Genomic DNA, 72,089 nt, shown 5'->3' on the forward strand with positions numbered 1-72,089 from the left:
AGCCTGTCAAAAGTTACTCCACTAAGTCCTATCTGAATTTATCACGGTTCCAGGTCTTGTACCAAGTGTTGTTTGGGAAGTAGCTAACATAAGCCATGTTGCCATCAGACCCATAATTCACTATGATTGGGGTTTTTCTTCAGTAAACTCTTATTACCTTTTATAATATGATCGAAAGCACCCAATTTAAAGTATGCATTAAAAAAGTAATCATTAGTAATACCAACTCACTAGGGTACCCAAATGAATTGTTCTTTCAGTAGTAAGAGCCTTCAGTAGGAATAGAAAAGCAAACAAGTTAAAAATAAGACATGTACTTCTGGCTAGGCTCTTAGGTTTAATAACGGGAGCTATATAATAGAACATGCTTCTGTGGGCATTTTTTTTTTTATTATGGGAGGACTTGATTGTTGACACAGAAATCTTCCCAGGGAGTTTGGCTCCAGAAAATTCATAGCCCTGAAATGGCTGCCCAGTGCAATGGAGAGCTCTTTGCTATAAGTAGGGAATAAGATTTTTTGCATTTTGAATTTAATTACCTTTGATTTTGGAAATTTCATGCTTAATATGCAAAGTTTAGTTTTTTTTGGCTCTTATCCTCACAGCTCTAATAAAAACTTCTCATCAAGTACCAAGTGAGAGATATGGTGGAAAGGACGAGGTTTAAAGGATACCTTCCCAGATGCAATTCATGAATGAATCAAAACTATAGAATGCTTCATTGGCATGAGACACTTCATGTCTCACATCACTGACCTGCTTTAGAACTTGGGAATGACTGGGGTCAAAAAAGGAAGCATAAAGAAAGTTTAGTTAGAGAAGTCTTTAATAACCAATCATTTCCTAACATGATTTCTATCAGCCCTTTCATTTACCTAAAACCAACCTAAAAAGTAAAGTTCAGGTGCTCAGGGAAAAATGTTTGAGATCACAATAAACCACTGTCTCTCACTCAAAGCCTACTAGTCTAAGTAAAAGCCTTGTCCTTTTAAAAATTTTTTTTTTAAATTTATTTAAGGCAATGAGATTAAGTGACTTGCCCAAGGTCATACAGCTAGGCAATGACTAAGTGTCTGAGGTCCGATTTGAGCTCAGGTCCTCCTGACTCCAGGGCCGGGCTCTATCCACTGTGCCACCTAGCTGCCCCCAAACCTTGTCCTTCTAAAACATCTGAATTTTTTTAAATGCCTGAAGATACCTACCAGATTTGTGAGAATGTTCTGGTTGAGAGGGAACAGGAAGGACTGCAAAACAAATTTTGCTGCCAAGCCAAATCAAGGTTTTCCTTCAGCCTATTACTCCCAGAAACTCCCCCATCACAAGTACTGTTTGGACAAAGTTTGTGACTAGAGCAAATGACCTTTACCTAGTTCTTGTCAAAAGCAAAATAATTCTTTTGATGGTCATCTTTACATTTGACCTTGTGAATGATGCCTGGAGACAGAGTAGAGAATGAATAACTAAAATGCTATTTCTTAGGCTATATTGGAACTTTCTTAATATCTTTGCTCTTCTTACTTAGTAGATCCTTTGTTCAATGCATATAAACAAACAGTTGAACCACTTTTCTTGTATAACTGCAGATTACTTTCCTAAAGAGTTGGTCTAATCCATAGCTTCACCTGCCTAGTGTACCTAATTTCCCATACTTCCTTCAATGTTAACACTCCCACATGTGTCACCTTTACCAGTTTGCGTTGGTGTGAGGTGAAACCTCAGTTGTTTTAATTTGCATTTCTCTCACTATTATTGGAGCTGATTTTCATAAGGTCATCTCTAGTTTGCAACTGTTTTGAAAAGTTACCTTTCAAATGGCTCAAATATGTCCAAGAGTCCATGAACTTTGGTGGCTTGGATTTCCTCTTAGAGGAAACATTGCATCAATAATTTGAACTCTGCTCTTTTTTAGACATAAACATGGGTTTCTAAGTGTTACTTACCATTGCTCTACCCTTCTTGATCATCTATCATCTCATAAATTGATAGAATATATGAGCCAGAGGGTCCTTGGAGATCATCTAAACTTCCTGAGTGAAAATGAGAAACTATGTGCCTAGAGAACTTGACTTAGAGTCTGGAAGAGACCTGGTAAGTCACTGGACTTACTGGTGTGTGACTCTGGCAAGTCACTTAACCTCTGTTTGCCTCCATTGCTTCATTTGTAATGGGGATAATAGAATCAACACCATAGGGCTGTTGTGAAATCCAAATGAAACCATGTCAGTAAATTCCTTTGCAGACTTTAGAACATTTTTTCAATTTCAATTAAAGTGACTTGTCCAAAGTTATAGTTTGAGCTGGGGTGGGGGGCAGCATTAGTGGTGCAACCATACTTTGCTCTCCAATGACAAGGCTAACATAGCAACTTAGCTTTGGCAGCTCCCATTATCCACTGACAATACCCATTTACTGATCGCTCTCGGAGATTATCTATTAAGAATCTTGGTAGTGATCTGAGAAAAACACATGCTTTTTGGTGGTTTGGTTTTTTTTTTAACCAGAAGAGGATTGAATTACCCCTTGGTAGTAATGGAAGGTGCATTATAATGAATGCACTTTTTTCAAACATTTTTTCTCTTGAGGTTATCAACCAATGCTATAATAACAATGATGTTAGGAATAATGACCAGCATTTCTATAGCATCTAATATTCTATATAGTGCTGTGCTAAAAGGTTTTATAAATATTAGCTTATTTGATCATCACAACAACACTAGAAAGTAGGTGTTATTATAATCCCTGTTTTACAGTTGAGGAAACTGAGGCAAACATAGGTTAAGTTGCTTATCCAAGGCCACATAGCTAGTAAGTGTTTGAGGCTATATTTGAACCCAGATCTTTCTGAATTCAGGTGCAGCTCTCCATCCACTACATCACCTCACTGCCTCAAGGACTCCTCAGAGTGCAACTATCTCAGACCATAAATTTAGCTCTCTCATTTCCATTCATCAAAGATCTATGATTTTGTTGAGGGGGTACCGCTTCAATGATGGAACTACCACCCCCTGAGACCTAGCTGATGGTCTTTTGACCTCCCTCCAGCCAAAAAGTCATTCTCTTTTGCCTTTCCAAATATAAGGTTTCTTCTTGGACAAGACACACTGGCTCTAACACTCCAAATCTTTTTAACTTGGTAGAAGCTGCCATAGTTTGTGATGTTCTGTACCTTTAAGAGCCCAAGATCACCCAACTGTCCCAAAGATACCTCCGAGTAGAATTTCAGCAGGGAAAAAAAATTGTTAGATTAAGTAGGAACATTGTGCTCTCTCAGCTCCTATTCCTCTAAAGCTCAGAAGTCAAGGACATGATCTTTGCATAGGTCTTGGGAGGATAGTTGATTGTTGCATCTTGTTTTTGTAGCATAATAATTTCTGGAAACGCTCCCCTCCCTCTCCCTGGAATTGAATCCTCCCTTCTAACAAAGAAAATACTGACAGTAGTGACCTTGGCTGGCAACATTATATAAAACTGTAATCTGGCAATCTCCTACCTCTCTTCTGATGACATGGGATGTTCTCCAGGACCATTTTTAGTTAGCTAAGAGTTGGTTTTGTGCCATGCTTGGAATGGTCACCTCCACCTCATTGAGATTCTATTTTTTCCTCTAAGAGGCTACCTTTCCTGAGCACCCACCCACCCACCCACACAACTATGAGTAGTTTTCCTCCAAAATGACCTGGTCTTTATTTTGCATGTATTTGCACGTATTCTCCTTATGTTTATGCTCCACGATTTCTATAGGTACATTTCTCTCCCATTAAAGTAAAAACTTCATGAGTAGGGATTGATTCATTCTTGGTACTTATATTCCTTAGAGCTTAACTCAGATCACTGATAAATACTTGTTGGATAGTTGATTGGTTTTCTTTTTATTTTATTTTATTTGCATGGTTGGAGATGTACAGGTTGTTGAGGGAAAGCATTTTTGAACCATGAGGCTCACATTTCTCTGCCAAGTCTTCCTACAGTGCCTCATTATGGGGTGGAGGTGACCCTGAAGTTTTAAGGCTATGCCAGTAGTACAGGAGCTTTGGCAAGTTTGGCTATAGTAGAAAGACATTGACTATCATTTCAAAGATCTGTGATTTTGTCAGGGTGTTACCCCTTTGTTGATTGAGACAGCAAAACTCCTCTATGACCTAGTTGATGGTCTTCTGGCCTCCCTATAGCCAAAAAGTTCTGTCTTTCCAAACATAACAAGGTTAGTCCTTGAACAGCCTTTACTGTGACAAAGGGCAGAGTCTGTTTTCTATGCACCAGTTCCTCATGTACAGAGAAGTTCATCACCAATAGATTAGCCACTTGAGGATGAATTCTTTGGTCATGGGAATCGTTGAAACAAAGGAAAAGACTCAATAACTTTTAGTTCTCTGTGATTCCCTTAGGGTGATGGAAAAGGGGCAGAAGGCATAAATCAGCACGTAGTTTTTAGACAATCTAGGAGATTGTTGGTTCATTAAGTGTGAGATCCTTATTCATTGGCCAATGAACAGACACACCAGTAAAGAAGCTGGATCATATACATTTTGACATTATTGCTATAAATGAAAGCAGGAGAGAGAAGGAAGTTAAAGCTAAATGGAAGAGTAATGAAGGGAACTCTTTGGTGAACATGTTTTAATATAATATCCAGGGGCAACCAAAAAGTTTTCATCATGGGATTTTGAGTCATCTCATCCTACAGAGCTCATGGATATTTGAAAAATATAAACTTGGAAGTAATTGAAGTTTATATAGCAACATTGGTTACAGAGGTTGAAAGAAGCAGAGAAATATCATAAAGCCCCTCTAAAGAATAATAATAATGATAACAGTAATATTTCTACAGCATCTACTGTGTTTTAGTGCTTTATGAGTTTTAGTCTATTTGATCCTTTCTACAATCCTGGGAGGTAGAGGCCTATTATTATTATAGCTGATTTATATTTTATAATTTTATAGCTGAGGAAACTGAGACAAATAGAGGTTAAGTGGCTTGCCTAGGGTCATATAGCTAGTATGTGAAGTTAGTTTTGAATTCTAATCTATACTTTGATACTCAGTGACTTCATCAGAAAGGGAAAAGGTGAGGATGGCAAAACATACATAAGTATCTGAATATCTAGTTTAGGGGAAAGGAATGAGACAGGTCCAAAAAGGGCAGGAAGTGCCTTAGTCAGTCAACATTTGACTTACCAAGCAGACAGAAATGGTGGTCAAACACAGCACTGGTTTCAAATATGATGATTGTAGATGATATTGCCTCAGAAAACAGAGAGAAGACAGTAAAACCAGTTTAAGGAGATCTCACTAGGCAAAGTCATCCCAATGACATTTAAGAACCAACAGAGAACTAGCACAACAAATCAAAGAAAAATAGAAAAGACCTGCAGAGATTATTATAGCAAACTTTTTTTTCTCCTTAAGAAAACATTGTGCTAGGACTGTGAAATTGGCTTACAGGAGAAGTAGAGGTAAAGAGAAGAGTGGAGAAAGCAACTAGACTGAACCAAGTTTATATTAAGGAGATATATGCTAGGGAATACACAATTGTGAAGGCACTGAGGGATCAGTTCACAATATATGAGAAGGAAGAGGAAATTCCAAAGGGATGGGGAAAGATATCAGATTGACACATTTCATGCTAAAAAAAGTATCTGAAAAACAACCTAAAAGCCCATGGTCCCATTTACACAGTCATTATGAGTTGCATCTATAAATGAATTGAGAAATTAGTAGGGAACAAGAAAGCTTTTGCAAGTGATATTCAAGTCCTGGATAACATCTATTTTTGAATTGACAGAAAACTGTAGAGAATATAAGATCCTACTGTGTTTATGTTTATTTTACCAAAACAGAACAAAAACCAAAATAGAGCAAAAATCAATTAAATGCTCTTACAACAAGGTATTTCCCATCCATATTCGAAGATCACTCAAGATTCCTTGAAAGATATAACAAAAAATGACTGTCCAAGGACCCCTCTGATCATAAATATCATGTGAAACATAAAACCAGGAGATTCTTGTCAAAGGTGTTCACCCCTGTGATAAAAAGCATCCAGTATGAAATTTAAGATGAAGAAGGGTTTCCTATAGAAGGTGAGATCTTCCAGATTCCCCTGTTTTTCAGTGACATTTTTAAGTGTATAAATCCCCAGAATATTGAAGAACCTCTTGGAAGAGACCCACAAGCACTCAGGAAAGACCAAGTTGATGATTGACTTGGCTAGACAATAAATAGCACTTGTTCATAAGTATGTAATCTGGAATAGACAGTACAAAAGGACAAGAAATTGGGCTCCATCAGAAGGAGTAAGAGAGCAAATTGGGTCGCCTTCAGAAAATTGTAAAAGCTCCTTTTAATATACCCCAAATGTCTCTTAGAAGCAAAGATCCATTGCTTATTTCAGCAGTACAAGCAATCAAAGACAATTCTAAGAGACACTGATGGAAAATACCATCCATATCCAGAGAAGGAACTATGGAGTCTAAATGCAGATCAAAGCAGACTATTTTCTATTTTTAAAATTTGCTTTATGCTTTACATTTTTTTCTCTCTAATGTTTTTCTTTCTCATTTCCGTTGGTTAGTCTTTCACAACATGATTAATATGATATATGTTTAACATGGTTGTATACATATAACCTTTATTATATTGCTTTCTGTCAGGTGCAGGGTGGGTGGGAAGGGAGGGAGAAAAATGTGAAACACAAAACCTTGCAAAAAAAGTGATTGTTGCAAACTATCTTTGCATGTAGGGGGAAAATAAATAACAATGAAACAAAAGTCCATCTTTTAAAATAATATTCTGTCATTGCTGTTATATGGCCTCAAGACATGGAATACAAGAAGCCCTAGAATTAGAATAAGTGTCTTGTGAAATAGAGAACCCCTATAGAACTTGGAAGAACAATGGAAGTAAAACATGTCAACAGGGAAATAAATTATGACAAGAAAAGATAGATTGGTTATGTGGTAAAGGTGAGGAATGGCAGGTAGACAGACAGGGTGTTCTACAGGAGAAAGTTTGAAAGATCTCCCCACCCTGGGAAGATACTCTGGTTAATTTGTGGACAATAGTGCCACATGATGGTTAGAAATAGATTCAGCAGTATTGGAGGAAAATTCTAATTGATGTAATCACATATTCATTTAAATATTGAATATTTATGGTATTCTAAGGTTATAATTTTGTTACAAATATTAAGGTATTTGTACTTTTCCAAGATTCAAAGGCAACCAATTTTGTTCCGAAATTTGGGAGAAAGAAATCCTGGCTGCTGGCTTTGAAAACATAAAAATTCATTTTTATGGTTGGATACGTACATCTTTTAGCAAGAATTCCCCCTTTAATGTTTTACCATCACTCTCTCCAAGAGTTATTATTGGACCCTGATTGATTCTTAAGAGATTTCCTTATATTGATACACACGTCACATCAGTTTCATAAGGGGCAAAATCTGTTGCTTTCCAAATTCTTCAACATAAAAAGCAAACAACAGAGTGTAACATTCAGAGAATGAGTATCTTGGTAGAGACACAATGGAAATTTTTGAAAAAAGATGTCAGTTTTTTAAATAAGTAGTCTTGTGTCATACAACATGAATATTGATTATCCTAACTCAGTCAAGACATACTCTTCTCTTTCACTCTCCGTCTCTATAGCTTAGTCTACTAAGACACATGCACCAATCTGACAATGCACAAAGCTATTTTGTGTGGGCTAGGGTTTTTGCCTAACTTCTTCCTAAATGTGTCATATTTCAGCATCATTTTAGGTACCACTTCTATGCATGAATAATTTTGGAAGCAGTTCAATTGTAACTGGCATCTTCCCCAATTTCCCCAGTTGCTGGGGGTCAGGCAGAGCATCAGTGGACTTCATAAGCAATTGATCGTAGGGTTCCATTGGTTCTTTTCATTCTTCAAAACAAGAAGTAGATGAATATCACCATGGCATGTGTGTGATATCAATAATATTAGCATGATGTGTAATAACTTATGCTGGACTTCTTGACAAAGAGAGATTGTTTAATCTTTTTGTACTCACCTCCCCAGTATCAAGCACAGAATCTGATACATAATGGGTCTTTAATAAATACTTTTTGATGGATCACTTGGTTGCAGATCTTCTATTTTCTTCCATTTTCTTTTGTTTTATTGCTGCACTTTTTAAAAACATCCTTTTCTCTTTTCATTGGCTCCCTCCTCCTTCATCCCTCTCAACCTATAGACCCCTCCCTCACAATGAAGTAGAGCTAACATATTGACCATGTAAGACAAAAATATGCTTTCTTATATCCCTATAACTGAAAGAAAGGAGACATTTCACTTTGCATTTTCCAGGATACCTCACTAAACCATTGTTTTTGTCCTTTGTTTTTGAGGAGGACCAATGCCATCATGGGATGATGTCTTGACTCATGTGTGAAATGGATTTAAGTGAGACTGATTTGCACAAAATCATTAGCCTCACTCTCTCTTCCAGTTATCAAAGTTCAAAGATAAGACAAAAGTCAAGGCAACTGATGACAGCCCTTGGTTTCTTCAATGTCCAACCAAGCAATAAGTGCTCCACCATAACTGCTTCAACTGCCTTTGTGGCCATTAAAACAAATTGTTCTGACCTGCCCATTCTACTGGGAGAAGTCTTCACATGTTTGGTGGAGATGTCCCCCTAACTCACCAGCAGGTTTGAAGCCTGTTGGTTCCCCTCAACCTTGTTTTTACTGGGTTATGGTGATGATGTATGCTCCAGGTTCTTGAAACCACCGGTGAGAGTTGAATATCAGGTAAACTAAAAGTGAAGGGGCATTCCTGAGAGGGCTTGGCAAGCCTCACTCCAGAGGGGCTTATCCTCCAAAAACCTCCTTTAGGCCTTACCCCAGAGGGGCTAGTCCTCTGCACATCTTCTATACTCTATTAACTTTTGTTGAGAAGCCTTTCTAGATATAACTTTCTTACTAAGTCTATTCCCTTGCTTATACAGCCCCCACTGTGTGCCAAACAGTGTGTTAAATGTTTTACATAAATTATCTCATTTGATCCTCACAACACTCCTTGAGAGGTAGATGCTATTATTATGCCCATTTTACAATTATGGAAATTGAAGCAAAAGGGTGATGTGACTTGTCCAAGGTCACACAGTCAGTGTCTGAGGCCAGATTTGAACTTGAGTTTTCCTGACTGAAGGCCTGGCACTCTAACCAATTTGCTACCTAGCAACCCTTTCAGTTGAATTGGTGTATTCAAAATGTCCAGGACAATATTTGACTCACAGTAAAGACTTAAATGAACTCTTCATTCATTCATAAAAACTACAGGGAGAAAAGGAGTGGAAGTGATGGAAGGGAAGAACAGGGTTGGGTACCTTGGTTCTGTTGAGGGCCGGTAGAAGACAAGGAGAGAGAATTGCAATAACTTGGAACTGCCTAGTAACCACAACTGCTCCCCCTCCCCCAAGGAATTCTCCCCTGAATTTGGAACACTGAGGAGCCTTGATTAGGACTGGGCGTTGAAGACATTAATGGACATTAGTGGAGGATGAGCTGATCTAGACTACACCAAAAAAATGAGTCTATGATTTTTTTTATGAGAGACAGTTAAGCTTGATTTGGAGTGAGGGAAATCAGAGGGGGCAACATTCATACTCTCCTTCTCCTTAGAGACAATCAGTGAAGAAAGACAAGGAGTTTAAGCACCTGTTTTATGAGGACTAGAAAGTAAGGACAAGGCCATCCCTGGAGTGGATGGAAAGGCCTTAGCAGAAGAGTCAGAGAACACCAAGTACATGGTCATTACCAGAGAAGATTCTTATCATCTCAGTCCTCAAGATCACCTGAAAACAAGGGGGACAGGCAAGGCCACATGCACATCTGACTTGTGAAGCAGTTACAGTGACCCGCACCCCTAGGATCCTGGTTGGCAATGTGCTAGCCTGTATGTTGCTGGGACCCTTCACCATTCATAGGATCTCAGAGCCAACCATTATAAATGTTGGATGTTTGTTCCCATATCACTCTGTGCCTCTGGACTGGAGAGCCCAATGGACTCCAACACAACAGTTGAGTTTTGTATGGCAGTCTTGAGTTTTAGGCCATGGCACTGCTTTGGAGGAGAACCATGCACAATCTTCACTCCAACAAGTTGCTGATCAAATGTTCACTTCCACAACATGAACATATAAGGATTAGGGAACAAGTATCCAGGTTTTTTCTCATAGAATAATATCATCTGATGTATACTTCAATAGACAGTGTGGGGTAGTGCATCTGAGTCTAACTTCTGACTCTAGCTACATGACCCTGGTACAAACACTTCACCCCTTGGCTACTTAAGGCAACTTGCTAAGACTCTAGAGGAGGATATGTATTTGCTTGGGTGACCCTGCACTAGTCACTTAACCTTTTGGTGCCCTAGTCAACTCTTTAAGACAATAATTTATTTTTAAAAATGTCTGATCTGCATCAATGGAGGTAGTTTCCATACCAGGATTTCTCCATATGATTTAGAAACTTGACTTATATTTCTAAACCAGGGAGTCAATCTGAGGTTTGCAAAGTTAAAAAATAGATAACCATATTTCAATATGGTTGGTTTCCCTTGTAATCCTATGGATTTTTTATTTTATGAATTTTAAAATGTTTTTTCTGAAAAGTCTTCTAGTCTTTTCCCCTACCCTAAACCCCTAAAAGTACATTGTAGGTATCGGTGAAATCTTGTGATGTTGAATTTCTTACTTGTTCAGTTTATGGGGCTATGGAAGATTAGTATAGCTTTGTAAATAACTGAATCAGCCTGCCTATCTAAAAACATGGCCCTGTCTTGGTAGAGTAAACTTTCCTTTAGAAAATCGTGGCAGGAAATCAAGTAAATGCCCTTCAGTTGGGGAAATGGCTTAGCAAACTGTGGTATAGATATGTCATGGAACACTACTGTTCTATTAGAAACCAGGAGGGATGGAAATTCAGGGAAGCCTGGAGGGATTTGCATGAACTGATGCTGAGTGAGATGAGCAAAAACCAGAAAAAACACTGTACACCCTAACAGCAACATGGGAGTGATGTTCAACCTTGAAGGACTCACTCATTCCATCAGTGCAACAATCAGAGACAATTTTGGGGCTGTCTGCAATGGAGAATACCATCTGTATCCAGAGAAAGAACTGTGGAGTTTGAACAAAGACCAAGGGACTATTTTTTTAGGGTTTTTTTTGGCAAGGCAAATGGGGTTAAGTGGCTTGCCCAAGGCCACACAGCTAGGTAATTATTAAGTGTCTGAGACCAGATTTGAACCCAGGTACTCCTGACTCCAGGGCTGGTGCTTTATCCACTGTGCCACCTAGCCACCCCTATCATTTTTAATTTAGAAAAAAAGCTGATAATCTTAATATGTAATCTTGCTATCTCTTATACTTTATTTTTCTTCCTTATTCTCTCTCATCACACTCAATTTGGATCAATGTATACCATGGAAACAATGTAAAGACTGAAAAATTGCCTTCTGTGGGGGTGGGGGAAGGAAACCAAGATTAGGGAAAAAATTGTAAAAGTCAAAATAATTTTAAAAAAATAATAATAAAATCTAAAAAAAAGAAGGAAGATCATGGCAGGGATCAAGAGTCCACCAAATATATTTGGTCATTAGCAGAGATTTGGGGAATAGAGAAGCAGTACATAGATCCTACTCAAAGGCAGTTATTATTAGCTAATTGATATCCTTTCCTTGAAAAGTTTCTCTTATTCTTTATTTTATATATATATATATATATAATGTATATATATATTGAAAAGCTTCTCTTTATTATATATTATATAATTGAAAAGCTTCCCTTTTTTCTTTATTATATATATAATATATATTTATTGAAAAGCTTCTCTTTCTTTCTTTCTTTCTTTCTTTCTTTCTTTCTTTCTTTCTTCATTTATTTATTTATTTGTACATGCACCAATGAAGCCACAAATCTATTACCCTTTCTTTCCCTATTATTGAAAGCTAAGCTCCTTTTCCATGTATCTGAGCTCATGTTTGCATACCAATTCTTACAAATCTTAAGAAACCCACTGACAAGTACATAAGATTTATTATCTCTTTAGTCCCAAGACAGAGGTACTCTGGGAAGAGATACATAACACTGGGTAGAAGAGAAGCTGCTTTAGGACAAGGACTGTTGTGTATCTGTCTTTATATCCCCTGTACCTCGAAAAGGGTCACCGAAGGAAAAGGGTCACCGAAGCCTTTGTGACTTTACCCATCCCTCTTCTCTATGTGCTTGTCATATATGAAGAGGACACTAGACCTCTAGGTCAACAGGGAATCTCCCTTATGCCATTTTGCTGGGAATGAGATGGATTGACCTTGGGTCATCTATTTTTCTTGCATACACTTATGAAACATTTACTGAAATAAAAAGGTGCAGTCTGTTACCATGGAACAGAGCTAATTGGCCTTCTGGGCATCAAACCTGCAACCTTGGGCTTGTTAACATTATGATGTGGCCATCTGAGCTGGTCAACCAGAGCCTTCTCTCCATTCTCAAATATCTGTTTATAGCATAATAAAAAGACTTTGGACTCAGAAGACCTGGATTTCTAGACCCATTTCAATTGAATCAATTCAGCTTTATTATATATTACTACTATGGGCAAGACACCATATTAACTGTAAACTTAGACAAGTCTTTCTAAGCCTTTCTTTATCTGACCCAGACTGTCTACAGGGCTGTTGTAGGCTTTAAATGAGCTAATACATAAAGGAGCTGTTATGTTATTGCTTTTTGCCTTTATAGTTGGATTCTTTGCTGATAAGCCTCTTCGAGAGTAAGAAACCAATTTATGATTTTAAAATTAAGATTAGATTTATATAAGCAAAAGGAAATGATGTGTTCAGGGGAAAAAAATCTATATATATTAACCATTACATTACCATTATCAGGAAGACCAAATAGTTGAGTCGTGGAGGAAGTTGATGAAGGAAGCAGCTGTTCGCAAAAGCCTTGAAGAGGGTGCCAACCTTTCTCCTATGCTGAAGTGACTTACCATTATAATCCTGTATCTTGTTGACAGATTTTGTGTGAGAATAATGAGGACAGGAAACAGGTGAGGACTGAGATCTGGCTATGAATAGTGGTTGTCTTGGTGATGAGTGTCAGGAAAGTTGCTCTACTATGAAGTATTTGTGGTCTCTGCTGGGAATCATGACTAGGGGAGGGTTTGTGTGTGTGTGTGTGTGTGTGTGTGTCTATCTGAAGTATCATAAGTATCATGTTTGGTTTTGACTCTGTAAGTTCCCACTTGGTGAATTTTCATTTTTCAGTACAAAAAATGGACTTTGAGAATATGCCCTCTGACCCAGGCATTCATTCATTCATTCATTCATTCATTTGACAAGCATTTTTAATAGTATATTTGTGTCAAAGGATGCTAGAATGTGATAGTCAGATTTCTGAAATTCTGACAGTTCTAGGTTTGTCTCTACACATGGTTTGGGAAAAGAGGTAGTTTACAGCACTGGGAAAAAAAGATGGATAAACTGGACCCACTTATTAGCTATGCGGCATTGGATGAGTCACATTATGTGTATAAAACTCAGGTTCTTCGGGGTATGAAAGGCCTTCTCTTGGGGAGAGGGAAGCACTATCTTTGCTTCAGGGACTGGGACTGGACTCTGAGAGATCCTTCAGCTCCAGACTTCCTGGTTCTGTTTTCTATTTGAAGAGACATATGTATAGACTAAAATCAGATTCTTGAGTGTTAAAGTCAGTCACAGAGGACATGTTCAATGTATTGTTATTGTTTTTTTTAATCTTTATGTTTCTCCTTCAGATGATGTTTCCCTTGTTTCTAAGTACTTGGGAAACTGATCCATTTTATTTGGAACCCAAGTCACCCAAATTTCATCATGCTATATACTTCAATACATCCCTTCTTAAAAACCTCATTTGTTTACTTGAATTGCTAATTTATTCCAGGCTGTTCTGGTCAGACCCAGGAATCACTGAAGACCAAGAAACACAAGAAACAACACTCATAGCCTTGTCTGGAGGATTGACAAATACTTCCTGAGCCTTACCAGAGACACTACAAAAATGAGGTCCAAACAACCAATGGAAATAAACTCTACTGGTTGCTTGGCTGAATAGCCCAATCATCTCCACCAAAGTACTGTAGCCAGGAACTCTGTGATACTCTTCATATTGTCTAAGCAGGTCTCAAGTGGGTTACATATTTGAGCTCATCAAATTCATTACTGAGAAAAAAAAATCAAGTTTGTTTTAAAAAAATATATATCCATAAATTTTAACATTTAGCTTGCCAGATTCATGCACATAACACAAAGTTCTATGGAAATAGGGGGCATTGTTCCAGTTACCCTGGACAAATTATTTAAATTTAACCTCTTTGAGCCTCAGGTGACACACCAAAAAAAAATGAAAAAGGTGATCTCTTTGGGGATGAGCAAATGATCCTCCTAGTAATTGCTACTGAAAAGAATGGATAACTCAGTGAATCTTGAAAAGTGAGTCACCATGTCCTCACTAATCTCTTCTTTTATAGATAAGAATATTGACAGGATTGTTTCTATTTTCCATGAGGGGAAAAAAGGAGAAAGACTCCCCCATCCTCTAACCTAGCCAACCAAAGCAGCCATGAGAACATGGTAAACAAAAGCACATATCTGGCTTAGGTGATGCCCCGTCTAGGTTTTGGGTGGCCTCATTTGTGCTTTTTCTTTCCTGATCTTACATGTATGAGTATCTAGCCTGAGGTAGAAACTATTCAGTCTTGGAGAACATCCTGTGAGTTTGAAAGGGTCAGAGGTGTTGGATCCTTTGGACAGAACCTAATGGTGACAGAAACTTCTTCATTGTTCTTAGGAAAGAGAAGCGTTGACTAGAGGTTGAGGTCAATCCTTGACATATAACAGAAGACATAGGTTTGGAGAAAGACAGTGTGGAGCCAAGGTGAAATCCAAAATACCTAATCAACTGTCTTGTGAATTATTTTTGCATTTCTGTGATTTTAAATATCTATCACTGCACATTGAATATTCCAATAGTTATGTTATATCACTGTATCCTGATTTATTTTTTTTAATGTGTAGGAAAAACACATATGAAAAATGCTTTAAATCACTATTCATTAGAGAAAATACAATTTAAAACAACTCTGAGGTACCTCCTCATACCGATCAGAAATGACAAATACTGGAGGGGAGGAAGGAAAATAGTTAGACTAGTGAACTGCTGCTGGGGTTGTGGACTAATCCAGTAATTCTGGAGCACAATTTGGAACTATGCCCAAAAGGCTATAAAATTGTGCATACCCTTGAACAAAAATGATTACTACTAGATCATTACTTCAAAGAGATCAAAGAAAAAGGAAAAGGACCTATTTGTACAAAACTATCTACATCAGTTTTTTTTTTCATGGTGGCAAAGAATTGAAAATTGAGGGGTTGCCTATCAATTGGGGAATGAGCTGAACAAGTTGTGATATAGGGTTGTGATGGAAGACTATTGTGCTACAAGAAATGGTGTATAGTTTTTAGGAAAAAAACATGGCAACACCTGTCCAAAACTGATGTAAAGAGAATGAGAAGACCCTGAAGGTCATTGTACATAGTAGCAGCAATGTTGTAATGATGGGCAACTAGGAAAGCCTTGACTTCTCTGATCAATATAAAGATGCACCACAATTCCAAAAATGTTATCTATCTCTGGAGAGAGAACTGAAGAACTCAGTGCAAATCAAAATATAATTTTCATTATTTCTTTCTCCTTCTTTGCTTTTTTGGTGATATGGCTAATATGGAAATGTTTTGCATGATTTCATATGTATAATTGGTATCATCTTGCTTGCCTTCTCAGTGGATGGGGGAGGGATGGGAGAAAGGGAAAGAATTTGGAACTCAAAATTTAAAAAAGAAAAGAATGTTAAAAATAAATAAATAACATTAAAAACAAAACAAACAAAAAAGAAACTAAAGAAGACTGAAAAACTTATTTGTTTTGTTAAGAGAAAACAAAGAAATAGATGTGGGAAAAACCAGAAATTCTTCCTGGGAAATGCAAAGAAAGACCCAAAGCATGATACTTAATAATAAATCTGTAATATAAATGACAAATGATCAAGATAATACTTTAAAACAGGAATTGTTAACCTGCGGTTTGTGAGCATGTTTTTTTTTATTATCTTGATAAATATATTCTAACATAATTAGTTTACATTTATATTTTTATATTTTCAAAATAATTACATGTATTTTATGCCTTTTAAAACTTTATTCTGAGATGGAAGTCCATAGGCTTTAGCAGATTGCCAAAGGGGATCATGGTACAAAAAAGGGTAACAAGCCCCTGCCTCAAACAGATCATAAATTTAGAATTTATATAGGTCAGAGGTAATCAAGTACACCCTGCTAATTTTACAGATGGAGAAATAGTGACCTTAGAGAGGTTAGGTGATTTGCCCAAGTTCACACAGGTGACAGAGGCAGAATTTGGATCCAGGTTCTCCAAAAACTAGTGGTCTACCCCTTGCACCAAATTTGACTCTATATCTTGGATCAAGTAATTTTGGGGGGCAATCAGTATAATGCTTTGAATCATCAATCTTTAGAAATGATATAATAATGTTTTGCAATTTTTAACCTAATAACTTTGACTTAGTTGGGTATTAGGAAACTACAGTTAGAGCAGATGAACTAATCAGTTGACCTTGGATGAGTTTACATTATGTTTTGGAGTCTATCTATTCTGTGAAACGGATACAAAGATCTTTGTGTAACAGGGACATTGGAGAGAGATATGTGCTTCTATTTCTAATTTCATAGGGTAATAAAGTAACTTGTAACCATTAAACAACATAGAAATCTTAGTTGTATTGTTCTCTCCAAGGTCTGTTCCAGTAATGTTGAATTTTTGAAGGGTTGTTAGGGGAGCACCAGGATTATAGTACCCTCTAGTGGCAGTTTTAAGAAGTTCTCTTTTCCAATTATTCTGCAGTCCAGGTACTTTCAATTGACCCATTTCCTGGTATTTCAGCTCTGTAACACTACAGTGGGCTTCCTTATTAGAACATATGGAAAAAAGGGGGAAAAAAGTCCAATATAAAGGGATTAAGTGCCAGTTGCATGAGAAAAATACACAATAGTAAAATGAGAGAACTATCCTGTCTGCTTTTTCTTACTGTCATACTCTTCCAGTCTCTGGACCTTTGCCCTGGCCATACCCTTTACCTGGAATTCCCTCTCTTCTTAACTCCACTTCACAGAGTCCCCTCTCTTCCTTCAGTATGCAACTTGAGCACCGTCATGTACATGAAGTCTTTCCTGATTCCACCAACTGCTTAGGACCCTTCCTAACAGACTGCCTTTGTATAGATTGATATTTATTCACATTATAATTAGGTTGTATTTGCTTTTTCTATGTACTTGTGGTATCTCCCATTAGAATGTACATGAACTCATTGCAAGTAGGCATCTTATTGTTTGAATGGATTTCCCTAGGGTCTAAGTGTGTATGGGAAATAGAGGCAGCTAGGAGGTGTCTTGGTTAGAGTATTGTGTCTAACGTCAGGAAAATGTGAGTTCCAACCCCCCATTCTGTTATTAATAGCTGTGTGACCCTGGGCAAATATGTATATCTGAGTTTCCTTACATGTAAAATTGAGATAAGAACAGCACCTATACTCTAGTGTTGTTATTGAGGATCAAATGAGATCTTATTTGCAAAATACTTTGCAAAATCTTAAAACATAAAAATAGAACAAGGAGAATTAAGAATGAACTTTTGGAAAACCATAAATTTTAATAAGCCTGGGCACAATATTTTAAGAAATAAAAATGAAAACTGCTCGGATCTATTAAAAGCAGAGGGCAAGGTGATAATCGAAAAAAATCTACCCATCACCTCCTGAAACTCCAATAAGGAAAGTTCTAAGAATGTCAAATCCTACTCAAATCCAGAACTGCTCACATCAAAGGAAAAATACGACATTCATTCAGAAAGAAGTGATTTAAGTACCAAGGAACCACATTCAGGATCACCTCAGATCTGGCTTCTATTAAGAAAGGATAATCAGGGGCAGCTAGGTGACACAGTGGATAGAGCACCGGCCCTGGAGTCAGGAGTACCTGAGCTCAAATCCTGCCTCAGATACTTAATAATTACCTAGCTGTGTGGCCTTGGGCAAGCCACTTAACCCCCATTACCTTGCAAAAACTAAAAAAAAAAAAGAATGAGGATAATACTATAGGGGGAAAGTGGATTTTTAATGGAATAGAGGATTTGAATACTTTTTGATGAAAAGACCATAGATGAGTAGTAACTTAGAAATAAGAATGACAGAGTCTAGAAAAACTCAGAATGGTGCATTTATTTGAGCAGATAGATATATGATGATGTGTCTCTAATGTTCTAATAGGGAGAGAGGAAACAAATGTCCCTTCAGAGCCTTACTGTCTTCACCAAATATTGAGGGAGTTAAATAAGAAAAACAGAAGATAGATGGGTTCTAATTTGAGGTTTTGAAGAGTAGAAAGAGGAGGGTAAAAGGAACACATTACTATAGAAAGGAAGAAGATAGGAGGACAACTTGCTTTTTTAAAAAATTGAAATCTGTGACAAGAAAAGAATACTTACAAGGAGGAAGGGGTGGGGGAGTGAGTCACAGATATTTTATCTAATCATTCTCTTATCTGAAATGGTCAGTGGGGGATTGAACATAGTATGGTACAGAAATACATCAAACTCAACAGGGAAAGAAGGGGAGATGGGGGAGTGAGGGTTGAAAGGTAGGATAATATTTGGGTGGAATAGTAAAAAGCAAAACATAGGGGTAATTAAAACAGAAAAAGAAAAAGATAAGGGATCTAAAAGTGAGAGTACCCATCAATTGTGTAATGGGTGAGCAAATTGTGGTGTGAGTATATCCAAATATTGTACCATACAAAATGACAAAAGAAATAATTTCAGAGAATGATGGGTAATATGAACTGAGTAAAGTGAGCAGAACAAGAAACAATTTCTTTTTGTTTCGTTTTTTAGATTTTGCAAGGCAATGGGGTAAAGTGGCTTGCCCAAGGCCACATAGCTAGGTTAATATGAAGTGTCTGAGACTGGATTTGAACCCTGGTACTCCTGACTCCAGGGCTGGTGCTCTATCCACTGCACCACCTAGCCACCCCAAGGAAACAATTTCTAAATGGACAACAGCATTGGAAAAGAAACAACTGAAAAATATAGGAATGCTCTTTGATGTAATGACTACTCATGACTGCAGAGGATCTATGATAAAGCATGTGATTTACTTCCTGACAGAGAGGGGATAAACTCAAGGTTCAGAAAGATATATATTTTTGTATAAAGTCATTGTTTTGCTTGTCTAAACTTATTTGATACAAAGTCTTTTCCTCTTTCATTCTCACAGTTTTAAATTGAGGGGGAGAGGTAAAAGATGCTAGCAATACTGATGATAAAAAAAGAGAGACATTGAAATATTTTTAAAAATATACAGAAAGAAACTGAAGAAAATTCAGGAGGAAGCAGAGATAAACAGAACAAAGAAACCAAAGGTTATTTGACTACTTGTAATGTGTATTCTAATGATATATACACATATGTATATATGTTAGACTAGATGCTGACTTGGGTTCCTCCTGATTGATATTCTGTATAAGAGACAGCTTCAAACAGAAAAAAAAATGAAATGAATTTGAACAAGGAAAGTTTTCTGAGTGTCAACTTGAATGTATATATGTACTACTCTTAGTTCTCTGAATCCTTAAGGTAATAATTATGTGTGTTTGTGTGTGTGTGTGTGTGTGTGTGTGTGTGTGTGTGTTTTCATGGAAGGGAATTCTGGAACCCTAAGCAACTGCCATGATGTTTATTCTTCTTATTAATAATAGTTAATATAGTTAATAATATTCTTATTAATAATAGTTAATCCACCAGGAAGGGTTTGCCCAGTACAGAAGGGCTGTCCTGGTTCTTGATTAGGTGTACAACCTTTTAGAACAAGCTTCTTAATCTTTTTGGTGTCTTGAGCTTCTTTGGCAGTCTCATGAAGTCTAGAGGTCCCTTCTCAAAATTATATTTTCAAATGCAAAAAAGCAAATATAGAGGATTACACAGGAAATCAATATATTTACATATATACAGCTGTCAAAATTATTCTTATAATTGGTGTGAATCAGTCTTCCCTGGGAGAGAAGTGAATTTATATCAAATGATGGAGAAAAGTATTGGAAATGGAGAAACACAGACTTTTGTTCTGCCCACCCAGAGTCTCAGAGTTAGTTCTCAGTGGAAGAAAAATGGGAAAACTGAAACGCCCTAGTGAGGTTTCTTACCCTAGGAAAAAGGAATCAGGAAGGTTTACTCCTAGACTGGTGACCTAGCTTGGAGGCCCATGAAGTGTAGCATGATTATGTGATGGGAAGAATCAATGGACAACCTTTGAGAGAGAAAGAATCATAGATCTAGAGCTAAAAGAGACCTCCAGAGACCACTTTACCTAACTACTTAGTATTGGTATGAGCTCCTTGATTTCCTGCTAATTGGCGAAGAATACATGCAGGTAAATAATTCGATTACACAAACTTCTACTTTGTATCAGGGAGGGACAGAGAATGGTATTTATAGTCAGGTCTAGATTCATTGCACCATGGAAAACCAGATTAGGTATGGATAGCTAACAGAGGTTTTTCCTGATTGCCCCTTTTATTTACCTCATCATCTGAAGATAATAAAAAAGATAATGATGAAAATACACCAAAACACCTAAAAACCTCATAATCAGGAGAAGATAGATGAGATGGAACCTCCAAGAAAATTCAATATGATGTCCCTTTAAGAAACCCTTCCAAATCTACTCAGTCAACCTGGAAAATGGAATGTTCTTTTGGACTTGTTAATGATGTTGAGCTTTGTCTGTGTGTATGATGTTTCTTCTCAGTGGGGCCCTACTTTCTTCCTCTGTGAATCCCTAACAAACGAATCTCCCAGACTGTCTGTGCTACAAATAGTAACAGGATGAAGACAGAGCTTGGCAATATCCTGAATCCACATTGCTCTTCCCTGTCCCTTAAGCCTGTGACTTGTCTGGGACCTTGAAAAAAGTATAAGCATTTTGCTTTATGGCTTTCTAGGATGCTAGATTTCAAATTTATGTGTTAATGAATAATCATCAATGACATTCTCAGTACTGATAAAATTGTCTTTTAAATTTGGTTCCCACAATTAAGGGCTAGCTCAATTTTGAGCAGCTTCAGGATGGAAGATCTAACATATGGTGGTAATTAAAAGGCTTATGTGCTAGTTGGACATCATTTCTTAAACATCTGGACTAATGTTACACATCGAGAACCCGGATTTGACCTAACCTTGACTGGAATCTGTAAATGGAAAAAGAGAACCAGCAATCTGGAAGGGAATGGAGAAGTTCATTCATAGGACACTTAGGGAGAAATTTCACAGTGGGGATGCTATAGCTTTGTAATTCAGGAAGAAGATTTGACCCTCTGGGTCTATGCCGATGTATTTCTTTCTTATCTACATTGACAGTGTTTTGTGGGATTTGGGGGTGCAGAAAGACCTCTCTAGTCTTGGTCCCTTTCTTCCATCCCACCCAGAAAGAGCAGATGTTACATCATTTATTGTAGATAAAATAAAAGGGATTTCATAATCCAGAAAGTGAAGAGACTAAGACTAAACATAGGAATTTAATTCAATTCCCCAAACATTTATGAAGCAATTATTCTGATTTAGGGAATACGTAGATGATAAATGATAGTCCCTCCCCTCAAAGAGTTTACAATCTAATAGAGGTGAAATAGCATGCATACAGATGCATTCATCTGTGTAACAGTCATTAAGTTATTGCTTCATCCTAGACACTGATAGAGAGAGAAAACATTAAAATAATCCCTTCCCTTAAGGATCTTATAGTCTATGAATGGGGGAGATGGCATATAGATGAGTATGAGAGAGAAGGCAAAATATACATAAGGGTAAAAGGGCTTAAGAAAATTTGAGGATCAGGAGATTCTTTTCAGCTAGATGAGATTATGGTGTGTTCTTGAGGACATGGTTCCTATTTTGTTTAATCAAACACAGTACTTTGCATAAAGAAGTAACAAAGAATTAGGGAGAGGAATTAGACCTGTGAATTCTTTGGTATAGGAAAAGTATCAGTAATGAAACTCCTTTTACCAAAGCAGGTTAAGCATCTTCTCTGCCACATAAGGACTCAGAAAATTGCTTGGAATGCCAAGAAGCTAAGTGACCTCCCTAGGGTCACCCAGCTAGTGTGTGTTAGAGGTGAGTCTTAAACATAGGTCCTCCTGGTTTTAAGTCAGCTATCTTTCCACTGTCAAGCAGATTCTCTAAAATTAAATTATTACTTTTTATTATTTTTATTAAATTTTATAAATTCAATTTGCCTTTAGAATTTCAGGTCAGCCATTAACTCTGAAATTGAGATTGGTAAATAACATTAATTGCAATCATCATATATGCAGTTGACTAAATGGCAAAGTTCTCTTTCAAAAGGAATTGGCAAAGGGAATGTAGTTTAATGGGGGGTACTGAAGGGAACAATGTACATTAATGGAGAGGAGTATAAAAGAGTGTGTAAGGGAGGGATTCTTTAAAGGTGGGTTGATTAAGGAATAAGGAGGGCAGGGTTGCAAGCAGAAGTTGAGTAGAAGAGTGAGTAGGAGTTGTTGCTTTCAGGAAATGTTATAAAAATGAGATATACACATACCAAATAGATATCTGTGCTACATATTTATGTGTATGTATGTAGGTGTGTGTAAATGTATTTGTATAAAAGGATTTGTATAAAAGTCTCTCTATATGAGTGTATATGTGATTATGTGTGTGTGTATATTTATGTCTATGTCTAAATATGTATATAGCCATGCTTAATGATAATCATCCTGGGTGGAAGGTGGGAAGAAAAAAATAATAAAGCAAACAGTGCATGGCAGAAAACAGAAAAACCTACATAAAAGCAAAGATGGACAATTTTGAACATAATGTTTAATATTTAGGCTTTCTTGAAACCAAAATTTATTTTTTACATTATGAATCTTCTCAGGTTTTGTTGTGCCTATGACAATGTTTTTTTTTTAATTAAAAAAACAAAATACATGTACCAAAAAAAGAAATTGATAAGAAAAGTTCCAATTGGAGCTATAGGCTAATAAGTCTATTCAGGTACATATGTACAGAAAAAGGCCAGAATGCTATAAAGTGTAGAATGAAAGCCACTACCCAAAAGGGAAGGGTACTGCCTTTCTATTTTTTTCCTGAAACCAGTTGCACACAGACCTAACCTTCCCCCTCATTTTACTCCTACCACAAACCCAAGGCCTTCCTAAGGGGTCTGGCCCATATCCTTCAGGCAATTGACTATCTAAAAGTACTAGTTTCTACTTAAAAAAATCACCTGCTTAAACATATAGCTTCCTAAGTCAGCATGATGCTGTGGAAATAGATTTTAAGGTAAGGAACCTTGGGTATATTTTTTTCATTTCTTCCTTTATTTTTCCAACTACATGTTACAGTAGTTTTCAACAATCATTTTATTTTTATATTTTTTCTCCCTCCTTCCCTTCCCTGTCCTCCTGCCCCTGACAGACAGTTATGTAATACAGATTCTACATCTATAATCATGTGAACAGAAATCCATATTGATCATGTTGTGAAAGAAGATTCACACCCAACTGGAGGAAAAAAAATTGAAAGAAAAAAATGACATAATTCATAAGACAACTTTTTTTTAAAATTGAAGATAGTTAATTTTGATTTACATTTAAATGACACAGTTCCTTCTCTAGGTAGGTATGGTATTATCCATCACATCTTTTAGTATTGTCTTTGATTATTGTACTGCAGAAATGACTAAATATAGCATAGTTGATCATCACTCCATGTAGCTATTAGTGTGTATAATGTTCTAGTTCTGCTCACTTTACTCAGCATCAGTTTACTACAAGTCTTTCCAGGCTACTCAGAAGTCCCATTCCTCATGATATCTTATAGAACAACTGTGCGAACCTTGGGTTTTTATCTCAGTTCTACTATTTAGTATCATATGTGACTTGGGGTCAGTCACTTAAAGTCTAAGTATGATCTGCAAAATGAAATCTTATTCTGTACTGTGATCTCATTCTTTTTCCAATGGAAACATGTTACTAAGTCTCCTATAGATGATCTTTATTTTATTTTTTTTTTGGTTTTTGCAAGGCAAATGGCTTGCCCAAGGCCACACTGCTAGGTAACTATTAAGTGTCTGAGACTGGATTTGAACTCAGGTACTCCTGACTCCAGGGCCCGTGCTTTATCCCCTACTCCCACCTAGCTGCCCTTATAGATGATCTTTCTAAGAATTTTTTGAGCTAAGCATCTTTCAAGTAGTAATAGTGCATCTTGATGGGCTTTACCCAAGAACTCACCCAGATCCTTCTTGAAAAACAGAGACATTAAGCAGATTGATTTAAAATATAGATAGACCACTTAAGGAAGAGTTTAGCTAAAAGACAAATATGCAGATCATTGTTTATGAATGAGGGGGAAATGGCTCACTCAGAGTTTACTTGCTTTGATAAGGGTCAAGTCACTCTCTAGGCTGAATTCCCCATTACTGTATTGTAGGCTGAATTTCAGTGGTTCTCAAAAATTGCTAAAAACCTTTACAGGGATTTGGAGAATTCAAAACTATTTTCATAAGAATATTACATCTTAATTTCTAATACAGTAAATTTCAATAGCTCTAACGTATACAAACAAAAGGTCTTTGTGGGGTTCAAGGTCTTTAATAATTTCCATGAGTAAATTGGGAATATATGGTTTTGATAGAGTACTACTCTGCTGTATTTTAGACTGATTTAAAAAAAATATGTGGGTAGCTAGGTGGCACAATGAATAGAGTACTGGCCCCTGGAGTCAGGAGGACTTGAGTTCAAATTCAACCTCAGACACTTAATAATTATCTGTGTGACCTTGGGCAAGTCACTTATCCTCATTGCCTTGCAAAAACCAAACCTCCCCCCAAAATGGAAAGACTTGCATGAAATAAAGAGGAGTTAAAAGGAGCAAAATCTAGAGAACCTTGCTAAATGTTACAGCAATATTGATGGAAAACTAAAAGATGGAGTTATCTTGAGTATTATAAATATTCAAATCAATTACAAAAGACCTATCAAGGAAGATGCTATCCATTTCAAGAGAATGAAATAATAAATAGAAGTATGCATAGTAGGGTTTTACATCTATCCATGTCTCTTTGTTTCATCTTCTACCTTTCTTTCTTTTATCTGTCTCTCTCTTTTTTTATCTGTTTTTGTTTCTTTCTTCTCCCTCTGTCAAATGGTGAAATGGTAGCCTTTTCTAGGAAGGGTGAGCAGGGAGAGAGGGAGTCAGTTTGGAACTTAAAATTAACAAAAAACAATTAATTAAATTTTAAAAACCTGTAAAAGGGCTCAAAGAACCCAAAGGTTTGAGAAGCTCTGCAGACAGAAGGGATGTGGAATGCTGCTAGAGAACCAGATGACCTCCAAGGTCGCTTCTAGCTCTGAGTATGTCCCAGTCTCGTGACTGAAGGAAACCACAAAGCCCAAACTAAATCTCCCTTGTGATTGAAGCGACTAGCCTGTCCTGGCTTAGCTTCTTTATGTTGCTCCCTTTCCCCCAGCCTAGCTGCCTCGATTTCCCTGTGCATCAGACGCCAGGGTTGTACTGAGAGGAGGGCTCCTGGCTTGGCCTGCCGGGGCCTCCCCCTTTGCTTCTGGGCTCTGTTGCCGAAGTTCCGCCTGCTCTGGCTCCCACTTAGTTGGGGGCAGGGTCGGGGTCTGCTTTTCTCCCTGCAGCCTGTAAGGCCGGGTGCAGGGGACCCACAGAGGTAGAGTCAAGTCTCCAAGCAGCTGAACTGCCCCCATTCCCCAGAATTCCTTCTGGTTCCCCAGAACTCTGGCCAGAGCGCAGGCGCCGGCCCGGTGGGCGGGGCCACCGAGGTTCACTATAAAGCAAGGACTTGTTGGGTGACGCCTCCTAATAGCCTCGAGAGGGCGGGGGGAAAATAGTTCCTTTCCTGATTGAGGCGCGGAGAGCCAGGCCGGGCCGGAAGGCAGGAAAACGTTGAGGATGGCCGAGCCAGGCCTTGGCTGGCTGCGGCTCGCCGTCTTGCTTGCCTTCGCGCCTGCTCTGCTGGGCGCTCCTACATACCGAAAGGCCAGGCCGCGCGGGAGCCAAGGAGCCGGCGGATTCGGCCATGGTCGGCTCTCTGCAAGGTGCTGCGGCCCACTCCAGGCCCAGAGGGGCAGGGGGCGGGGGCTAGAGGCTGCGCAGCCGCGCGGGTGTCCCGAGGCTCCGCCCCATCCCGGCCCGGGGCCAGCCCTCTCGTCCTCCCCCCTCCCCTCCGGCTTGGGGGCGGGGCTGCGTCAGTCTTGCCCCTCCACCTCCCTTCTTCTGCCCCTGATGCCCCGCCCCTCTGGCCCTCCTCTCACGCAGCCTATTGCTGACTGTCCTGCAGGTTCGGGCCTTGTCCTGGGGCCATTCAGGCTGATCTCCCTGGGAGGGAATAATGGCTGTCACTCTTTCTTCCGTCCACCCAGATGGCCTGAATGTCCTCCTGATCATCGTGGACGACCTGCGGCCTGCCCTGGGCTGCTACGGAGAGTCTCTGGTGAAATCTCCCAACATCGATCAGCTAGCCTCGCAGAGCGTGCTCTTCCAAAACGCCTTTGCCCAAGTACGTCAGTGGAGCTCACAGCCGTGGGTACAGGCTGGAAACTGGCCACCCTGCAGTGGGGTGATCCTTGCAGCCTTCCAGCTCAGGCTATGAAGTGGTACTGAGAGAAAACGTTCATAAAAATTATATACATATGCATAGTAGAAAAATAGAAACAATACAAAAGGGACTGCTGCGATTGGGTTTGAAGGACTCTCAAGAATATTGATTCTAGCTTTTGAATGTAGTCACATCTTTATGATTTTTTTCAGAAAACCCGAACTAAGACCATTGACATAGGGGAAAATTGGCTATGGTAGGGATGTGTCTCTGTGTGTATATATATATATATATATATATATATATATATATATATATATATACATATATATGCATATATCATTATGATATTATACCAATTATCTCCTAAATGAAAGTACAGTGGTGGAATGAGAATGGGGTCTGCTGGAGAGAACCTTGAATTTGTTGTCAGAGGAACTGTATTCAAATCTCCACTCAGCTACTTGCTAGTTGAGGCCTTAGACAAATTACATACTCTCTCTGGGACTCAGTTTCCACACTTATTAAAGGGAGTTGGGCAAGATGAGTTTTGAGATCTCTCCTTGCTCTCTGCTACCTACTATTTGAGGAGGACAGCTAGGTGGCATAGTGGATAGAGCACTGGTCTTAGAGTCAAGAGGATGAGAGTTCAAATCTTGCCTCTAATTCTGGATTCTTACTAGCTGTATGAACTTGGGCAAGTCTCTTAACTAATCTGATCACCTTCCATCCTGGGCTATCTCCAGCCATCTTGATCCCTATCTGGTTCCTGGACCCAGATGGCTCTGAAGGAGAAGGTGAGACTGGTGACCAGCCCCTCTTCACTCAAATCCAGTTTACATGCTTGTCATGACATCACCTCCCCAATGGCGTGTACTCCTTTAAAAAATGAAGGACAAACCTTAGACAAATTACTCAATCTCTCTGGGACTCAGTTTCTACATGTATTAAAGGAGTTGGACAAGATGACTTTTGAGTTCTCTCCTTGCTCTAAATCCACAATTCCAAGTAATTCTGCTAAATCACTTGTGTTTAGTCTAGATGAGTTGTGGCTAGGTGGACAGATCTTAAATTGAAGATACGGCAGCCCTTCTTAGGTTACTTTTATAATACTACCTCTACAGTTACACAACTGATATGTACACAACTGATATGTAACATAAATGGTACATCAGTTCAGGTCTAAGGCCATCTGATTACCTCACATCCAGGATCATCTCCAGTCATCCTGATTCATATCTGGCTGCTGGACCTACATGGCTCTGGAGGAGAAAGTAAGGCTGGTGGACCCCTCATTCAGATCCAATTCACGTATCTGTCATGGCATCACTTCCCTGATATTTTGATTTTCTTTGAGAACATAGGACAAACATTATTATTATTATAAGGTCATGTGACTGCCTCAGTTTACTCAACTGTAAATACAGGTAATAATAGCACTCATCTCCCAGGGCTATTCTAAAGATCAAATAAGATATTATTTGTAAAGAGTGCTTAGCACAGTGACAGGCATCTAGTAGGTACCTTCCTTCCTTCTATTTGCTTTTTATTTTTGAAGCAATTGGAGTTAAGTGACTTGCCCAGGGTCAGACAGTATGTGTCAAATGTCTGAGGACAGATTTGAACTGAAGTCCTCCTGACTCCCTTGCCAGTGCTCTATCCACCTTACATCCACCTTTATTCACTCCTACACTACACTATCTCTCAAATCACTTTGCCCACTCCTAAATAATGTTTGTCCATGTTCTCAAAGATCATGACATCTGGGAGGGGATGCATGAAAAGCACTTGAAATGGATTTGAGTGAGGGTGTCCTGTGCTAAGCCACCAGCCTTACTTTCTCCATCAAAGCCATCTGGATCCAATGGCCAGATATGAATCAGAAGGACTGGAGGTGACCCTGGATGTGAGGCAATCAGAGAGAAGGAACTTGCCCATAGTCACACAGTAAATGTCTTGAGGCTGAATTTGAACTCAGATCCTCTTGACTTCAGGACTATTGCTCTGTGCCAACTAAATGCCCATACCCATGCTCATTTGCACTACTCTCTGATCTTATTTGAAAACTTATAGTGATCCTAATGCCTGTTTTGTCCTTCTGAATTTGACTAAAGTTCTTTAAAGGCCTTCCCTGAGCAAGAAGACAGGGCTTCTCACGGAGAAGGAATATTGTAGTGTTTGACACATAGTAGGAGCTTAATAAATGTTTATGGAATGAATCAATGTTGCTGGATACTCTGTAAGTCATCTGACTTGCTCCTGAGCCTTTGCGGAGCTTAGCTAGTTTCACCTAACGGGCAGGATCATATAATGTTATTAAATCACAGAGCCGGTTTTTGATTGACTGTACCAAAGAGTCATTTCTTGCCAGTGACATAATTTAATGGCATTGAAAAGTAACCAAGCCACTTAAGATGTCACACATATAAATGTGTGACATCTGTTAGTGTGCTGCCTTTGATATTAGACTATCAAGTGATGATTAATAGTATTTTGGCTTGAGTTACTCAATTCAGAACATTTGTATAGTTAGGCCAGACACTTTTATTTCTGGGGACTGAGCAGGTAAGAGCTCTGTATGGCCCAAATGCTATTTATCTCAGCTTAGCAGCCTACATGACAAAGCTTCACTAGTGGGCTGGGAAATTATTTGCTTCTTAAACACTCTCATATCATTTTGTTTCCTCTTAACAGCAAGCGGTCTGTGCCCCGAGTAGGGTATCTTTCTTGACTGGACGGAGACCCGACACTACCAGAGTGTATGACTTCAATTCTTACTGGAGAGTGCATTCGGGGAACTATTCTACAATCCCTCAGTATTTCAAGGAGAATGGCTACACGACTTTGTCAGTTGGAAAAGTGTTTCACCCTGGTACTGTATGTTTTCAATGCCCATAAAGTCAAAGTTCTTTTTTACTTCCTCCCTGTAGTTGTTCAGGGTTATTTTGCCAAAAAAACTCATCTGATTTCATTGCAGACCAGTTGTGATTTCTTTGTGATCACTTTTAAATACAATCAGACTCAAATAAGTCAGGCAAACTGGGTTCTAGTCCTTTTTTGGCTACTCAGTAGCAATATGCTATCATTCCACCCCACTTGGACTCAGTTTCCTTATGTGTAAATGAGGAGTTTTAGACTGGCATTTTCCAAGTGGATTGGAATGCAGTATTTGGGGTCTTTAATGGGTGAATTACATAAATTCTGCTCTGGGGATTGAGACTATTTCCAGTATAAAGCAGTTGAGGGTATCTGGGATATTTTGAAGCAAAACAGAAAACTGAACTTCATATTTAAAAATTGCCCTACATAAAAAATTTGAGACATATTTAGTTTGATATTCACAGGTTGCAGTAAAAAATATTGATAATGTTAATATTCTCAGGGAACCCCTAATTATACTGTGTGGAATAGCAGGTTTCTGCAGAATGCAGTTTTACAAAGATTTGGCTTGCATGATCACTAAAAATCCTTCCAGTTCTGATGGATGGTTTTATGAAATATCAGGGCTTTGGCCAATAGAGGCTTTAGGTGAATTAGTTTTAGTCTTTTCACATTAATGAAACCCTGTATTTAGGAAGGGGCTGTTGCTTTACACTTGATAGTTGCCTCATCCTGGCTCTGCATTTTATGTAATTGAATTATGTATGGAATTGACTTTACCTCTTTAAAAAAATTATTTAAGGCAATGGGGTTATGTGACTTGCTCAAGATCACACAACCAGGCAATTATTAAGTGTCTGAGGCCTAATTTGAACTCAGATCCCCCTGACTCTTTTATGCCACCTAGCTGCCCAGAATTGCCTTTAACTCTTGTGTAATGTGTAGCATTTAGATGGTGAAGTGGAAAAGAGTGCCAGACCTGGAATCAGGACGACTACTCTTCCTGAGCTCAAATCTGGCCTCATTTGTTTACTAGCTGTGTGATCCTGGGCAAGTCTCTTTACTCTCCTTGCCTCAATTACCTCATGTGTAAAATATCTTTGCCACTGAAATCCCAAATGGGTTCATGGAGAATTGGACACAACTGAATGGAGTAAACAGTTGTGGTAATGTGAATTTTGAGGTTCTGAGGGAATACTTTATTAATACAAGGAGATAAGGGATCTCAGATACAGTAAAATATTGTTTAATTTGTTTATGAAAAATAATTCACTTTATGAGTAGCATCCTTGACAAGTAGGCATCAGCCTTGAAAGTAGTGGGATTCGGACAGGGCAATTGACCAATCTGTCATGATTAGAATAAAAGCACTTTGCTTCTCATTTAATACCTTCCTGTTATTCAAGTGGATTTACCTTTTTAGGTTTCTCTTATTTCTTGTGTTTGCATTTCTCTCCAGTTCTATTGTTTTTGTTTGTTTGTTTTTTCTTCAAGTTTGCTTGAAAGTTTTTCCCTGCGTTCAAGAACCATTTTTCTCATTTTTGGATTATTCATAGTTTGGCAGGAAATAGTTATTTTCCCTTGTAATCTTTTTCTTTTAGCTTTTGGTATACTGTATTCCAAGATTTCCTTTTTTAAAGGTAGTTGTTATGTAGTCATGCAATTCTAACTGGTTGCTCGGCCTTTGGACTCTTTCTAGCTACTACTAATATTTTTTTGCTTGACATGGAAACTTTAGATTTTGCTCTGCCATTTCTGGATGTTTCACTCTGATTTTTTTTTTGTTTTTTTTTTTAGGTTTTTGCAAGGCAAATGGGGTTAAGTGGCTTTCCCAAGGCCACACAGCTAGGTAATTAGTGTCTGAGACCGGATTTGGACCCAGGTACTCCTGACACCAGGGCCGGTGCTTTATCCACTGCCCTTACTCTGATGCTTCTTAAAGAAAGTGAGAAGTGGAATTCTTTCTAATTTCACTTTATCCTCTTCTAATAAATTTGAGCATTTTTTATGATTTCTTGAAAGACACACAAGTTTTCTGTTTGGTGATAGACTGAAGAGTATTGGAAGATGTTTAATGATCTCTCCTTGACTTGTTTCTCAAGTCACTCACTTACTTTTTAAAAACAATATATATCTCACATTATTTTAATTTTTCAGCCTTTTCGTTATGTTCTTATTGAGCTTGAAGTATTTTGCATTGTGATTTGTGCTTATTCATGGTTCTTTGTTTGGGGACATCTCCCATACTCCCTTGTTTTCAGATGCCCTCCTATAATCTTCTTTGGCAGACTGACCACTTGTGACTCATAGTTAACTTGCTCCATGAAGCTAACCAGCACCAGTGACATGTGGTGGGATCCCTGACTAGGGAGGCATAAACAGTATCAGAGAGAATTTGCATAGTATGTAGCTAATAGAAGCAGCACATGCCCACCCCCTGTAATAAGGCAGATATACTGACGGCCTCAGCTGGTGGTTTTTCAGACAGTTAAAATCAAGATCAGTAATGTTACATATCTTATATACATATATATGAAATGCATCATCTAGACTACAGAAAATGAGCCTATAAAATAAAAGATCTACAAATATTAATACTGGTGACATACAAAGAAACAGCAGTAGGCATGTGCTTATTGTATGCACTCAACCCAGTTTGTGAGGGATTAGGCAATGTGAGATGAGGCATAGCTCGCGTCTGCCTCACTTTGAGTCTTTCTCCATTTTTGAGGCTAGAATACACAAATTCAGCTGTTTTTTTTCTATGAAAATGACTGGACTCATACAGAAATTACATATATAACATGGATCAGTGAGTAATTATTATTTTTTTTTTAGATTTTGCAAGGCAATGGGGTTAAGTGGCTTGCCCAAGGCCACACGGCTAGGTAATTATTAAGTGCCTGAGGCCGGATTTGAACTCAGGTACTCCTGACTCCAAGGCCAGTGCTCTATCCATTGCGCCACCTAGCCGCCCCGAGTAATTATTATTAATATTTATTTTTATCTTATCATTACTTTTTGTAATGTCAGGGGAAACTGTCCTCTGCCTTCTCTACCTCCCCTGCTAATTCCTTTACATCAGCTTCTTCAGCATTTGTTCAGAGTCTGTTCTATATTGTTTACTAGTTTATTGGCAGGACTTTTGTCTCTCTAACTAGATTGTAAATTATTTGAAGTTAGGGATTTTTTTCTGCTTCTTTTTTATTAAATCCCATTTTTTGGTGGGTTTCATAGGGTTGCACACCCAGCAGGCACTTAACAAAAACTCTGTTAATTTGAAGGACTTTTTTTTTAGGGTTTGTTTTTTTTTTTTTGTTTGTTTTTGGGAAGGCAGTGGGGTTAAGTGACTTATCCAAGCCCACACAGCTAGGTAATTATTAAGTGTCTGAGGCTGAATTTGTACTGAGGTACTCCTGACTCCTGGGTTGGTGTTCTATCCACTGCACCACCTAGCTGCCCCCAAAACTGTTAATTTGAATGGATGCATGAGGAAGTAAATCTCTTTTTTGAATTTAGAACTGATGAGGGAACATTGGAGGCTATCTAGTCCAATCTCTATCCTGCCCCAATGTCGATCTTTTTTTAAAATTTTTAGGTTTTTGCAAGGCAAATGGCGTTAAGTGGCTTGCTCAAGGCCACGCAGCTAGGTAATTATTAAGTGTCTGAGACTGGATTTGAACTCAGGTCCTCCTGACTCCAGGGCCAGTGCTCTATCCACTGTGCCACCTAGCCGCCCCCCCCCCACTGTCAGTCTTAAAGATGAGGAAATAGATCTACAGACAAGAAGGAAAGTCTTGTTCATTTGTATATGAGGTCTTACCTCTTTTGGACTTTGATGAAACTCTGTTTAGCATGTTTTTTTAAATTAATTTCATTTTTTTCTTTTTTTTTTTTTTTGCAAGGCAATGGGGTTAAGTGGCTTGCCCAAGGCCACACAGCTAGGTAATTAAGTGTTTAAGGCCGGATTTGAACTCAGGTACTCCTGACTCTAGGGCCAGTGTTCTATCCACTGCACCACCTAGCTGCCCCTTTATTTTTTAATTGAAATTTTATTTTATTTTTCCAAATATGTGCAAAGGTAGTTTTCAAGATTCATCCATTTGCAAGTTTATGAGTTCTACATTTTTCCACCACCCTCTCTTCCCTTCCCCTCCCCATGGCAGTGACCAATCTGGTAAAAGTTGTATATGTACAATTGTTATTAAGCATGTCTTAATTTTTTTTCTTCAAGGAATTTCTTCAAATCACAGCGATGATTTTTCCATACAGCTGGTCACTTCCACCTTTTCATCCCTCCTCTGAAAAGTATGAAAATACCAAGGTAAAGGTGTCAACAAATCAACATTTGGATTAGTACCAGCTTTCTTTCTTGTCTAGAAACTGAGTGTTTAGGCTAAGTCCAAAGTACATTTTATTTTATATATCTTTTAAAGCTTATGATATAACTAAATGCTGATTTTATGTACATGTATGTAAATACATATACACACTATAAATTTATATATATATATATATATATACATAAATGTGTATATACATGCACATATATGTATAAATAAATCTTTATGTAGATAGTCTCATTTTGAAAGCAAAAACATAATCCCTCTCTAACCTTTTTTTAGCTTTTCCACACATTCTATCACCCTCTCCCCATCCAAAAAAAACAATGCTACTTTGGTAGTTCCCTATCACCTTCAGGACCAAATATGAAATGCTTTTGAAGTTTGAAGTCACTCATAACCTAGCCCCTTCTAGCATTCCCCTCCCCTACCTCCTGGCTATTTCTTGAATAAGACATTGCATTTCTTGACTCTGGACCTTTTCATGGGCTGCCTCTCATGCCTGGATTCCTCTCCTTCCTCATCTTTGCTTCCTTTGAAGCTCAACTAAAATCTCAGTTTCAGGAAGCCTTTCTCAATCCTTCTTAATTCTATTATCTTCCCTCTAGCCTTTATAGCATGTTTGTCTGTAGTTGTTTGCATGCGGTCCCCCCTGTTATTAGGTTGTCAACTCCTCAAGGGCAAGGACTGTCTTTTGCCTTTCTTGTATTCCCAGCACACAGTGTAATACCTAGTATATAGTAGGTGCTTAATAAATGCTTGTTGATTGACTAGCCATTGGAGCAAACCCAGAAGTAGTTTTCATTCTGAAGGATGCTAGCTAATCCTGGCAGGACAACCTGGTTTATAGTAAAGTCCTGTGATGGAACTGGAGATTATGGGAATAAATAAGCTGGAGTCCTTAGCCTCAAGGTACTTACAACCTGCAAGGGAAGTCGTCTTTACAAATCCCTAGATTTGTTTCTAGTCAGCATTTTCTAATTATGTTGTGAGAGGGAAATAGACAGGTCTGTATCTTAACGTATCAAAGTGGTGTTATGTTGATAAATTAACATTTCTTAGGATAATAAAGTCCTGTTGCTAGCTAAGTTGCACACATTAGAGAGTTGGATGGGGGGGGAAGCTGATATGTGAAGAAATAGAGCTCTTCAATGGATTTTTTTTCCCTTAATTAATGTGAGGGAGTTTATCCTTAAGGATGCTTATGGCTCTAACTAATTGGGAGAAAAATAGGGGGTTAAAGTCACCATTTTGTAGTTTGAAAGAACAAACCTAAACCTGAGAGATCATAATTTGACGAATCTCTTTGGCAGATATGCATCTAAACCATTCAGTGGAGATGGCTACCAAGGTTCTTCCTTTCTCCTTTCCCTCTTCTTCCTTTTCTTTACCCTCTATCCCTTATCTCCCTTCCCCTTCATCATCCCCTTTCCTTTCTTTTCCCCTTCCCTTTTCCTTTCCCTTTCCTTTGCCCTCTTTTTCCCTTCCCTTCTCTTTCCCTTTTTGTTTCTCCTTCCTTTTCCCTTTTCTTTCTCTTTCCCTTCTCTTTCTCCCTTTCACTTCTTTTTCCCTTTCCCTTTTCCCTTTTTCCTTTCTCTTGAAGTTTGACATAGTAATGCCATCCTACGTCCTTCTTTGGAGGGTGTCTTTGGTATCTCACTGTCTTTTAGGCCTTACTTAAAGACACTGGAACTGAAGAAAATAAAGAATTTTCTAGAAGTAGTGAGTTCCTCAGTGTGACAGACACTATAAGTATAACTAGGGTGTGTCCACCCTGAACTGTTGATGTTCTGGCAGCAGACTTGTGAATCTGACTTTTTGTGTTCAGGAGAAACTTGGTCTTTGTCAGTCAACAAGCATTATGAGGCCTTCCTTGTGTGCCTGGGCACTGTTGACCTGTACAAAAGGCCCAAACGTTGCCCCTGCAGGTTTAATACCGGTCAGACTACATGCAAATAATAATGTCTACAAGATCTATGCAGCATAAGTAAGAGAGTATAGCAGTAGGAAGGAACTTGGGGGAGGGAAGGATGGGAAGCTTTCTTCAGAAAGTGAGATTGGCCAGAATTCTAAAAGGAATCCAGGGAAGTCAGCAGGCAGAGGTGAGGAGAGCCAGAGAAAAGGCCTAGAATCAACAAATGGGAGTGTGAGGAACAGCATGGTGGCTAGTTTCATTGGACCATAGAGTTCGTGAATTTGAAATGTGGGAAAGGGCAGGTTCTGAAGGTAGGGCTTTAAATGTCAAACAAAATATTGACTATATGCTCCTGGAGGTGATAGGGAGCCACTGGAGTTTACTTAGTAGGGAGAAGTAGGGGATAGTCAGATTTTTGCTTTAAGAAAATCACTTTGGCAGCTGAGTGGAAGATAGACAATGAGGAAAATTGAGAGCTAGCATTGGAAATTGAACTTCTGCCTTATGGCTGATTTAGCCTGCAGGGGGAGGCAGCAGTACTTGATAAAACAACCTGGTAAATGAAAACAGTAGATATTGCCTTATCCTTTCTTTTTAGTTGAAAATCCAGATATCCCAAGAAAGGGAAATGTAACTGATTCTAGGACTGATTCTGTAACTGATTCTGTTTTTTATGTAGTCATTCTTGCGTCACCATTTTTGCCATCTACATAGATTGTCCAATTGGATGTTGCTCAGGTAGCTTTTCCACAAGAAGATGAACATCCACAAGAAGATGAGCAGCAACCACTTTATAAAAGTAGCACCTTGTTCAAGGGAATTTGATTTCCTTAGTGTTTTTTCTCCCTTTATTGATACTGCTCTGACTCAGTAGAGTGCTTTAGAGAGTTGCTATAGCTGACATATTATTCCTTACCCACTGGTCAACCTAGTGATGGGCCTCTCCTGGCTTAGTTAAGTGTGATCTGTAGACAACAGATATATAACTCATTCCAGGAGGCATCCCTCAATTTTTTTAGCTTTCTGTGGAACCAGTTGGGTTTTGCAATATGGAAAACTCAGAGTAACCTTGACAATTTGAACTGCCTGGAAATGAAAGAAATAATTCCTCTTTGAAATTTGATTTCTCATTTCCTTAGTAAGTCCCACTACTTGAATACATTGATTTGCTGGCAAGATGTTCTTTAAGTATAGTAATAAAAATAGGTGATATTTATAAATACTTTGTAAAGTCCTGGACATACATTTTCTCATGATTCTGTTAACCTTTGTGATTTATAAAATCGATTACCTGATATTAACAAAATCTCAAATATTTTGTTCTGAAAGACATGTAAAGGTCCGGATGAAGAGCTTCATGCCAACTTGATTTGTCCTGTGAATGTAGATGATGTGCCCGAAGGAACTTTGCCCGATAAACAGAGCACTGAAGAAGCTATACGATTGCTAGAAAAGATGAAAAAAATGAATGGTCTTTTCTTTCTGGCTGTTGGCTATCATAAACCTCACATCCCATTCAGATACCCCAAGGTAAATCATAAATGGATGAGAATTGTCCCTCAACTCTTAAGTATTGTTATTTTTTCTTTTTCTTCCAAAATGATGACTTGGGTTTCTCTCAATGAATTTCTTGAATTACTTTTTCTAAAATATTTGATTATGTTTAGCTGCAAGGCAAGTAACAGAGAAAGACACAGTTAGGGTGGATTGGAACATGGTCTGGGGAAAACAAGGATAACTAATTTGTTGGAGTCATAATTAATTTTAAATATAGAGAAGTAAATGGAACATATCGCCTATAGAAAACACGTCCTGATTTCTTACATGGCAAGTCTGTTCGATATTTACTAACCTGGTAAATATTGGAAGAGATGGCTGAGAGGCCAAATCCGAAAAATAGATTGTAGAGTCAAAGAAACTTCTCAGAATCAGTTCATTTTCTTTTCTTCCCCTGAAGGATTTTATTTTCTTTCTTTATGCTTAGTGAAAAAATGTTAGATTTTGACAGTGAGAGAACCTTAGAGAAGGGTGCCAGAAGCAAGAGGCAAGACACAGGAGATAAATAATGATGGGCCTTGGGAAGCAATTCTAAGAAAACTAGACTGTTCTCAACAATTGGAGTATTTCTCTGACCTTGTCAGTCTAGATAGTTTGAGCTAAAGGAAGTATTGGAACCTTGGACAAACATAGTGCGCGCGTGCGCACACACACACACACACACACACACACACGTATTTTAAATGATAATATATATTTAAATGATAGCATATATATGTATATTTAATAATAATATACTGTGCCAGAATATATTCATTCTAAAAGATGACATTTCCCCCAACCCTATTCTTTTTAGGTAATGCAATACTCTATCATTTTTTAATTTTCTCAAGATCATTTCTTATTTGGAGAGTTGCAATCAGAAAGCATGGTCTTAGAGGTCTCCAAAATTGTCTTGTTTTCATTGGTCCAAGGGATTTTGCCTCCATAGCAAGAAGTTTTCTTGACTGTATTATTATTCCTTCCCTATTGCCTCTTACCTTCCCCTTTTTTAGCTCTCTTTTTTTTGCACAGTGAGATGTGGGACAGTGTTTCTATGGGGCTTGTGTTTTTCTGAAGGGCTCTGACTTTGAAAGGCCCTTTCTGCATTTTCCAAGCCTGGGAAGGATACAAAAAAATGGACATTGTTTAATTTGTCCAGTCGTGTTTGAAAGACTGAATGATGAAAGGACTGCTGGCATGGTTTGGGGTCCTAGCCTGAAGAGCAAATTCTCCAATTAAAGTGTTAGTCCCATCAGAAAGGTTGGGTATGGGGCTATTTGAAAATTTTTTAAAAAGCGTATAGAAAATATGATCACTCCTCGACTTCCTCCCAAGGAATTTCAGAAGCTGTATCCATTGGAAAATATTACTCTGGCTCCTGATCCTCAGATCCCTGCTGGACTACCTCCTGTAGCATATAACCCCTGGATGGATATTAGGGAGAGGGAAGATGTCCAGACACTAAACATCAGTGTACCCTATGGCCCAATTCCTACAGAGTTTCAGGTACCAAAGACTTGAAAATGTGTTTTGATGTTGTTTTATTGTTTGTTTTTTACTGTATGATCTTTTCCTTCCTACTCACTTTCCCAGTAGAACCCTTCACTGTGACAATGGGAAATGTGCAAGCAAAACCAGTCAAGTAATAATAATCATAACAGTAATATTAATAATAAGCATTTACATAGTGCTTTAGGGTTTGCAAAGCAGTTTACAATGATCTCATTTTATGGTGCTATTTTTGAGCTCCATTTTACAGATGAAGAAATTGAGGCAGATAGGAATTAAATGACTTGCCCAAGGTCACAGAGCTAGTAAGTAAAATCTGGATTTGAATTCAGACCTTTCTGATTTGAGACTTAGCTCTCTATTCACTGTGCCAACTGATTGGGATATGGAAGGGGAAGCCTCCCAAGTTGGTGGAATTTGAACTGAGTTCTGAAGGAAACTGGATGACAGAAATGAGAAAGGGGAGCATTCTAGGGTCAGCCAGTAAAAAGGCATAGAGTTGGGAGATATGGAGTACTGTATCCAAGGAACATCAAGTGGACATGTATAGCACAATTGTTGTGTACATGAAGAAGCGTAAAGTGTAAGAAGACTGGAAAGATAGGAAGAGGTCAGGTGTGAAGACTCCATAGGTCTAAAAGAAGACTAGATTTGATCCTAGAGGTAATAGGAGCTTTTGGAGATTATGAGGGGAGGTGTGAGTATGTGTGGATTTATGCCTTACAATAATCATTTTAGTATATAAATGGAAGATGGATTGGATTAGGGAAGAACTTTCATCAGGAATATCAGTTAGATGGTTATTGCAATGCTATGAGGTGATTAAAACCCATCCTGGAGGGTGGCAGTGTGACTGAAGAGAAGGAATTGTGTATTAGGTGTATTGTGAAGATAGCAATCGCAAGACTTGGCAATGTATTGGATGCACAAGAGACAAGTCAAGGATAACACTGAGTTATGGGCAAGCTGGGCAAATGGGAGGATGGCAGTGCCCTTGATGGTAATGGAGACAGTTGGAAGAGGGAATGGTTTTGGGGAAAAGATAAATAATTCTGTTTTGGACATGTTAAGTTTGAAACCCCTTCAGGATTTTCAGTTTCAGAAGTCCAGGAGGCAGATGGAGATGTGTGATTGTAGCCCAGCAGAAAGATGAAGTCTGGATATCAGGATCTGGGAATCCTCTACATAGAGATGATTATAGAACCCATGGGAGCTGATGTGATCACCCAGCAAGACAGAATAGAAGGGCTAGGTCAGAGTCTTTGGGGTTCTGTGACCCATTTTTATAGTGGGTGTGACCTAGACGAAAAAGAGCAAAGAAGAGTCTGTAGAGGGTGGTGTCATAAGTCTAGGGAGGAGAGAGTCACCAGCAGGAGGCGAGCAGTGGTATCAAAGGCTACTTCTTGGTCAGGAAAGCTGTCGTTTTGAGATCGTTGTTAACTCTGGAGGAGTTTTGGAGAGAACAGTTTCAGCTAAATGGTGATGATATCAGAAACCAGATTGAAGAGGTCTAGAGGGGAGGCAGTAGAGGCACCAGCTATAGATGGATTTCTCCAGGAACTTACTGATAAGAGAAGAGCTATAGGATGATAGATAGTAAAAAATGATGAGATCAAGGAAGGGAGAGATTTGGGCATGTTTGTAGACAGCAGAGAAGGAACTTAGGAGAATGGAGGTGATTAAATATGAGAGAGTGGCTGTAGATTCAAGGATGCATGTGGAAGAGTTTGCTTTGGTGAGAGGAAGGGCATTCCTGAATCAAGGGTGAAGAAGGCAATAATGGGGAAGATATTGAAATGATGTTTGATGAGGGGAGAATAGGGAGATCTTTTGTACATTGAACTGTGAGCCGAGAAGGGTGGGGAGGGAAGAGGATACCACCATGGAAAGGTTTGTAGTAGTCACTGTGGTTCCAGTGTACCACATTGGGACCTGGACATTAAAGGGTCAGAGGCATGGGCATTAACTGAAGGAAGTAGGGATGTGTTTAACCTGAAGCAAAAAGGAGTGAAGGATTCAGTAGATATTTGCAAGTTGCTTTGTTATAGGGTGACCTATTTGGTCCCAGAAGCACAGCCAGGAGCACTGGGGTCAAGTTTGCGTAATGTCGCAGTTAGACTTCAAGTTAGGAAGACATTCCTAATGATGAGAGCCATCAAGAAGTCTGATGGACTGCTGGAGGAGGAGACCCAAACTGAATCGTTGCATGGCACTACAGCTGGCATTCCTCCTAAAATCTGGTGACTGAGCCACTTCCCAAACTCTGGGTACCCCATTTGGTTTCTATTTTCAAAGACATATTTTAGGGAAGATGATGTTGCTGCCTGAATGCAACTGAAATGCCTCACATCTGCTTGCTCAGGGTGTGGCTCTATGCTCTGTGGGTGTCATTTCCAGCATTAATGAGGGATTGGCAAATTCTTCTTCCATTGTTGAGCCATATAACCTCATTGCAGGCTTCTGGATCCAATGGTACTGTCATATTTGTTCTGGCCTCTGGAAAAGGGGAGATGAGCAAGCAGAAACCAGAAAAATAGACCAGATTGGTACCACCCAAAGGACTGAGACAAATGAGAAATCCAGTTATAGGAACCCATATATACTTTGCTAGGCCCATTTTAGCTCAGGGGTCAAGACAAGCAGTATTGTGCCAGGGAGTTGGCCTAATGGTTTGTCTGGAATGACCTGCCTTCCCTTTCCTCCCCTTAACAGCTACAGTCTTATGGCAGCTGGTGGTACTACCTGCCCTGAACGGACTTGTTTTGGTGGGCACACGTGTAGTCTTCTCTTGTCCTCTCTGAATCATCCCTACCCATCAGGCCATGGTGCTTCTCCAGAGCCACCAGAAAGGTGGTCCCTTTCTGCTTCATGAATATTTCATCCTCTGCCTTGTTTATTCTGAAAAAAAAAATGTTGGCAATAACAGAAACCCAGGCCATAAGGCAGGTTATAAAACTCTCCCTCTGCCCCTATTCTTAATCCAATCTTCTTCTCATAGTCATGTCTGGCTTTAGACTTTCCATCCTCCTCTCCTCCTGGGGTGTGCAGTCTTCTTACTTAGCATTTTCTTTTACTAAATTTGGGGAGAGAATATGGGAGACAGAAGCCTTATTTTATGGTTTTTTAGTTTTTTGCAAGGCAAATGGGGTTAAGTGGCCTGCCCAAGGCTACACAGCTAGGTAATTATTAAGTGTCGGAGACCGGACTTGAACCCAGGTACTCCTGACTCCAAGGCTGGTGCTTTATCCACTATGCCACCTAGCCGCCCTATTTTATGTTTTATACTTGTTTTTATGTTATGTCCCCTTGGGTTTGAGCTCTCTATTATCAATTTTTATTTAGTCCCTTTCATTCTAGACATCATTCTCCTTGGCAGAGAAAACAAGCATCATGAACTTTGTATAGTTCTCCCTTCTCTCAGTTGTCCATTATGGTCTCACTTCCCTGGAGCAGCCGTACTGCCCTTCTCATGATCGTTCTCACTATTTTTCTCCTCATATTAGGCCAAAGGCCTTTTGACTTGTCCTTAGCACTCCTCAGCTTTGTTTCATTTATTAGTCTACTCATGCTTGGCTCTCTGGGGCTGACCTTTAGTTCCAATATCAGTTAGATAATAAACCTTAAGAGCAGGGGGGAGGGGGCTGTAGACGTACTCTGGATCATCATTTTACAGAGCAAGAAGCTAGTCTTGAGAAAAGAAGTACCTTGGCTCAGCTGCCACAATAGCAGAACCAGAGCTACAATCTTGTTTAGACATCCAGATTCAGCCATGGCTACCAACATGTATACTAAGAGCCTCCTCTGGTACATTTACAATGAGCAGTTATCACAGAAGGTGATCTTGGGGGCAGGGGGCAGAGAGGGCAGAAAGATATGGGCACATATTCATATATGTGCAAGATAAATGTACAAGATAAATCCATTATAGAGTGGACAAATGCAAAAGATGTTGTAGAGGTAGAAATGATAATATTTGGCAGCTGATTGGATATGTAGGCTAGTGAGAGTGAGGAATCCAGCATAAATGTGTAGCTTGTGAAACTAGATGACCAGAAGGATATCCATACCCTTTGCAGAGATGAGGAAATTGCTTTGTACCATGTGAATTTGAGATGCCTATAGAATATCCTCCTGGAAATGTCCAGTGGCCTGTTGGTAATGTAGAATGGAACTCAGGAGAAAACCCGGGACTGAATATATAGAAAAAGAAGTCATCTGAATTGAGATGATAATTAAAATTATGTGAACTGATGAGGCCATCAGGTTAGAGTATAAAGAGAGAAAAGAGGAGTCTTCAGGAACTCTCATAGTTGGTGGGGTGGGATATAGAGGAAAGGACAATGAGAAGGAGTGGTCTGACAGGTAGCAAGAGCACCAAAAGAGGATCCAGAAAGTGGTCAACAAAAGTGTTAAATATTGCACAAAATTAAAGAAGCATGAGGGCTGAGAAAAGTAACTAGTAACTTTGGATAGAGCATTTTTCTTTTTCTTTCTTTTTTTGTCTGTTTTTCTTTTTTCTTTTGTAATGACTCCAAGCATTCTTTTTCTCAATTCCATGCGAAGATAGTTTCCAGCCTTCATCCTTTTGCAAGCTTTTGAGTTCTATTTTTTTTCTACTACCCTGCCTTCCTACTCTTTTCCCCATGGCATCAAACAGTCTGATAAAAGTTATAGATGTAAAGTTTTGTTTAAAATATTTCCCTATTACTCATGTTGTGAAAGAAGAATTAGAACTAAGCAGAAAGACATAAGAAAGTAAAAAGATAAAAAAATTTAAAAAGTGAACATATTGTGCTTTGCTCTTTATTCAGACTCCATAGTTTTTTCCCTCTGGATGTGAATAGCATTTTCCTTAACAGGTCTCTCAGGATTATCTTTGATCACTGAGCTGCAGGGAGGATCTGTGTCCTTCATAGTGGAACATCTCATAATGTTGCTGTTAGCATCAATTCATGCACACCTTTCTATGCTTTCCTAAAGTCAAGTTGCTTGTGATTTCCCACAGAACTAGAGTACTTCATAACATTCACATATCATAGCTTGTTTAGCCATTCCCCAATTGATGGCCATCCCCTTAATTCTCAATTCTTCGCCACTATAAAAAGTTATAAATATTTTTGTACATGTTGGTTCCACCCCTTTTTTATTATTTCTTTAGGATTTATTGTAGTAGTGGATTTATTGGCCTTTGGGTATGGTTCCAAATTGCTCTTCCTCAATGATTGGATCAGTTCATAACTCTACCAACAATGCATTAGTATCCTAGTTTTCCCACATCCTCCCCAGCATTGGTCATTTTCCTTTTTTTGCCATTTTAGCCAATCTGATAGGTGTGAGAAAGTACCTCAGAGCTGTTTTAATTTACATTTCTCTAATCAATAATGATTTGGAGCATTTTTATTTGACTATAGATAGTTTTAATTACCTCATCTGAAAACTGCCTGTTCATATCCTTTGACCATTTATCAATTGAAGAATAACTTGTATTCTTATAAATTTGACCCTGTTCTCTATATATTTTAGAAATGAGTCCTTTATCAGAAACACTAGTTATGAAAATTGTTTCCTATCTTTCTGCATGCCTTTTAATCTTGGTTGCATTGATTTTTGTAAAAACTTCTTAATTTATTATAGTCAAAATTATCTATTTTTGTAATTTATTTTGTTCTCTATGTCTTCTTTGGTCATAAATTATTCCCCTATCCATAGTTCTAAAAGATTAACTATTCCTTGTTTTCTTAATTGACTTTTGGTAGCACCCTTTATGTCTAAAGCCTGTACCCACTTCGGTCTTACCTTGCTATAGGGTGTGAGATGTTAGTCTCTGCCTAGTTTCTGCCATATTATTTTATGTTTTTTTCCTAGCAGTTTTTGTCAAATAGTGAGTTCTTATCCCAGTAACTGGAGTCTTTGGGTTTATTGAACAGTAGATTACTATAGTCATTTACTACTATTTCTTTTGTATCTTAATCTATTCCATTGGTCTGTGTCTCTATTTCTTAGCCAGTATCAGACAGTTTCAAAGACTGCTGATTAATAATATAGTTGACTTTTTATTTCTCCAGATGAATTCTGTTACTATTTTTTCTTTTTTTTTTTAATTATTTATTAAGGCAGTGGGGTTAAATGACTTGCCCAAGGTCACACAGCCAGGCAGTTATTAAGGGTCTGAAGCCAGATTTGAACTCAGGTCCTCCTGACTCCAGGGCCTGTGCTCTATATCCACTATGCCACCTAGCTGCCCCATTACTATTTTTTCTAACTGTAAAATAATTTTTGGTACTTCGATTGGTATGGCACCGAATAATTTAATTTAGGTAGAATTGTCATTTTTATTATATTAGCTTGACCTAACCATGACAATTGACATTTTGCAATTGTCTCTATATGACTTTATTTGTGTGAAAAGTGTTTTATAATTGTGTTTCTTTAGCTTCTGGGTTTGTCTTGGAATGTAGATTCTCAAGTATTTTATGTTGTCTACAGTTTCTTTAAATGGAATTTCTCTATCGATTATTGTTAAACTTTGTTGGTAATATATTAAAATGCTTATGATTTATGTGGTTTATTTTATGTCCTGGAACTTTGCTAAATTTGCTAATTGTTTAAAGTAGTTTTTTAGTTGATTTTCTAGAATTCTCTAAATATGAGAACTTTTTTAATTGAATGATGAGGTTGGAAGCAGATTGCAAAAGAATTAGGCAAGATTGAAGGGAGAAGTAGTGATTGGCATGTAGATCTTTTTTCATAGGAGTTGGGGTGAAAAAGGGCAGAGAGAGAGATTTGGACTATCATTTGAAGGTATGGTAGTTGTGGTTTTTCCAGGATGAGACAGATTTTGGCATATTCGGAGGTAGCATGAAAAAGAAGCAGAAAATCCGGCAAGATTAAAGATTAGAGAGAGTGGGAAAGGAGCAGTGATTTAAGTCAAAGTCTGCTAAAAAAGTCAAGAGAGGGTGTGAGAGACTAGAGAGAGAGTTGGAAGTGTGAACTATTGGCAAAGGCATGTGAAATGAAGGGGGAGTTGATGGTAAACGGCTTGTATTTTCTTAGTAAATTCAAGGTAAAAGAATAATAGACTTCTACCATGTGGTAGTTGACAAAAATAAAGATCCCAAATTGGATGAAAGTATATAAGTGAAGTCTGAATGGAAGGATTTAAGGGTTTTTTTTTTTTATATTTGCAGCGGAAAATCCGTCAGAGTTATTTTGCATCTGTTTCTTACTTGGATTCACAAGTTGGTCGCCTGTTAAATGCTTTGGATGAACTTCAGCTCTCTAACAACACAATTGTTGCCTTCGTATCTGATCATGGTAAGCATTTTGAAGTGTCCTGGGAAGTGATTCGAAGTTCTAGAATTGGTCTTGAAATGTTTTCTGGTCTTGGAAATACCACCCGTGCTCTTGGGTGAGTCAGCTCTTCTTTTGTATTTGTGTTGTGTGCAACAGAGTGTTCCCTACTTCACCAACCTGTAACTGCATCTCCTTTTGAGCCAACTTCTTTCCTTAAAGGGAATTGTTCAGAGCCATTTTTTTCTCAATGAGTTGTTATTGATGAGATGTAGTCCTTCCCTAAAGCCCTGGCCAGAGGCTTTCTAAGTCAGAGAATAGAGGAATTCTCAGACTCACACTGTCACTTTGAAATTGCACCAAAAGGCAAACGAGCCCCTTCCAAGTGGCAAGAACCCTGCAGAGTTCCTCCTTACCCCACTACAGATAGCAAATTCCCACTCATGGCATGATTCGATGATCAAGCATTGTGGTGGGAACTCTCATATTCTCGTAAAATAGTAGACTGTTCAATTATTGTACTTGTCTATTAAATTTGTGCCTCCTGACAAGGATTAGCGTTTGTCCCTGAGGCTATTACAAGACCAGGTGGAGTTGAAAAGTGAGTAAGGAGTAGGGGAAATATTTATTTGCTTAGGGTAGGACCTTCTGAGTGAGGTTCACTGAGCCTTGGCAAGCATTATGTTCTGAGAGGAGCAGAATTAGTAGATGGGGAACAACAGTTGATGAGTAATATGTGTATACAAACACATATCTACACACATATCTCTCTAGACAATCTATCTGCATATATGCATGAACTACATACATACATACAATTTATGTGTGTGTACATATACTTATGGCAATTGAGTAATGTGTAGATTCCTATTCGCACACAGATCTACATACATATCTCCATATATACGCATCTATAATCTACATACAATTCTTGACATATGCATGCTTGGATACATGTATGCATGGATACAGGGAATGGCGGTTAAGGACTGTATATATATGGACACACGATATATATGAACATCTATATACATTCATCAATTGTCATTTTCCAAATACATACATACATACATCGATGTATATAGCCATCAGTCATATGCAGGAATATATATATATATATATATATATATATATATATATATATATACACACACACACATGTACATATGGGTTTCTTAGGCATGTCTGGGAACCACAGATAGCATATACTTTATTCAATGAGGCTTTTTTCATGCCATAGTCCCCTTGTTTAGTTGTGTGATTAAATATGATTAAATACAATTTGCTATTCTTTTTCAAAACAGATGAACAACTTACAGTATTTTCACCATTTTTCAAAGGGTTTAGTAGTTAAACTCAGTAAAGCAGCTAGAAGGCAATTTTGTCATTTTGTCATTAAGCTATGACCCAGTGGAAAAAAGAAATCCTTAAGATAATTTCCTGTTCTTTCTTCTTTGGAAATATAGACTCTCCTCTGGTCATTCCTTAAATACCTGTCTTCACTCAAGTCCCCCTCCATTGCTTCTTCATGGCATTGGAGGGGAGCCTCTGTTAATGGCACTGTCCAACAAACCAGAAAGGCTGAATGCCTCAGAGAACCATGATGAGGTGTTGGAAGGGGACATAACAGGAAATAGTGTCTAATCGAGCCTACCATGATGTGATTTTATTTGTGTAAAGGTTTTTGTTTTGTTTTGTTTTTTTTGTCTTTTGGTGTCTGTGTGACTTGTGCTTCTTATTGTCCAGGATGGGCTCTGGGTGAACATGGAGAATGGGCCAAATACAGCAATTTTGATGTAGTCACTCAAGTGCCTCTGATGTTTTATGTGCCTGGAAAGACTGCTCCATTTCCTTCACCTGGAGAGAAGCTTTTCTCTTACATTGATCCCTTTGACTCAACATCAAACGTGATGGTTCCAGGTACAAAAAATGAGTGTTGTAAAATAAAACTTAACTACTCTATTATTATAATTTCTCCTTTTCATTTATATAGCTCATTTTAGGATTGTGCCAGCTTGTCAAGACATCTGTGAATCCTGATTTTATTTACTATGTATTATTAGCTATTTCTTCCTCCCTTTGTATCAGCTGCAGACTTAGTCATTGGATTTCTCATGTCATCATCCAAATCTTTGGTTAAATAGGTTGAATAACACAGGATCGAGAGGGGAGCTTGGAACATACCATTAGATACTACTTCTTTCCTTTCCCTTCCCTTCTCTCCACTAATCAACTGTTGTTGTTCAGCCACTTGCAAATCCATGTTAACAGTATTGCTACTCAGCCAACTTTTTTCTTATATTCACAGATATCATTGAAAACTCTGTGAAGTGACTCATGGAATCTTCTCCAAGATTCCTTCCCAGTTTAATAGTCTATGATCCTCCTGGAAAACTGGCTAAGTGTTCTCACATCCTTTTCTCCCATATTTTGAGCTTCATTTTGTTTCTGCCTTTTTCATTTTGTAGTCCATTCCTCCTTTATGGAGTAGGTGGGAGCATAGTCAAAGTCCTGCTTATTCTCATATCTGTCCTTTCTCTTCTAATGTGCAGCATCTTGCTATCCATTTGCACTTGCTATCCTTTTTGTCTTAAATGGTTTTCCAAAGTGTGAGCTCATTCTTGGCCTACCCTAAAGTTCTCTTTGTCTCTGTTGTAATTTTTCTTGGCTATATTACCTAACTTCTGCGTACATATAGTCTATAGTCTAGATACTTTCATCTTGCTTTCCTTGCTAAGATTATTCTCCATTGTATAGCTCTTTGAAAGAATTTAGAATCTTCTTAAAACCCAGAGAAACAAAGAGTAAGATTATTAGATTCTGGGAATTAGAAGAATTCTTGAATTCTTGTCTCTAGTCTGCTATTAACTTGCTCCATGACTTTGGACAGGTCATGGGATCTCAAAGCTTCGGTTGCTTCATCTAAAATGAAGCAGTTGATCTACTTGATTCTTTTTTTTATTATTATTATTTCTGTTACACCTCTTTGAGACCTTGGTAAAAATCTATGTAGTAAATTGTATTTCTTAGTTCTTGAATGTTTCCAACGTACTTTTTACCACAATAATGGCTTATGTTCCTCACATTGAACATACTGTAAAAATGAGGTTCTTAGCATTGGAGTGATTTGCCCTGAATCATATCCTCAAGCCTGGAAATGCAACTAGTTTGTCTCATTCAAGTTCTCAGAACTGTGCTAAGTAGTTGAGGGAGAAAGGGATACTGAAAAATTAAATATTTAATATACAATTATACATGTAATATGTCTAGATCTAATTTCTACCCTTAAGGGGCCTACAATCTAATTGAGAGTTAAGACTGATATGATAGTGATAAATGTATTTAAGTACAGAATTGTGTTAAGCAAGAAATGAGTAGATATTAGAACTTTAGAGAGAAGGAGTAGAAGCCAGGTAGACTACTATCAGAGTTCAAGCTGAAACTAGTCTCTGATCTCTTAAAGTCTAGGGACCGGGGACCAGGTGGTGAAAAATTTCAAGCCTGATTCCCAGTTTTGAGCATTGCTACTTTTGAAACTTAAGATTCAAAATAGATGCTAAAAACCAATACTTACTGGTTAATTGTCATTGAGAAACCAGCTTCTGAATCAGACAAAGAAAGTAAAACCAAATGGAAACATTTTTAACTTTTGTTTGAGCTATTTATACTGGGCGTCCCAAAAGTCTTAATACAGGTTTAAACTTGTTTTTAACTGCAATGACTTTTGCGACACCCTGTAGACACACAAAGTGTTCTATAAAATCTTTATAGAACATGAATTATACGGTATTTTTAATTTTAATTTATTATTTCACATGGATTTGTAACTTCATCAGTATAGATCAGAACTCCTCTATCTTAGCAGATGATCTTAGAGAGTTGAGACCCCCAAATTCATCACCCCAGGACTAATCTGGTTAGGGGTCTTTCTGAATCAAGCAAAGTTGGTGTTTAGACCATGGACATTCAGTCCACCTCTGAGCCCATATATGAAGCCTTTCCAGCTGGGTATAGCTTTGGGTAAAACTAAGGTCACCTTCATGCTGCAGTGAGGTATCCAAAGAGGATTTTGGTGGATGTCAGTTTTACAGAGCTGTGTTTATTCTCCAGATTTCTCTGTCATCCAGGAGATGGAAATTGGGTCCTTGAATGAACATCCTAGTCAGGACTGAGTTTACAGAGAATCCTTCTCTGCGGGGCAGGGCTTAAATAAAAGTTGATTATTCAATTCTCTTTTTAGTTAGGAGGTTTTGAATAAGTAGTCTTTTAATCCTCCCAGATCTAAATCCTCACACAACAGAATTTCAAGGTTTTTATATAGTTGAAATGTCTTCAACTGTAACTTAAATCATTTTTAAAGAGTTACTTGCACTATTATGTCATTTATTATCAGCCAACTTATAGAGTTCGATATTTAATATATTCATGGTCACTTGGCAGTGCAAGAAGAGCAATTGGGAGGGAGTAAGAGACTAATTTGACTTTCTTCTAAATAAAAGAAAAAAAGAATATGATGAAATAAATGTGTGGTCCCAAGCTATGGCTTTCTTCTTTTGGCTTCTATTTTGTTCACTCAGATATCACACCGTCTACCTTGTTCTTTTTTTTTTTCTAGGAGGGCAAGCCATGGAGCTGGTTGAACTTGTGTCTCTTTTTCCAACTCTCTCAGAACTTGCTGGCCTGAATATCCCCCCACGCTGCCCATTTGATTCATTTAACATTGAGCTGTGCAGAGAAGGACCAAGCCTTGTTAGATATTTAAACTTCACCAAATGGAGAAAAGACTCTTATTACAGTACCAGGAAGCCCCTTGACCTTGTAGCATACAGTCAATATCCACGACCCGCAGACACACCTCAGTGGAATTCTGATAAGCCAGATTTAAAAGACATAAAAATTATGGGCTATTCTATACGTACAGTGGACTACAGGTTTACCGTATGGGTGAGTTTTAACCCTGAGAATTTCACTGCTGATTTTACTGATATCCATGCAGGTGAACTGTATTTTGTAGACAGTGACCCTCTGCAGGATCATAATGTTTATAACCAGACCATGGGTGTTTATTAAAATGCACTGGGTTTTTGAGTCCTAAGGTTTATATAACTAAATGGCTTCTTGTTTATGGGTTGTTGTGGTTGTTTTTTAACATTTTCTTATTCTCTACCTTAACCTGGTAGATGTGAGAAAGAATTGAAGAATTTTTTTGATGTTTGACACTAACAGAAGTGACCTGGATGGGAGAGAGTTGAAAAGGAGATACAGTTCAAGGAACTTATTACACCTTATTAATCTGGGTTTCTTTAATTTGGAATTTGTGTTCATTTGGACTGAAGGCTAGGTAGATACATTATTATTATTATTTTTGTAAGGCAATGGGGTTAAGGGACTTGCCCAAGGTCCCACAGCTAAGAAAGTATTAAGTGTCTGAGGTCAGATTTGAATGTAGGTCTTCCTAATTCCAGGACCAGTATTCTATCCATTGTGCCACCTAGCTGCCCTAGTGGATATATTAATAAAGAAGATAAGGTTTGCTAGAAAAATGATCAGCCTAAAGGAATATATAACTATTAAGAAAATAAAATGTTTTCAAACATCCATTGATAGACAAACATCTTGGTACCATTATGTCTTTCTGTAAGTGATATTAGGATTCTGTGTTTATATAAATTCTGTTGTCTCCTTTATAAATTTAACCTTTTTGGTGTCATTCTTGTTTATAAAAAGTTGTGAGACTGGTATAATGAATGACTATTTTCTTATCTCCAGCCTGTGAAAATGTTCATGCTGTTTCATCCATCAGGGAACATGCCATTTAGAAGTATTTGTCTGATCCTCTAGCGGGGCTTTGCACAGACAGGGATCTTCCATTATGATCCTAGTTTCTTGGGGCGTTAATATAGTACTTCTCACTCTTAACCCTGACCAGTCATCATTCAGTTCCTTCCAGCTCCCAAAAGCTCCGAAGTGGGATTCAAGGATGCTAGTCATCGAATGATGGAAAGGTACCCACTTTTAAATGCCTTCTCCCCTGGATTTGTATTTAGCTTACTTCAAAGAACCCGAGTTTTTATTCTGGGAAGTATGCGACGGGCCTGGGTCTCTGATGTGCCACCCCTGTGCCTGAGAGGGTGTCCGAATTGGAGACAACAAATGGATCTTGTCGTTGCTCTGGGTGAAGTTTCAGGAGCTTCCTAAAATGCTTTCCTGCACATTCTGTTGTGTTCATAGCCCAGGAGATTGTTCCAGCCAAGCAGCAGGCTGAAAAAGAATAGCCTAGCTAGTGGAGAGAACAAAGTGTGAAGATCTAGGGTAGTGGTTCTGGATATAATAGGAAGAAAGAATTAGGATATAGACAAAGTAAAGAGCAAAGAATAAAAGTTAGCCACTTTTTCTCCTACTGTCTCTTAAGTCAGGGACCATTATTTATGAGGGTAAGAGAGGTTCACAGCTGTAATGAAACTGACATTTAGGAAACTCTTGCTCTAATTTATTGTTGTGTTTTAGTGGTGTTTTCTAAAACCTTTGCTGGTGATTTATAGGCAAAACTCATTATTTACTTAACGGATTTTCTGAATTCATCGCTTGCATAGTATTGAAAAATGGACCTTGGTATTTTTGCTAAGTGTGTCATGATTTATCATAGGAATAAATCATATTAAATTTGCTATTAGCATTGTGTGCAATTCTTGCTGGTGTTTTTAGTGCTACTTGATGCTACATTAAAATAAATGAAGCTGTTAACTCATCTGGCTAGCATGGCATATATTTTTCCCCCTCTTCCCCAAAGTGTCCAATTTTCTCATTACTGTGGATTTTATAAAGGACTTAACAAATACTAACTTGGCACCTTCATTTTACAGATGGGGGAACTAAAGTTTAAAAGAGGGGAGGTGACTTGTCCAAGGTCATACAGTCGAATACTCTACTCTAGGTGACAGATGATATTTGCGCTTGTTCATGCATCCTTGATATGGTGGGAAACCTCTCCAACTGTCATCTGGAAATTGGCAATACAGGTGGGCCTTGCTTTAAGAAATTCTTCCATCCAAAACTCTGGGTAACTTGGGAGATGATTATCTATCTTCTACAAAAGGATTCAGTTTGAGTTTTCTTTTAGCAGATGTCAGTGCATTGCAAACATGATTTGACTTGTTAAAAAGTTCAATCTGCATTTCACCTTTTGCAGGAAAGTGAAGAATGCATACATACAGTTTTGAAAATATAAAAGAACAAGAGAAACAGATAATTATAAAATTCTTAAAGATTTGCAAAGCACTTGACTTATATTATCTCATTTGATCTGTACAACAATGTTGTAAGCTAATGACCTTAGGGCTTATCCTCTTTTCAGATGAGGAAACAGGAAAGGGACAGAAAACAACAAGAAAGAAAAAGTGAGTGTTAAAATGTTCTTTGTTGAAAAAGAGGCCATCTTTATTTGTGGCACTCATGAGCTAACCCTATCCAAAAAGATCCTAGGTCTTCCTACCTCTGTGGGCTTGGAGTGATAGGACTAAATGAGGTGGTCCCTCAGGTCTCTTTCAGGTCTTCTGCTAGGGAAGGCATGAAATGCTAGGACCCCATCAAGAGCAACTGATTGGTGTACCCACTTCTGAAAGAGAGCCTGGGAATTTCTGTGTCCTTTCCCTCCCTCTCTGCTGAGGATGCCTAATTATTGTGACTATTAATTGCCTTCTTTGCAAGTTTCCTCAGCATTGGTCCTTTCCCAGTTCAATGTACTTCTTACTGGCATCAGGACTTTGACATCCTAGCCACACGATATTATGTACATCTTTCCTGTGTCACCCAATTAAAATTTCAACCTGCAAAAAGGAATACCTAAAACTATCTTGCTCCTATCCTCTCTGAGATTGGCTCTTTCCTAGAAGCCTTAGAGTATTTACATTTACCTTGAGAAGTGATCCACAGAAAGAGATGAAACCTTTTCATAAGGATGCAACTCTTAGAGTGCTTCTCTTGCATCTGGTACATGGATGTACTTTATAATAGTCTGATCTTTGCTCAGATGGAACTGTTTCCTTTTGTTCAGATATTCTTAAAACCTGAAAGATGGGTTCTCCACTTTTCTCTTTAAGGATAGGTTAGTTCTAGAATAGCCATACTTTTTCTTCATTTGTCTTGCTGGAAATATCTGTTACTTGGTTGGGTGAAAACAGTTGAGGTCAGGGATGTGATAGAACAAGAGTTTCGTCATTCTCTGGTGGAGAGTTTGTATCAGCTAAATGGCAAAATATATCCCTCTAAGATCTGAGCAGCCAAAATCAATGGCACCAAATCCATTTATCTTGCATTCTTAAGTATCTATGAGGGCATGGTGTACTTCATAAAAATACACTGCCTTCAGGAAGCTTACAATCAATTAATGCAATAAAATAAGTAGGGACATAATAACATGCAGCAGCTGATGATGTGAGTCATGAGAAGTCCATACCAATGCGAGTTTGGAAGAAGGGGAGATCACTTCCAGTTAGCTGAGAAATTGCGAGGGATTTCCAAAAGGAATATTTTAAGCTGGACCCAGAAAAATAGGATTTCAGCAGGTAGAGAATTGGAGGAGTGTGGGGGGAGAGGTCCACAAAGGGAACTGAGTGCATGAACAAAGGCAGAGAGGTGAGAAAATATGTAAACAGTAATTGAATTTGACTGGGGAAATAAAGGCAGATATTCAGTTCAACTTCACTAGCATTAAGTGCTTAGTGTATGCAAGATGTGGCAAAGGTAGATTGGAGGCAGATAATAGTGGGCCTTGAATGCCAGGCTTAAGGAGTTTGTATGGGGAGCTATTGGAGGTTTTAAACAGTGCAACGAGATTGATGATCAAAGCTACATGTTAGAAAGGTTAATCCAGTAGGGGGTGCAGAATTTATGGAGAGGAGAAATTGGAGGCAGGCGCATCAGTTAGAAGGCTATTAACAGTGCAGGTGTGAAGTAATTAAGCCCTTAACTGGGGGGGGGGGGGAGTATGTGAGAATGTAAAATTGGGGATGTTTGAGATAATTGCAGAGGAAACATTTGGCAGGACTTCGCAACTGATTGAATGTGGGTGGAAAAGGGAAGAAACAAAGATGACTTGAAGGATTCTTGCTCATGCATTATTTTGCTCTTTGAAAGGTATTTCAAGCACTCACTCAGAACTTATTTATTCTTATTTTACATATAATTTAACAATTTAGAAGTAACAAATAGAGAAGCATAGAGTGGATACTAGAGGAAAGCTCACTGATAACTGCAAGTATTTATTTTTCCAAGTAAGAAAAATGATATGTTAATTTAAAGAACATGGGCCTTTTAACATAGGAATAAATGTTGCCCTCTGCCTCTGGTCCTGACACAATTGAAAGACCCCTGTTCCTCTTTTCTTGCTGCATGTCCTACTCCTGGGTCCACCTCAAGGGAGAGAGGACTCTTAGCTACTTCAGTGGTTCTAGGAATTGGACTGTGATTTCAGTCGTATAAGAGGAAATGCCCTCTACTAATGAAGATTGGCCACCTTCTTTATAAATTGTCTTAGAGGGTTGCCTATACCTCAGAGAGGCTCGGTGATTTGTCCGTGGTCACACAGCCTACATATATATATATATATATATATATATATATATATATATATATATATATATATATCTCAAATCTTCCAGGCCAACTTTCTCTCCATTGTATTATTATTATTATTCCTCCACTGCCTTTCTGTATGAGTGGAAAAGAATGTTTCGGTGGTTCCCTCAGTCATTCAGAAAATACTGGATTATATTTAATAAATTCCCTTCAGAAAGGCAGGGAAATATGCAGGTAAGAAATATTTTCATCTAGAATGGCTAAAAAAATCTGTAATTTGAAGTGATATTCACTTAGCCAAGGCAATGGCAATGGCAATGGCATGGCTGGAAATAGCAGGTCAATGTTGGAAGGGGGAATTAGAAGATGAAACTCAGTTTTTAGCATGGCTTGTCCTAGGGTCTGGCAATTAGTGACTCATGAGTCATGTATGCTCTCTACTTATGGGTGTGTGTCACTCAATCAAAACGAATGAAAAACAATTATTAAGCCCTCACCATGTTCTGGGGATCCAATTACCAGAAAGCAAGACAATTCATGTCTTCAAGGAGCTCATATTCTAATAGGTGAAATAATGCTTCTAGCAGAGAAGGTCAGGGACAGTGTTTGGGAGGCCAGAGAATTTATTGACTTGCTGATTTGACTACTGTTCTCAGAAGAGGCAAGAGTTGAGGGGGAGAGGCATGCATATGGTACAGTGGCATGGACCTGGTAGGCCTGAGACTGGGCTCATCAGTGAAAGAATCTGTAAGTAGGAGTTGACTTATTTCACTGCCACAGCAGAGTTCAAAGCCTGGAGTTCCTATTCTGTTCATCTACCCCCACCTTAAATGAATAAACCCCCATATTTTTAGTGATGCACATGACCTCTGAACTTTAAAAAACTTTGATCACCATTTTTCAATATAATTAATTCTTTTGTAATCCTAAGCATTCTATGAATTGAAATGCATTTTTCCAAGAAGGGGTCCATAGCCTTCATCAGGGAGATGCCAGAGAAGTCCATGATATGCAAAGGTTAAGAACTCCTGTTCTAGAGTAATATAGACCAGTCCTAAAGGCTCTGATTAACTCTGAAGGGTGATCATATATATGCAAATCTACCCTTTCAACTGCCCCCTTCACACCAAGAGCTTGTGTGTGTGTGTGTTTGTGTGCTGATTTTTTCCAAAAGGGACGAGGAGGCAATATCTCTGCTGAGAGGAGGCTCCCAGAATGTCTATCACTAAATGGTTTTACAGCCTGTTCTTAAATTATTCATTGAAGGGGAGTCCACTCCCTCTTTAAGGCATCCCATTCCACTTTTAGGTAGAACTAATTTTTGTTAGAATTTTTTTCCTCGTATCAAAACAAAAATCTGCCTTTTTGTACCAACCACCTTTTTTTGCTGGGACCAAGCAGAAAAAAAATCAAATCCTTCTTCTAAATACTTGAAGGCATCTATCATAAGATAGTATCTTAAGTCCTAATGTCTATTTGGCATACTTGCAAGCCTTTAATAAATGCTCATTAACATCTTCAAGTTCAATTTATCCTTTATGATTGCCATTCATCTTCCTCTTATCTTTTCTCCTTTCATGGACAGCCATTACCATACAGTTTTTCACTGCAACATTTTTTAATAGTATTATAGAATACCAAAGTGATAAGGGACCTTAGAGACTAGTTAGCTTCCAAAGGAAAACCCTTGACATTATTTTTGACAAATGGTTCTGTGTTTAGTTATCTTCCAAGGAGATGGAAGAGGCAAGAAAGTAGGGAGCACTTTTCATTGTTTCGATATCTACCCCAGTGTTGGGTACAGTGTCTTCTACCAAGGCCCTCCAGACAAACTTGCTCATTGATTGATTGAGCTGGCAATCTGGCTGTAGTCTTTGATTATGATGAATGAATGAGAACATTTATTGAATGCTTACTATGTGTAAAACATTGATTATTCAAATAGATAAGACAATCCTTGCTTTCAGGAAACTCGTATCCTAAGAGGGGAAAACAACACTTAGATTTTCCTTCCTAGTAGTCAGTGGCTTGGTCAAATAGGGGTGTCAGCTACCAATTATCTGGTAGCATTCCCACAACTTTTGATTCTCTAGACAATGGTTGTGGGTATTAGAATGGCTGGGGGGGTCCTGTTATTTATGGATCTCTTGGTACTTAGAGTTGCACCTGAGATGTCTCTATCCAAGTCTAAGGGGAGGTAGTGGTTGAGATGTTTCATCTAAGCCTGGCTTGACTGCCCTAGGAATAGGAGTTGTTTAGGATGGCAGTGTGAAAGATGTTAGGAGGACCTGAACTCAAATTTCAAGTCTTAACATTAACTGTATGATCCCTCCTTTGTTTGTGCCTCAGTTTCTTCATATAAAATGGGGATAACAATACTCATAGTTCATCAGAGGCTCAAATAAGATGATGGATGCAAAGTGCTTTGCAAATTTCAGAGTACTATGACTACCAAACTAAAACTACACTTATAATAATAATAATAATAATAATAATAATAATAATTACAATTATAATTATTCAGTTTGAAAAGGAGGAGAGACATCAAAATTAGAATAGGAGAATTCATAGCATGTCAAAGCCATAAGAAATCTTAAAAATGATATAATATTCCTCCCTTTGCAGAAGAAGAAATTGGGACCCAGAGATGTTAGTTATAGGACATGTCCAATTTCTCCCTGAGCTAGCTGGGGCAGTTTTGGAGGGGGGATTACCTCCGAGACTCTGTTGCTATCTCCTGCCTAGAGAATGGGGAAGGCAGGTGATCTTTGTTAAAGCAACAATTCATATTTTACATTAGCAGCATTCTGTGGAGCAAGGGGGCATCATAGAGCAATAATTCACTTGGTTGGTTTTTTAGGTTTTTGCAAAGCAAATGGGGTTAAGTGGTTTGCCCAAGGCCACACAGCTAGGTAATTATTAAGTGTCTGAGGCCAGATTTGAACCCAGGTACTCCTGATTCTAGGGCTGGTGCTCTATCCACTGCGCCACCTAGCTGCCCCAATAATCTACTTGGAAGAAACGAGGCTGCCTCCAATGCTGTGCCTCCAGGCAAGGGTTTCCTCTGAGCTGTGGCTTGCTCATCTATTCATGCCTGGAGTACCCACCTCATAGGCTATTATGAGCATCCTGATCCTGATATTCATCCTTCATAATTGAAGATTACTATGTTGTCATATACATGACAGGATGACATAACTTGCACAATTACGTTTATTATAGAGAGGGGAATGCTTTGAAAAGACATCCTTCTTACTTGCCTTTTCCAGAACCATTCCATTCCATGACCTGATCTAATAGGAAACAGGACTATTGGTGATGGTTTGGATGCTGAAGGAATCTCTTGGCTTTTGAATTGGTTTCTCTTCTTCCTGTATCAGCGAGCAACCTTGGCTCACCATCAACACCAGGTAAGCACCAGCATATGGTTTCTGATGGCCTCTGTTGCCCTCAACTGATCAAAGGGGAGGTGAGTTCATGTATGGAGTTATGAACATCACATGAAACGATATCTGTAAAGCATCTTATATCAATAGCATCTCATGATTAATACTCCTTTAGAGGGAAGTTTTAGCTGAAATAATGCTTAATGGAACAAACTAGAATCTGCGAGGTTCAAGTAACAATAATAGAAATAATCAGTAATTATATCCAAGAAAATGATACTAATGAGACATCATAACAAAATTTTGGGATGCAGTCAAGGCAGTTTTGAGGGGAAATTTTATATCTCTAAATGCCTATATGAAGAAAATAAAGAGGAGATCAATGAATTGGGTATGCAACTATAAAAAGCTAGAACAAATTAAAAATCCCCAATTAAATGCCAAATTAGAAATTCTGAAAATCAAGGGAGAGATTAATAAAATTGAAAGCAAGAAAACCATGGTCTCATAAGTAAAACTAAGAGTTGGTTTTTGAAAAAGTCAATAAAACAGATAAATCTTCGGTTAATCTGATTTTTAAGAAAAGAAAGAAGATAACCAAAATAGTAGTATCAAAAATGAAAAAGTGATCTAACTACCAATGAAGAGCAAAATAAAGAGATAATTCGGAGCTACTTTGATGAACTGTATGCCAATAAATTGGATAACCTGAGTGAAATGGAAGCCTACAAAAGTACAAGCTGTCCAGATGAACAGAAGAGGAAATAAATTATTTAAACAACCCCATTGCAAAAAAAAAAACAAAAAAACAACGAAATTGAAGAAACCATCAATAAACTTCCTAAGAAAAAGTTTCTAGGTCCAGATGAATTTACAAGTGAATTCTACCAAACATTTAACAAACAATTAATTCCTATTCTGCATAAACTATTTTAAAAATAGGAGAGGAAGGAGTTCTGCCAAACTCCTTTCATGACACCAACATTGTGTTGATACCTACACCAGGAAGAACCAATACAAAGAAAATTATAGAACAATGTCCCTAATGAATATTGATGCAAAAATCTTAAAATTTTAGCAATGAGACTACAGCAAGTTATTACCAGGATAATACACCATGCATAATTAGGTAGGATTTAAACCAAGTAGGTAGGGATGGTTCAATATTAGGAAAACACTCAACATAATTGAACATATCAATAGCAAAACCAACAGAAATCATATGATTATCTCAAAGGATGCTGAAAAAGCTTTTGATAAAATACAACATCCCATTCCTATTGAAAAACACTAGAAATTCAGGAATAAATGGATTTTTCCTTAAAATAATGAATAGTATCTATCTCAAACCATCAACAAATATTATATGTACTGGGAATAAACTCAGAGCATTTCCAGTAAAATTAAGGATGAAACAAGTATGCCCATTATCACCATTACTATTCAATATAGTATTAGATATGCTAGCTGTAGCAATAAGAAAAAAAATGAAGGAATCAGAATTGGCATTGAGGATGCAAAACTTACTCTTTGCAGATGATATGATGGTATACTTAGAATACCTGAGAAAATCATCTAAAAAAACTCCTTGAAACAATTAACAAAATCAGCAAAGTAACAGGATATAAAATAAATCCACATAAATCATCAGCATTTCTCTATATGAATAACAAAGCACAAGAACAAGAGATAGAAAGAGAAATTCCATTTAAAGTAATTATAGCCAACATTAAGTACTTGAGAATCTACCTCCCAAGACAAACCCAGAAACTGTATGAACACAGTTATAAAGCATATCTCACCCAAATCAAGTCAGATCTAAATAATTGGAAAAATGTCAAATGCTCATGGTTAGGTCCAACTAATATAATAAAAATGACAATTCTACCCAAATTAAATTACTTATTCAGTGCCATGGCAATCAAACTACCAAATAATTACTTTACCAAGCTAGGAAAAATAGTACCAAAATTCATCTGAGCAACAGAAGGTCAACATCAAGGGAAATGATGAAGAAAATGTAAAGGAAGGTGGCCTAGCTCTACCAGATCTAAAATTATACTGTAAAGCAGTCATATTGAAATTGCCTGATTCTAGTTAAGAAATAGAGTAATGGATCAATAGATTAGGATAAATTGAAAAGAAAGTGCAGTAAATGATGACTGCAATCTACTATTTGGAAAAACTCAAAGACATCAGCTTCTGGGATAAGAACTCAATATTTGACAAAAATTGGTGGGAAAACTGCAAAACAGTATGGCAAAAGCAGGGCATAGACTCATATCTCTCACCCTATACTAAAATAAGGTCAAAATGGTACACAATTTAAACATAAAGGGTGACACCATAGATAAATTAATACCAAGAAATACTCTATCAGATCTATGGAAAGGAAATAAATTTATGACCAAACAAGAATTAGAGTATATTATAAACTGCAAAATAAATGATTTGACTATATTAAATTAAAAAGATTTTGCACTAATAAAGTCAATGGTGCCAAAATTAGAAGGAAAGCAAAAATCTGGGAAAATAATCTTCATAACTAAGAGTTCTGATAAAGGTCTCATTTCTAAACTATATAGAGAATTGCATCAAATTTATAAGGTTATAAGAAGTCATTCCCCAATTGATAAATGGTCAGAGGACAGGAAAAGACAGTTTTCAAATGAAGAAATTAAAGATATATAAAATCATTTTTAAAAAATGCCCCAAATTCAAACAGCCAAGATGAGAAAAAGCGAAAATGATCAATGTTGGAGAGGTTGTGGTAGTATTGGGACATTAATGTATTGTTGGTGGAGTTGTGAATGTATCCAGCTGTTCTGGAGAGCAATATGGAACTATGCCCAAAGAGCAATCATGTTCATTCCCTTTGACCTATCAATTCCAATTCTAGGTCAATATCCAGAAGAAATCATAAAAAAATAGGAAAAGTCCCCTATGTTCCAAAATATTCATAACAGCTCTTTTTGTAATGGCAAAGAATTGGAAATTGAGGGGATGCCCATGCATTGGGGAATGGCTAAACAAGTTATGGTACACGGATACTATGGAATATTATTATTCTATAAGAAACCATAAATGGTCAGACTTTAATGAGGCATGGAATGAATTATAGGATCTGATGTTGAGTAAAGGGGAAAGAACCAAGAAAAAAATGTGCACATTAACAACAACATTGTGAGATGATCAACCTTGATGGAAGCAGCTCCTCTCAGCAGTTCAGAGAGCTAGGACAACCCTATTAGACTGGCTATGGACTATGTTATCTCCATCCAGAGGAAGAAAAGCAAAGCAAAACAAAAACATAAAAACAACCTTCAGAATCTGATGAGCACTTCATAAAAATTATCTGCTATATGTTTCCCTTAATCCTAATTCCTCATATTGAAAATGACTAATTTGTAAATATGCTCATCAAAAATATGTATATACGATGCTAACCTGCTCACTGCTGAGGGGAGGGGGTGGGAAGGGAGGGGGAAGGACATTTTGTAACAAAAATATACATGTGCATATGGATGAAAAAAAATAAAATTAAAAAAAGAATCTGTGAGGTTTTTGGAAAATCATCTTTGAATATGAATATGAGGGTTTAGAAACAGTAGGCTTTTGTTCTGTGATCAGGGTGGAGCCTCTCATAGGCCCTTTTGCACACTGTTATTGTTACACAATGTAAGTTATGGTGAGAAATATTTCCCCCCCCATTTGGGGGGATCTTGACAACTGATGGAGCTCCCCCAAGATCAGGGAATCTTTGAGCTCCTCTGGCTTCTCTACCGCTGACATCACCATCCAGGAGGTGTGCATCGAAACAAAGGGATGCTTAGGGGAGAGCCCAAACTCCAGGGAATTGATTGACCTTAGTCTTGCCATGCATGGAAGCCTCTCCATCTGCTAGTCAAAGAAACATTTTTGACAGGTACAGTCTCCTGTTCTATTTTAAGTCTTTTATAATGTATGTGTCACCACAGCCTGAGACTTAGAGAAAACATTTTAAAAAGCAGAAGCTGTTTTAAGAGAGAATCGGAAAATTTGGGTCACCAGTTACGATACACGCTGGCTGGTAAGAGAAAATACCACTTTTGTCTTGTCCACGCTTCACAGAAATAGGGCCAGGCTTTTTTTCCCCCATGACTTGCTTGAAACTGCACCTTGGAGCTTTGATCCACTGTCATAAGTGGAAGCCAAAGAGATTCTCTGAGTCTTTAACCTCTCTGTTAGAAATTGTCTTCATCACACATTATAGGAAGAGTAACTGTATGTAGTTCTCTAGTCCCACCACTAGAGATCACTAAGACATAAAGATAACAAACAGATTGGGGGAGGAAATATGGAAGGGATATATGAGTCAAATTTATACACACTATAAATCTGAATTGTAGGGCAGGATTTTAAAGAAATTATCCGTTTTTAATAAAACAGATGAAGTTATGGCCTTGAGTGGAGAGGGGGCAAGGAGAAGGAAGAACCAGAGAAAGGGAGGTGAATAGAGACAGAAGGTAAAGAGGGGAAAAGTCAAATAATTTCAGAGAAAAACAGAGGTAGAGGGAGGGGGAAATAGGTTTGGAGAGCAAAAGAAGTTCAATACATTCAGATATGAATTAGCTTTTTATTACACCCGTCTGTTCACTTGAATTGTTCGAAAATCCTCTCTTCTTCACACTAGCGGTCTGTTATTCCAAGCAGAATTTTATATTATCTTTCTAGGTTTTTTGACATTAATTATAACTGACACACACCTGGGCTAGGCTTCTAGGTAAGACACAAGCATATTTACTTTTTTTTTGGTGGGGACTCCAGACTAGGGAATTAAGTTTGAAACTTTTGAACAAATGTTATATTTATCAAGGTCCACTCCTGTGAGGGGTAGTGGAAATGGCATCACCCCAAAGCAACTTCTTTTTTTTGCAGGGCAGTGGGATTAAGTGACTTGCCTAAGGTCACACAACTAGGTAATTATTAAGTGTCTGAGACTAGATTTGAACTCAGCTCCTCCTGACTTCAGGGCCGGTGCTTTATCCACTGCACCACTTAGCTGCTCCCTGCAGCTACTTCTTAAGCTACAGAAATATTAGATGTTATTACTATCATCAGTATCCCTCCAGTGACAAAAAACTCAGGTTTCTATATCATTTTTAAGGTTTGGAGAGCACTTACATAATAACAACTGATATTCATCTGGCACTTTGTGGGGGGGTGCTGTAAGACACTTTACAGAGTTGATCTCATTCTATTCTCATAACTTGTTGTATTAGGTATTATATCTATTTTTCAGGTGAAGAAGCTTACTTAGGTTCTGCAATTTGTAAGGGTATGAGGCAGAATTTGGACCCAAGTCACTCTGACTACAGGCACAACATTCTGCTACACTTGCTGCCTTACCATGAAGTATAGGACAAACTAATAACCCTGTGTTCAATAAACTCATCAGTTGAATGACTGACAAGTCCTGAATTGGCTTAGCAATAAAAAGACATTTTAAAAATTTAATATGTTATTAAATTATTTTCTTGCACATATATTAGAACTGAATAATAGCAGCTTGCACACAGAGCTTTAAGTCTTTTCCCATAATTACTAGTCTCAGGTAGTTGCTAGTGTTATCTCCATTTTACAGATGAGGGAATAGAGACTCACAGAGCTGAAATGACTTGCCTAGAGTCACATGGAAAGTGATTTAAACCCAGGTCTCCTGATGCCAAATCCAACTTCACACTAAATTGCACTTTTTGACATGGAATGAAATTTATTATAAAGTGAATATTTCTTGGATTCTATTCAACATTTGTCATAGTTCAAAATAACTTTATACAGTATCACTTTCTGGGAGTGCTATGGCCTAGACTCAGAGGTCAACAATCGTATTGATATGGTATTGAGAGTGTACCTTGGGAAATTGGAGGAGCCTGGAGAGAGTGGAGAAAGAGAGGGATAGGCATTGAAGCATATAGATAAATATCTTGCTCCAAAGCAGATTTTTGTATTTCTTGATCAAATATAATGTTTTCCTTTCTCATATTGATTTATCTTTTTATTAATCTAACTTTTATTTTTAATTAACAATATTTTCTCTTCTTCCCACTTCATTCACCCACTGAAAAAAGAAAAATGGAACCCTTAGAACAAATATATGTAGTTAAGAAAGATAGATCCCCATATTTCCCAAGTCCCCCCAAAAATGTCTCATTCTGTATATTGAGTCCATCCCATCTTTGTCAGAAGAAGGGAAACATGCTTCATTATCAGTCCTCTAGAATCCTAGTTGGTCACTGTGTTGATCAGAGTTCTTAAGTTTGTCAAAGTTGTCTTTTTTATGTGACTGTTATTGTATAAATTGTTCTTCTGGTTCTGCTTACTGAACTCTGCATCATCTTAGACAAGTCCTTCAAAATTTCTTTGAAACTGTCCTTTTCATGAATTTTTGTGGCACAATCATATTTCATCATATTCATATGCCATCCAGCCATTCTGCAATTGATGGGTGCCCCTTTAGTTTCCATTTCTTTACCACAATAAAAAGTGCTGCTAGAAATATTTTTGAATGTTTGACTTCTTTATCTCTTTCTTTGGCCTTTTTGGGGCATAGACCTGGTGGTAGTATCACTGTATCAAAGGGTTTGCCCAATTTAGTGACTTTTGGGATTTCACTGGACCAATTCAAAACTCCACTAATAGTGTATTATGGGCCTGTTGTCTTGTAGTTTTCTAATATTAATCATTGTCCTTTTTGCGGTTCTATTTGCCAATCTCATATATGTGAAGTGGAATGTCAAAGCTGGTTTAATATGCATTTATTTCTCTATTCGTGATTTGGAGCAGTTTTTCATATAACTATTGATAACTGGCATTTCTTCCCTGAAAATTGCCTGTTTATATGCTTTGACTAATCCTTAATTGGAGAACAGCTATTTTTCTTTTGATTTGGAAGCTTTTCCTTTATATATATTAGAGATGGGACCTTTATCAGAGAATCTTGCTACAAAGAGTTTTCCTAGTTACCTGTTTTTTTTTTCTAATTTTAGCTCCATTGGCTTTGATTTTGTCATTTAAACCCAGGTTTCCTGATTTTTTTTTAATTTTATGTAATTATAGTTGTCCATTCTCTATTCCTGTTTGATTCTAAAATCTTCCCTTATGCAAAGAGGGTTTGATCTATAATCAAACCTTTATATGAGGGAAACAAGACTCAATTAGGGGAAGTTTGTACTAGAGACTTATAATGGTGGTCTTTAGCCAATTTTTGTCCTTTCCCCAATGGTGTTTCTATTTCCTTTTCTATGTTTTTTCCACTTTTAGAGTATCACCAAGTCTAGTCCAAATCTCTAGGGTGTATGGGGATTCTGAGGAATGGAAAGGAGTTTAAGGATGTTCCCTGAGTCCAAGAAGACTCAGTGGGACCCCACATGCATTGACCTCATAGAGGGAAGCATACTTCTTGAGCACTAGGTCAGGAAATAGTGAATGGAAGCAAATCATCCTAACTTGGCTAGGGTTTTTAATCATATAGATTTTCCTATGAGTCTCTTCTATTTGTTGTTGTGTAAATAAAACTTATTATATAGGTAATACTATTGTTAGCCTGAGTGCTTGCAGGAGAGCTGATGAACATTTGGGGGAAGCAAAACTAGCCAGATGCAAATGAAAGTTCCTAGGATTTTCCTGACTTTGAGAGATTTTTGTGAGAGACATACCCAAAATCACATCCATGGCCATGTCTCTATAGGGCCACTCCAACATTGAAGTTATAGAATATTTGAAAAGAAGTTTTATCACTTAAGTACAGGCAGCAAATCAAATTAACAAAGTGTTAGAAAGAAGTCCCTGAACATGATTTAATGAATATTGTGGTATATTGTGGTTATTTGTAATTAATCAGTAAGCATTTATTTGGTGCTTTCCAAGTGCTTACCCTTACAAAGTGAAAAATAATCCTAATAGAAGAGATAACATGAACATAAATTGGGACAAACGGGATAGATGCCAAATAGAAGGCAAATTACCTGAAAGGGGAAGGTGAGTGGCCTTGGGAAAAGCCTATAGGAGAGAGAGTTTAGCTGAAGCTTAAGTGAAGGATGCTAAATGGCAGAAGTAAGGGGGAAGAGCATTCTAAGCCTGGAGAAATAAGCATAAGCATTTGAAAATAGTGATACTACCACCAGGTCTATACCCCAAAGAAACCAAAGAAAGAAATAAAGAAGTCAAACATTAAAAAATATTTCTAGCAGCACTGTTTATTGTGGCAAAGAAATGGAAACTAAAGGGGCACCCATCAAGCATTTGGTTTTAAGCAGGTTTCCTTAGGAAACCCTTTCTCCTCAAAAAGTATAAAGATTTTTGGGGGGCAAGGCAGTGGTATTAAGTGACTTGCCCAAGGTCACACAGCTAGTATGTATCAAGTGTCTGAGGCCAAATTTGAACTCAAGAGGTCCTGACTCCAGTGTTGGTGCTCTATTCACTGTGACTACCCACTGTGACTCCTAGCTGCTCCCCTTTTTTGTTTGTTTTTGAGAAAGCATAGAGGAAAGTCTCAACTCAGTCCATGATAATAATTTCTAAGTTTACTGGTGTTCACATGACTTTTCTTAAGTTATGATCTGAAGCAAATGCCTGTTAGGACATTGTCTAGAGGAATGTGAGTAAATAATTTTGAATAAATTAATTTGAATAAATATTTGACAGGCAATTATGTCCAAGGAGCCCCAGTTTCTAAACATTCTCACATGTGCTATTCTTTCTTTTGTAGTTCTGTTGTTTAAGAAGTGAACTCAAGATAGTCAACACTACTGCTTAAATGATAACAAGTATTTGTGACTCACCATCAGCTTTACAAATAGGAAGTATTCACTTTTGTGGAGACCCAAGAGATCTTTCATGTATTCCTAGGTGACTTCCTATGAGTTATTTCCTCTTTTTTCATATCTCTAACCTCATCATGTAAGTATATCTCTTTTACTGGGTCCCTGGGCTACAAGGGAAATAGGACCACCAAGAAAACAACTGGTTTTCTTTGTAGAGAGGTATTAAGAGGCTTTGGAAAGATCATTAGGTAAGCCAGGAGACTACAGTTTGCATTCACTCACCATTATTTATGAGTTATGACATCTTCAGCAAGGAATGTGAATAAACAATTTTGGCCATTGTCACCATCATTGGGTATCTTGGCTCTTGCACAAACTGTCTCTCTTTCTTAACTTCTTGTCAATATCTAATAAATACTCAGAAAGTATTTTTTTCTCAGAATTTATTCAAAAGAGAAGAGACTAATAGAATGTCAGACAGATGAACTATAAGAGAAAAGGCTCCTAAGCTAGCTTATATAAACAGAGTCCTCTGGATGGAGTTGTTGACCCACTGTGCTGGGATCTGTTCCACAGGTATATTGAGATGTCCAGCAAAACAAGAATGACCCTGACCTATGCCATGCTGTTTTTGAAAACTGCTCAGAAAGTCCTGAATTATCACTGTGGTTCATTAGAGAGAGACAGAGAGACAGACAGAGGTGGGGGGGGGAGACAGACAGGGAGATGGAGAGAGAGAGAGAGAGAGAGAGAGAGAGAGAGAGAGAGAGAGAGAGAGAGAGAGAGAGAGAGAGAGAGAGAGAGAGAGTTGTGATTGAGCACTACCTAGTACTTCAAAGGGTTTGGGGGTGGGGTAGCCAGAAGCTGAGAAAAATATAGCAGCAAAGGTCCTGAAATCTATACTGCCTGCCTTTTGATCTGGTCCCAATCTCTTCCTGTTTCTGAGCATAACTGCGTCTGGACTTGGATTCAGCCTCCTCTAATTTCAGCCATTGTTTTCATTCTTCTGAAACCATGTCTCTGATTGTCTAATGAACAAGCTCTTCTCCTTTAACAATTTTGGCCCATCAAGTCCAATCTACTTCAAACTCTCAATCAGCGCCAACTGTGTACAAGTTACTTTGCTAGGCATTTATCCCTGGCCATTCTTGCCCCTTGCCCCCATATGTTTTTAAGTCATCTTGCCTCTCTCCCTCAGGTACTGTCACTAGACTCAGTCATTTAGACCCAGAAGCTGATACATACCATGAAAAACATCTCAGTTTCACCCAGCTCTCTTCTCTCCTTACCTCGCTTAAGCTACCTCACATTTCTCTAAATTCAGTAAGATAAATCATCTTTGCTTCTATGGAGATTCTTGAATTCTAAAGCATCCCCCGATACACTGCCACATATAATACAGGAACATAATATTTATTGTATAATATATATTATATAATAATTAGCTCTAATTCTTGTCCTTCGTTATTAAAGAAGACCAAAATGACATTACCATGTCAGAGACAAGCTATAGTGTGTCTGACTGTGGCTGATCAGACCAATGTGAGCTTGGAATGCTCTATCACAAATCTGGCACAGATAAGCCATGTGAACACCTGGGGTAATTACTTTAAGCTTAGGTATCTCATATTTTTTTGAGCTGCTTCCCTGATATGCCTTGCTTATAGGGCATAGTACCCTCTCTGATGAGGGTACACCATGCTGGCCAGTCCTATGCCAGGGTCTTCCGTCCTGCACAATTAATCCCAAAGTTCTCAGGGAGACCTTCAGGGTGTCCCTGTATTTCTTCTTCTGACCCCTTGTGAACACTTACCCTGTGTGAGTTTTCCATAAAATAGTTTTTTTTTCCACAAAGCGTATGTTTGGCATCCTAATAATGTGGTCAACCCATCCTAATTGGGTTCTTTATAGTAATGATTGAATGTTTGGTAGTTTAGCTTAAGAAAGGACCTCGGTGTCTGATATCTTATCCTTATGTATGATAATATATAATGACATGCTTATAATAGTATCTACAACATGATATATATAAATATATATATATATATATACATATATATATATATATAATTTATAACATCAACCCTCCTTCAAAGGAAAAAATAAGGGACTTATTATCTATAAAGAGGGAATTTTTGGTGCTGGAAGGGATTCAAGAGCTAATCTAATCCAATTGATACCAGACCAAGAATCTCTTTCATGCAATCCCCAAAGAGTGGATATCTATCCTCTGCTTGAAGACCTTTAATCACAGAGAACCCATTTATTTCAAGGGCAGCTCATAATTGTTAGGAAGATTTTCCTGATAGTGAGCCATGATCTTCTTTTGCAACTTTTCTGTCCTCACTCTTTGTTCAGGTGCCAAATGGAACAAGTTTCCTTTCTTTTCCATGTGATCAAACCTTTAAATACTTGAAGATCACTATTCTGCCTGCCTTAAGTCTTATTCATCTAAAGTTCCTTTAACCAATCTTCATATAAAATGGAAACCAGTTCACACACCATCTGGATTACCCTCCTTTGGATGTGCTACCTTTTGACAAAACTATATATCTGTCCCTATATCAACAATGATCTGTTGAACATAGGGTCACAGAATCATAGAGTTAGAGCTGAGAGGGACCTCAGAAGCCATCGAATCAAATCTTCCCACTTTTCAGATGAGGAAGATAAAGCCCCAGGAAGGTTGAGTAACTTGCTTTAGTAATAACTGTCAGGGATAGGATTTAAAACCAGGTCCTCTATCTCCAGACCTAGTGGTCTTTCCACTGTATTATCTTCAAGTCAAATCCTCCTTCTCCTGCCAAGGTAAGGGTTCAAAATTCCTCCATCTGCTGTGGAACAGGGGTTCCACATATGGATGATACACTGCTGGCTTGTAGCATACTTTCCAGATATGTCCACATAGATAATGAAGCTGATGCATGTATTGCCAGAGCTTGTTCAGTGTTTTGAAGGCTCTGAAAGTGTGGGAGAGAAGAGATATTAGGTCATCTACCAAGCTAAAGTTCTACAGAGGCGTTGTGCTGACCTCATAGCTGTAGAACTATGAAACCTAATCAGTATACCAATGCCATGCCAAGAAACTGAATCATTTTGATTTGAATTGTCTTAGGAAAGTTCTGAAGATCACCTGTTAAGGTATTGGATGCTGAAATCCTCTCTCAAGTTGAACTCTGTACTGTAGAGAGTACAATTCTAAAGGACTGGCCACAGAGCTTGAATGCCAAATATACATTTACCTAAAAGACTATTTTATGAGAACACACACCAGGCAAGCGCTCACATGGAGGTCAGGAGAAGTGGTACAAGAACGTTCTCAAGGTCTTTCTGAAGTACTTTAGTATCACTCGTGAAACATGGAAGATACTAGTCCGGGACCATCCAGCATATGCCCGCATCCAAGAAAGTGTTGTGTTCTGTAAGCAAAGCAGAATCACACTCGCACAAAGGAAATGTAAGATGCATAAATCTAGAGACATCTCCATCCCGAATGTACAAATGAACTGTTTGTGGCCGACCTTCCACGTTCATATTGGACTGATCAGCTACAATTGAACATATTGTACCTTGGCCTCAATGTAATGATGTCATTGTCTTTTTTGAGTACAAAGGACCAGCAACATATTGTCTCTTCTCCAAACTTCCCCGCTTCTTTTCTGAGTACCACCAGTCTTCTAATAAATCCCAGTCTTCTAATAAATCTGGCTTGAAAACTTCAGTCATTCTTGACTCCTCCCTCTCTTTACCTGTCAGTGCTTTAGTAAATGGTCTTTTAAAATTTTATTTCTTATTTAAAGTAACAAAATTAGGAGTGACTTGCCAAGGTCACACAGCTAGGCACTTATTAGCTGCCCCCTTGGTCTTAATGAACTGCAAGGTACTTCATCTCTTCCTAGTCTGGTCCATGGATGACACCTAAACAATTCTCCTTCTAGCTTACTAAGGCTTACTAGAGCTTCCATTCAACTTGAATAGACTTTGAAAGCCCCAAACCACTTCCCCCTGCTTCCCTTCTTATCTTAGATGTATTGGTTTTGTTTGTGCCGAAACTTTTCAATTTCATCT

At 38.0% G+C, this 72,089-nt stretch overlaps 1 protein-coding gene across 1 annotated transcript; it reads left to right on the top strand.

Annotated features, from left to right (window-relative positions):
- The first annotated feature begins 26,218 nt into the window (after positions 1-26,218).
- On the top strand, positions 26,219-59,341 carry LOC141497870 (iduronate 2-sulfatase-like). The gene is given in 11 exon segments (XM_074200719.1): positions 26,219-26,279; positions 26,604-26,740; positions 29,474-29,651; positions 33,894-33,919; positions 33,921-33,983; positions 37,247-37,447; positions 38,792-38,962; positions 46,153-46,279; positions 48,002-48,175; positions 50,871-51,199; positions 59,101-59,341. Coding segments are annotated over 11 exon segments (1,443 nt in total). The 5' UTR covers positions 26,219-26,260; the 3' UTR covers positions 59,119-59,341.
- Positions 59,342-72,089: the final 12,748 nt, after the last annotated feature.

This window comes from Macrotis lagotis, chromosome X, assembly GCF_037893015.1.
Source record: "Macrotis lagotis isolate mMagLag1 chromosome X, bilby.v1.9.chrom.fasta, whole genome shotgun sequence".
NCBI lineage: Eukaryota > Metazoa > Chordata > Mammalia > Peramelemorphia > Peramelidae > Macrotis > Macrotis lagotis.